Source organism: Dendrobates tinctorius, unplaced genomic scaffold (assembly GCF_039654945.1).
Source record: "Dendrobates tinctorius isolate UK_male_01 unplaced genomic scaffold, ASM3965494v1 ptg000090l, whole genome shotgun sequence".
NCBI lineage: Eukaryota > Metazoa > Chordata > Amphibia > Anura > Dendrobatidae > Dendrobates > Dendrobates tinctorius.
In genome coordinates, this window is record NW_027361758.1 from 2,082,530 (window position 1) to 2,143,477 (window position 60,948).

The following is a 60,948-nucleotide window of genomic DNA, read 5'->3' on the forward strand; positions in this document are numbered from 1 at the left end:
CAGTGCAGCGGCAGGCAGGGTGCAATCACAGCAGCTCCGCTGCAAGGGTCCGTCCTGCTTCCTGCCCGGACACTGCGCTTCCTGTTTGACACAGACAAGCGCCGCTGAATGACGTCATCATTCAGCGGCCGCTGTGTGAGCGAGGAAGCGCGGGCGATGCTGCGGACAGGTGAGAGGAGAGAGGTGGTGTCTATGTGTATGTCTGTCTGTGTGTGTGTGTGTGTATGTATGTGTGTGTGTGTATGTATGTATGTGTGTGTGTGTATGTGTGTGTGTATGTTTGTGTGTGTCTGTGTGTGTGTAGGTTAGCCTGGCCCTGGAGGAGATGGGGACATGAGAAGACCGTGATGGGGAGAGAAGGCCATAATGCCTGGGATGATGGGAGAAGGCCATGAGGGGGTAATGGGAGAAGGCCATGAGGGGGTAATGGGAGAAGGCCATGAGGGGGGTGATGCAGAGAAGGCAATGATGGGAGTGATGGAGCAGGCAATGATGGGGGTGAAGGAGCAGATAATGATGGGAGTGATGGGGAGAAGGCAGTGATGGGGTGATGGAGAAGGCAATGATGGGGAGAAGACAATGATGGGGTGATGGAGCAAGCAATGATGGGAGTGATGGGGAGAAGGCAGTGATGGGGTGAAGGAGAAGGCAATGATGGGAGTGATGGGGAGAAGGCAGTGATGGGGTGATGGAGAAGGCAATGATGGGGAGAAGACAATGATGGGGTGATGGAGCAAGCAATGATGGGAGTGATGGGGAGAAGGCAGTGATAGGGTGAAGGAGAAGGCAATGATGGGAGTGATGGGGAGAAGACAATGATGGGGAGAAGGCAGTGATGGGGTGATGGAGAAGGCAATGATGGGAATGATGGGGAGAAGACAATGATGGAGTGATGGAGCAGGCAATGATGGGAGTGATGGGGAGAAGGCAATGATGGGAGTGATGGAGAGAAGACAATGATGGGGTGATGGAGAAGGCAATGATGGGAGTGATGGAGAGAAGGCAGTGACGGGGTGATGGAGAAGGCAATGATGGGGAGAAGACAATGATGGAAGTGATGGGGAGAAGACAATGATGGGGTGATGGAGCAGGCAATGATGGGAGTGATGGGGAGAAGGCAGTGATGAGGTGAAGGAGAAGGCAATGATGGGAGTGATGGAGCAGGCAATGATGGGAGTGATGGGGTGATGGAGCAGGCAATGATGGGAGTGATGGGGAGAAGGCAGTGATGGGGTGATGGAGAAGGCAATGATGGGAGCGATGGGGAGAAGACAATGATGGGGTGATGGAGCAGGCAATGATGGGAGTGATGGGGAGAAGGCAGTGATGGGGTGAAGGAGAAGGCAATGATGGGATTGATGGAGCAGGCAATGATGGGAGTGATGGGGTGATGGAGCAGGCAATGATGGGAGTGATGGGGAGAAGGCAGTGATGGGGTGAAGGAGAAGGCAATGATGGGAGTGATGGAGCAGGCAATGATGGGAGTGATGGGGTGATGGAGCAGGCAATGATGGGAGTGATGGGGAGAAGGCAGTAATGGGGTGATGGAGAAGGCAATGATGGGAGTGATGGGGAGAAGACAATGATGGGGTGATGGAGCAGGCAATGATGGGAGTGATGGGGATAAGACAATGATGGGGTGATGGAGCAGGCAATGATGGGAGTGATGGGGAGAAGGCAGTGATGGGGTGAAGGAGAAGGCAATGATGGGGAGAAGGCAAGGGTGGAGGTGATGGGGAGAAGGCAATGATGGGGGTGAGGGAGAGGGCAATGATGGGGTGATGGGGGAAAAATAAATGATGATGGGGTGGTGGGGGAGAATGCAATCGTGGTGGTGGTGGAAAGGGCAATAAATGGGGGTGGTGGAGGAAGAGGAAATGATGGCGGTGGTGGAATGGGCAATGATGGGAGTGGTGGGGAGAAAGCAAAGATGGAGGTGGTGAAGAGGGCAATGATGGGGTGGGGGAGAGGACAATAATGGGATGCGAGGGGAGGAGGACAATGAGGGGTGTGGGGGATTGGGATGGGAGGAAGGGGAACTTATAATGGCCTTAGGAACAGGGGGAGGTGGAGGAAGACATTATCGTTTATTATGTCTAACACAGTCCCTTAGTATATTGTCACCTCACCGCTGCCTGCGTCCCATCCGTCTCACCGGGCCACCGCTCCCCTGCGCGTTCCCGCCGGTGCCTCTGCTCCTCTGGCGCCGCTTGCGGCCTCCCGGGCGCGCGCTCCCCGTGGGTCCCGACGGGCGCGCGCACTGCCTCTCTGAACCGTCGTCGCCTCTCTTGCTGGTAGGAGGTCCCTGACCCGGAAGCCCTCCCCACTCTCCTACATCAGGACGTCGCTCCCTAGTGACGTTGCCTGATCGTCATTGGTACTACTCCCCGTGACTCTGGCCCCACGCTTGCTGGCGTCCTCTTCTGATTCCTCTGTGTGGCGCCTGCCTACCTTCTCCCGGCGCTGTTACCTTCTATCTCCTGTGTTTGCAGTGTGCCGTCCTACCCTGGTCCAGTCTGCTGTGTTCCTGCCATCCTACCCTGGTCCAGTCTGCTGTGTTCCTGCCGTCCTACCCTGGCCCTGTCTGCTGTGTTCCTGCCGTCCTACCCTGGTCCAATCTGCTGTGTTCCTGCCGTCCTACCCTGGTCCAGTCTGCTGTGTTCCTGCCGTCCTACCCTGGTCCAGTCTGCTGTGTTCCTGCCGTCCTACCCTGGTCCAGTCTCCTTTGTTCCTGCCGTCCTACCCTGGTCCAGTCTGCTGTGTTCCTGAACGTCCTACCCTGGTCCAGTCTGCTGTGTTCCAGCCATCCTACCTTGGTCCAGTCTCCTGCGTTCCTGCCATCCTACCCTGGTCCAGTCTCCTGTGTTCCTGCCGTGCTACCCCGGTCCAGTATCCGGTCACCTGGTCGTTCTACCCTGTGTCTTCGGCTGTCTGGGTACCAGCTGCCGCGGTAATAGTCTTCCCTGGGCCTGTCCCTAACACTCACTGTATAGGGGGTGGTCCACCTGGTCCACTCGCCCAGGGGAGGTTCGTTGCCATGGTCCAGTGGGTTCACCCTCGGGCACCCTAACATATATAGTGTACTCACTATGTCTAACACAGTCCCTTAGTATATAGTGTACTCACTATGTCTAACACAGTCCCTTAGTATATAGTGTACTCACTAATTCTGTATAACACCATCCTTAGTTACATAGTTTCCTCTTTTATTATGTATAACACCATCCCTTATTACGTACCATCCTCTCTAGTTATATATGATGCCGTCCCTTATTATATAGCTTCCTCTGCTGTTATGTATAGTGCTGTCTCTTGCATAGTGTATTATTGTTAATTTTATTATTTACAGTGCCCTCTTTTATTACATAGTCCCCTCTCTTTTTAGATATAAAATGACTGCTGATCGAGGAGCCGGTGACCAAACTACCAGTCCATCAGCTCCTCCACTAGAAAGGAAGCTTTCCGATGCTTCATCAGCCATCATTGCATTATACAGCTTAACAAGACAGGATGGTATGTAATAAAAAACAGGGCTCTATATAATCCAATATGTAAGGTCTGTCACATTATTAAAAATTATTATTAAAAAAGCCATTAGGTCTTCATCCAGCATCATCAAGCTAATACATACATATATATAGAGAACTGCAGTAAGATGAAAGTCTAGAAATAATAACAGCAGAGTTAGTAGCAGACTAAAAATTAGATCTTTGAGTGTAGTGTGGGCTCTTCGGATGCTTCCGGATTATCAACGACCAAAGGGGCGGCAAATTTTTCGACCGCTCCGGGCGCCACAAACAGTTGCTACGCCACTGTAACCGCAACTGGAGTCTTGTGCCGGACGCGCCTGGAGAACAGCACGAGACACCTCCATGGGCTCTGGGGGTGGAACCTCTGGCTCGGGTAGTTCCAGAGGCTCAAAAAAGTTGGGAGCCGAGGTAACCTTCCGTTTGGATTGAGCATGCTCCATATCGCACTCCGAAAAACGGAGGTCAATGCAGGTGGAAATGGCAATCAGCTCTTCCAAACTTACAGGAACCTCTCTGGTAGAGAGAGCATCTTTAACATGCTCCGCCAAACCTCTCCAAAACCCAGGGATGAGGGCTTTATCGGACCACTCCAGCTCGGAAGCCAGTGTCCGAAAACGGACGGCATACTGACTAACCGAGAGAGAACCCTGAGTCAACGTAAGAAGCTATAGAGAGGTATCATGCGTGACCCGTAGACCGAGGAAGACCTGCTTAATAGCTGTTAGAAAGTGAGCAGCAGTCCGAACCTCTGGGTCACCACGCTCCCATAATGGCGTAGCCCACTCCAACGCCTTGCCTGACAGAAGGGAAACTGTTGTGAGTTCATTTTCCCCTTCACCATTGAGGTCTGATGAACTCCCTCTTCTGGTGAAGGAAGGTAGTGAGGCTGATTACCAACCACCTGAGCAGGATGATGATGACTGGGTGACTGGAATTGCTGACTGGATATAAGGCAGCCAACGCCCTTCTGCCTTGCTGGTGATTTCTCAGAGGGATTCTAGGAGACCAGTCTGATTCCTGCTCCTCAAAAGCTAAGTTTTCTGCTCTGCTTTTTTCATTTGTGCTTTGGTTTTGTTTTGCCTTGTTTTTCTGGATTTCTGCCATCCCCTGCTGGGGTGAGCTGAATTCCTTTTTGCTCTGTCTTCAGAAAATACCTGAGTACTGATATAGTCTTTTTGAAGCCTAGCGTCTTCAGGGCTTTTTTCCCTATCAGTCTGTTGGCTCTTGTTTTTGAAAGGCTTTTGGCGGATTGCAGACAGCAGCTTTTCTATCCTGTCCTATTTAGTTAGCTTGGGCCCCATCATTTGCTCAGCCTATCTTTCTATCTGTGTGAGTGTTTTTTCATCTTGCTTCACCGTCATTATATGTTGGGGGCTGCCTGTTGCTTTGGGGTCTGCTCTGGGGCAGTTTAGATTTCCCTTTCTGTCTTTAGGCTATTTAGTTCTCCGGCTGTGATCGAGGGGTCTAGGGCACCGTAGGAACCACCCACGGCTACTGCTAGTTGTTGTTGATAGGTTCAGGGATCTGCAATCCGATAGCTGCCAACTTCTCTGGTTTTCTGGACTTAGCTAGTATTTCTGTTTTTGCCTCCTACGGTGACTCATTCATAACAGAATCACCAGCCACACCGCAGATCCTAGGGTACTCAATAGCAGGAAAGAATTGTAAAAAAAAAAAAGTGTGTATATTTTTTCCTCTATATCTCTGAGGCCGTAGGGGGAATTTTTTTTTCTCTCAATGGAGATAAAGCAATAGTCTGATCGCGTGGAGCTCATTCACATGCGGCTGAACCAAAGATCCCTACTCCTGATGTGTTTTTTGGGGATCGGTCTAAATTTTTGAATTTCAAAAATAATTGTAAATTATTTTTTACCTTAAAGCCTAACTCGTCAGGGAGCTCCGCGCAGCGGGTTAAAATTGTCATCTCTTTGCTGCGTGGCGATCCCCAGAATTGGGCGTTTTCTTTGAAACCAGATGATCCTATTCTGACTAATGTGAACACATTTTTTCAAGCCTTGGGGTTGGTGTATGACGAACCTAATGCTATTTATTAGGCTGAAAAGACCCTGTTGGCATTGAGCCAGGGTCGAGATTCTGCAGAATTGTACTGTCAAAAATTCCGAAAGTGGGCGGTCCTTACTACCTGGAATGATAATGCCTTGGCAGCTCTCTTTCGGAAGGGTTTGTCAGAAGCCGTAAAAGATACTATGGTGGGATTTCCTGTTCCCTCTGGTCTTGACGATTCTATGTCATTAGCCATTCAGGTTGATCGGCGTTTACGTGAACGCAGGACTGCACAAGAGGTGTTGCCACCTGTTGAACAAGTGTCTGAACCTATGCAATGTGATAGAGTTTTTTCCAGGGAGCAACGTCAGGAGTTCAGAAGCCGTAATAAGCTGTGTTTTTTTTGTGGAGATGCCTCGCATATTATTTCTGTCTGTCCTAAACGAGAGAAACGTTTTGCACACACGTTTTCTGTGGGTGGTGTTCAACCTAAGTTTCTTCTGGCAATTACTCTGATCTGCTCCCTGTCCACATTTTCCGCCAAGGCTTTTGTGGATTCGGGAGCAGCCCTGAACCTAATGGACTTGGATTTTGCTAAACGTTGTGGATTTCCGATGACACCTCTGCGGACGCCTATCCCTTTGAGGGGGATTGATGCTACTCTTTTGGCGAAAAATAAACCTCAGTTTTGGACCCAGGTGGTAATGCGGGTCGCCCCAGACCATCAAGAAAATTGCAGATTTTTGGTGTTGCATAATTTGCATGATACCATTGTTCTGGGGTTTCCCTGGTTGCAAATTCATAATCCAGTTTTGGATTGGAAATCTGTGTCTGTGGTGAGTTGGGGTTGTCGGTGTGCCCTTAGTGAGGCTCCGGTTTTTTCCACCTCTCCTCAGTCGCATGATGTTCCTGACTATTTGGCGGACTTTTATGATGTATTTAGTGAGAATGAGTCTGCGTCTTTGCCTCCTCATAGGAGTTATGACTGTGCAATTGAACTGAGCCCGGGGTCTAAATTTCCCAAGGGTCGGCTCTTCAATTTATCTGTACCCGAGCACGAGGCTATGCGATCCTATATTAAGGAGGCGTTGGAGAAGGGTCATATTAGACCATCCTCTTCACCCTCAGGTGCCGTTTTTTTTTTCGTGGCCGAAAAGGATGGTTAATTAAGGCCTTGTATTGATTATCGTTCCCTCAACAAAATTACTATTAAATATCAATATCCGTTACCCCTGAATTCGGATCTATTCTCCAGAGTTAAAGGTGCTTGCTGGTTTACCAAGCTTGACCTCAGGGGGCGTATAATCTTATCCGCATTAAGCATGGGGATGAATGGAAGACGGCGTTTAATACTCCGGAGGGACATTTTGAGTACCTGGTGATGCCTTTTGAGCTCACTAATGCCCCTTCTGTCTTCCAGTGCTTCATGAACGACATTTTCTGGGACTTTGTGGATAAATTTTTGATTATCTATCTGGATGATATTTTGATCTTCTCCAAGGATTGGGATTCTCATTTGGAACATGTTCGGACTGTGTTCCGGAATCTTGAGGGAGAATTCCCTGTATGTCAAAGGATCGAAATGCCTTTTTGGGGTACAGAGGATTTCTTTTTTGGGATTTATTTTGTCTCCGTCAACTATTGAAATGGACCCGGCCAAGGTACAGGCCATTTATGATTGGGTTCAGCCCACTTCTTTGAAGGCCCTCCAGAAGTTTTTGGGCTTTGCTAATTTTTATCGGAAATTTATAGCAAAATTTTCTAGTATTGCCAAGCCATTGACTGATCTGACTAAGAAGGGTGCTGATGTGTTGAATTGGTCTCCGGAGGCTGTTTCTTCCTTTCAGGAGCTGAAGCGAAGATTCACTTCTGCCCCGGTTTTGCGGCAACCTGATGTCTCACTCCCGTTCCAGGTAGAGGTGGACGCTTCTGAGATTGGTGCAGGAGCTGTTTTGTCCCAAAAGGATCCTGTAACATCTAAAATGAATTCCTGTGCTTTCTTTTCCCGAAAGTTCTCTCCATCTGAACGTAACTATGATGTGGGGAATCGGGAGCTGTTAGCCATGAAATGGGCATTTGAGCAGTGGAGACATTGGTTGGAGGGAGCTAAACATCAAGTCGTGGTCCTCATTGACCACAAGAATTTGATTTACCTGGAGTCGGCTAAACGCTTGAACCCTAGACAGGCTAGGTGGGCCTGTTTTTTTACACGTTTTGATTTTGTGGTCTCTTTTCTTCCTGGCACTAAGAATGTCAAGGCTGACGCTCTCTCTAGGAGCTTCTTTGCGGATTCTCCTGTGGTGACCAAGCCTGCTACCATCTTAGGCGAAGGGGTTGTTCTTTCTGCCATCTCGCCCGATTTGAGACGTGCTCTGGAAGAGTTCCAGGAGGACAAACCTGAGCGTTGTCCCAGTGGAAAGTTGTATGTTCCTGACCAGTGGAAGAAGAGAGTGATGTCTGAAGTTCATTGCTCTACATTGGCTGGTCATCCAGGTATTTTTGGTACTAGAGATCTGGTGAGTCGGTCTTTTTGGTGGCCAGCCTTGTCTTGTGATGTCAGGAATTTTGTGCAGTCCTGTGGGACTTGCTCCCAGTCTAAACCTTGTTCTCGCTCTAGTGGGTTGTTGATGCCTTTGCCTTTCCCCAGGAGGCCATGGACCCATATTTCAATGGATTTCATCTCTGATATGCCTGTCTCTCAGAGAATGACTGTTATTTGGGTGATTTGTGATAGGTTCTCTAAGATGGTTCATCTTGTACCACTCCCTAAGTTGCCATCTTCCTCTGAGTTGGTGCCCCTGTTTTTGCAACAGGTGGTTCGCTTGCACGGGATTCCTGAGAACATTGTATCTGACAGAGGAGTTCAGTTTGTGTCTAGATTTTGGAGGACTTTCTGTTCCAAGCTGGGAATTCAGTTGTCCTTCTCCTCTGCTTTTCACCCTCAGACCAATGGGCAGACAGAAAGAACAAACCAGACCTTGGAGTCGTATTTGAGATGTTTTATTTCCGCTGATCAGGATGATTAGGTTTCATTTTTGCCCTTGGCCGAATTTGCTTTAAATAATAGAGCTAGTTCTGCCACTTTGATGTCACCTTTTTTTTGTAACTTTGGGTTTCATCCTCGATTTTCTTCAGGGCAGGTGGAGCCTTCTGCCTGCCCAGGTGTTGACACTGTGGTGGAGAGAATGCACCAGATCTGGGACCAAGTGGTGGATAAGTTCTCTCTCTCCCAGGAAAAGGCCCAGCAGTTTTCCAACCGACATAGGACCATTGGTCCCCAGTTTAAGGCTGGTGATATGGTTTGGTTATCATCAAAAAATATCGCTATGAAGGTGACTTCTCCTAAGTTTAAGCCTAGATTTATTGGACCTTACAAGATTTTGGAGATTATTAATCCGGTCTCTTTTCGTTTGGCTCTTCCTGTCACATTTAAAATCCATAATGTGTTTCATAAGTCCTTGTTGAAGAGGTTTGTTGAACCAGTTGTTCCAGGAGTGACACCTCCGGACCCTGTATTGGTTGAAGGTAACATGGAATATGAGGTAGAGAAGACACTGGATTCCCGTCTGGCTAGACGGAGACTCCAGTATTTGGTTAAGTGGAAGGGTTATGGTCAGGAGGATAATTCCTGGGTCTCTGCCTCTGATATTCATGCCAAAAGATTGGTGCGTGCCTTTCATCAGGCTCACCCTGATCGCCCTGTTGGCGTGGATGAGGGTTCGGTGACCCCTCCTCAAGGGGGAGGTACTGTTGTGAGTTCATTTTCCCCTTCACCATTGAGGTCTGATGAACTCCCTCTTCTGGTGAAGGAAGGTAGTGAGGCTGATTACAAAGCACCTGAGCAGAATGATGATGACTGGGTGACTGGGATTGCTGACTGGATATAAGGCAGCCGACGCCCCTTCTGCCTTGCGGGTGATTACTCTGAGGGATTCTTGGAGACCAGTCTGATTCCTGCTCCTCAAAAGCTAAGTTTTCTGCTCTACTTTTTGCATTTGTGTTTTGGTTTTGTTTTGCCTTGTTTTTCTGGATTTCTGCCTTTCCCTGCTGGGTGAGCTGATTTCCTTTTTGCTCTGTCTTCAGATAATACCTGAGTACTGATATAGTCTTTTTGAAGCCTAGCGTCTTCAGGGCTTTTTTCCCTATCAGTCTGTTGGCTCTTGTTTTTGAGAGGGTTTTGGCGGATTGCAGACAGCAGCTTTTCTATTCTGTCCTATTTAGTTAGCTTGGGCTCCATCATTTGCTCAGCCTATCTTTCTATCTGTGTGAGTGTTTTTTCATCTTGCTTCACCGTCATTATATGTTGGGGGCTGCCTATTGCTTTGGGGTCTGCTCTGAGGCAGTTTAGATTTCCCTTTCTGTCTTTAGGCTATGTAGTTCTCCGGCTGTGATCGAGGGGTCTAGGGCACCGTAGGAACCCCCCACGGCTACTGCTAGTTGTTGTTGTTAGGTTCAGGGGTCTGCAATCCGATAGCTGCCAACTTCTCTGGTTTTCTGGACTTAGCTAGTATTTCTGTTTTTGCCTCCTACTGTGACTCATTCATAACAGACAAAGCTATGACGCAAGCGCAATGTCGGATGCTAGCAGCTGTGGATGTTGCAGCAGAGGAGCGCTGGCACTGATTCTAACTCAGTTCCTAACCACATACGTAATATCAGAGGGAAGGGGTTTTATAATGAGTCATTCACCAGAATCATACATCCGTCCTCATACACACAGCAGCAAGTAAGTCTATACTACCGCATGGCGGAACAGCCACGCGCACCTTTTATAGCAGCCGGGACCTTCTGCAAGCCTCCAGATCTCTGAGATGGACCAATGAGATCTGGAGCAGGACCTGAGCACATGACTCCCGATCTCCAATGGGAGATCGTCCCATGAGCATGCTCAGTAGGAGGGCAGAAGGACTTAAGGTACAGTCACACTTAGCGATGTACCAGCGATCCCGACCAGCCATATGACGCGGTCAGGATCGCTGGTACATCGCTAAGTGGTCGCTAGTGAGCTGCCACACAGGCAGATCTCACCAGCGATATCGCAGGGGTCGGGGGTCGCTACTTACCTGTCAGACGAGGCGATCCTGACGTCCTCCCGCCCGCATCCACGCGTCGCTCGTCGTCACAGCAGGAAGCTGACGACGAGAAGCGGTCCAGGACGTTCTCGCGCGATCAGCGTTAACCAGCGGGGGAGCGGTCGGAGGTATCAGACATAGCGATATCGCTAGCAATATCGCTATAACGTCACAAAAACCAGTGATATTGCTAGCGATATCGCTTAGTGTGACAGGCCCTTTAGCCTCAGGAGAGATTTGCTGCAAGGCAATCTCCTCTGCAATCTCCTCTGAAGTAGGAGACTGCAGAATGTGAGGGTCTGGATCCCTGCATAGTAAACGCAGAAATCCGACACCTAACAGCGCCTGGACATTCCTCCTTATCTCCCTGGTGACAAGGTGAGGCTCTCCTCCAGATACAGGTACCATCTTACAAACTGGGTCCCCGATACATTGGCCCTTTTGAAGTCCTCAAGCGTAAAATTGATGTAGCGTACAAATTGAAGTTAACCCCCTTGCTCCCAATTTCTTCCATGTGTCCCTCCTCAAACCTGTGGTACTTAACCGGTTTCATCCTTCTCCAGGCCACACACCCCAGCCTGTTGGCATGAGGGATGAGTTTGAGGTGAATGACATTCTGGCTATGAAGATGGTAAGAGGGAAAACCCTTTTTTAATTGATTGGAAGGGTTTTGGTCCTGAAGAAAGGTCATGGGAGCCCAGGGAGAATATCCACGCACCCCATATTTTGTCTAAGTTCTTCTCCAGCCTTAGAAAGAGGGGGCGTAAAGCGGGGGTACTGTTACGCCACCTGTCACACTGCTCTCACCTGGGGCCGGGACCCCGCACACGCACCTCTCGCACCTAGTCCCATGGTTGCTCAATGTTGCTAGTGCGCATGCACGCTCTTCTCGGCTCTGTCTACAGCCGTGTCCTCTCTGTGGTCCTGGAGGAACTGACCCGGAAGTTCCTGCGCTCTTGCCCTATATCAGGCTACCTCTTCCTATGGGAGGTGCCTGATTATTGTTGTGCTTCCTGGTTTGGTCTGTTTGGTCCTTGCTTGGCTGTGCGCTGTACTCTGGTCCTCTGCCTTGTGCTCCGTGCCTGTACTTTGCTTTGCACTCTGTTCCTGTACTCTGACTTGCCGTGCTTCCTAGCACATGCTCCGTGCCTGCACTCTGCCTTGTGCTCCGCTCCTGTACTCTGCCTTGCTGTGCTTCCTGGCACATGTTCCGTTCCTACACTCTGCCCTGTGCTCTGTCGTGCTTCTTGGCACACCTTCTGCATTGCCTTACTCTCAGGCGTACTTCCGAGCATGCGCTCTGCCTAAACCTGTGCTCTTGCGTGCTCCCTTGCATGCACCCTGCTTTGCCCGCACCCAGGCTTGCTTGTCAGTGCGCACCATACGTGCTCCCATGTACTCGTCTTGCACTACCCAGTATCTTGCGCACTCCCGTGTACATGCCTTGTATTGTCCTGAACTCTCAGTGCTTCCGTACACACACCCTGTACCGTCCTGTACCCTGCGTGCCCCTGTATCCTTGCTTTGCACATTCCTGTTTCTTGCAGACACACTCACTCGTGTCTCCTGTGAGCTGGCCCCCTGGTGCCAGCAGTCATGGTACCTTACCCCCTTGGGCTTGCCCCTGACACTCCCTGTATAGGGGGTGGTCCTCACTAGGTCAGCTCGCCCTGGGTGGGTTGGTGCCACAACCCAGAGAGTCCACTCCAGGAGTCATCACAATATAACTCCAAGTAAATCAAATTTCTGTGAAATCAAACTGTCCACTTAGGAAGCAACACTGATTGACAATCAATTTTACATGCTGTTGTGCAAATGGAATAGACAACAGATGGAAATTATTGGCAATTATCAAGACACCCTCAATAAAGGAGTGGTTCTGCAGGTGGGGACCACAGACTACATCTCAGTACCAATGCTTTCTGGCTGATGTTTTGGTCACTTTTGAATGTTGGTTGTGCTTTCACACTCGTAGTAGCATGAGACGGACTCTACAATCCACACAAGTGGCTCAGGTAGTGCAGCTCATCCAGGATGGTTTGCTGTGTCTGTCAGTGTAGTGTCTAGAGGCTGGAGGTGCTACCAGGAGACAGGCCAGTACACCAGGAGACGTGGAGGAGGCCGTAGGAGGGCAACAACCCAGCAGCAGGACCGCTACCTCAGCCTTTGTGCAAGGAGGACCAGGAGGAGCACTCCCAGAACCCTGCTAAATGACCTCCAGCAGGCCACAAATGTGCATGTGTCTGCAAAAACGATTAGAAACCGACTTCATGAGGATGGTCTGAGTGCCCGACGTCCACAGATGGGGGTTGTGCTCACAGCCCAACACCGTGTGGCCCGCCAAAGAAATGCCACCCCACACCATTACTGACCCACTGCCAAACCGGTCATGCTGAAGGATGTACACAGCAGATCTCTCTCCATGGCGTCTCCAGACTCTGTCATGTCTGTCACTTGTGCTCAGTGTGAACCTGCTTTCATCTGTGAAGAGCACAGGGCGCCAGTGGCGAATTTGCCAATCCTGGTGTTCTGTGGCAAATGCCAAGTGTCCTGCACGGTGTTGGACTGTGAGCACAACCCCCATCTGTGGACGTCGGGCACTCAGACCATCCTAATGGAGTTGGTTTCTAACCGTTTGTGCAGACACATGCACATTTGTGGCCTGCTGGAGGTCATTTTGCAGGGCTTTGTATTGTCCCCTTATATACTTATACATGGTTATTACATCGCCCCTCAGTAGTCTTTTTTCTAGACTAAATAATCCTAATTTTGCTAATCTCTCTGGGTATTGTAGTTCCCTCATCCCCTTTATTAATTTTTTTTTGCCCTTCTTTGTACTCGCTCTAGTTCCATTTTATCCTTCCTGAGCACCGGTGCCCAAAACTGTACACAGTACTCTATGTGTGGTCTAACCATGGATTTGTACAGAGGCAGTATAATCCTCTCATCATGTGTATCCTCTTTTAATGCACCCCATGATCCTGTTTGCCTTGGCAGCCGCTGCCTGGCACTGGCTGCTCCAGGTAAGTTTTTTATTGACTAGGATCCCCAAGTCCTTCTCCATGTCAGATTTACCCAGTGGTTTCCCATTCAGTGTGTAATGGTGATATTGATCCCTTCTTCCCATGTGTATAGCCTTACATTTATCATTGTTAAACCGCATCTGCCACTTTTCGACCCAAGTTTCCAACTTATCCAGATCTATCTGTAGCAGAATACTATCTTCTCTTGTATTGACTGCTTTACATAGTTTTGTATCACCTGCAAATATTGATATTTTACTGTGTAAACCTTCTACCAGATCGTTAATAAATATGTTGAAGAGAATAGGTCCCAACACCGACCCCTGCGGTACCCCACTGGTCACAGCGACCCAGTTAGAGAATATACCATTTATAACCATCCTCTGCTTTCTATCACTAAGGGTGGTTTCACACTAGCGTTTTTCTGCGCAGCGTTTGTTGCGCACATGAAATCGTGACAAAATCGCATACTAACGCTTACAAATGCTGCTTATTATTTTCGCATAATTGTGCGCATAAAGTGAAAAAAACGCAGCGTGTGTATGCGTTGTTAAGCGTTTTCCAATCGTTTGCGTTTATTTTGCGCATGAAGGCACTAATCACCAGATGGAACTCCATGAAAAATTATTGCATCAGACTACACCAATTGGACAGCAGTGGGTGTGTATATGGGAATTCTTTAAATAGACCCTTTTTTCAGCTACAGTGTTCACATAGCTTGCTTTTTTAGCTTCACAACATGGATCTGCGATGGAAGACTTTTTCAATTCAACTTGGATTTGGACATCAGGATGGCTCAGGCTTATGCAGTAGCTTGCCACAAACAAAGGGAGAGAGAGAGACAGAGAAGACGTCAGCATCGGCGTTTATGGATACATCCAATTGTTGAACTCCGTGAGAGCTGTGGAGCGTACCACACCCTCTACAGTGAGCTCCAGGCAAACCCGGAGAAATTTATGGACTATACACGGATGTCCCAACAAACCTTCATGTATTTGCTTGGACGTGTCCAAGATGCCATCCGGAGACAGGACACACATCTCCGTAATGCAATTTCTCCTGAGGAACGGCTACTGGTGACTCTACGGTATGTAATGATATTAACAAAACAATGCCTGCCTTCTTATGGTTCTGCCATGAAATCTTCCATAGCATGCATATTTCTTGGTTGGAAATGTAAAAATAATTTTTTTCTTTTATGTATATAAATTGACACCTTTGTTTTTTTGTCTGCTTATCAGATTCCTGGCAACTGGAGAGACCCTATCTTCACTACACTTTCAGTTCCGGATCAGAATCTCCACCTTGTCGGGTATTGTTGCTGACACCTGCCGGGCTTTGTGGAACGTTCTTTGTCCTGAATATATGCCCCTGCCCACCGTAGAAAAGTGGATAGAAATTTCGGACAAATTTTGGACAACTTGCAGTTTTCCAAACTGTTTGGGACCTGTGGATGGCAAACATATCCGGATAATCAAACCCAAAAGAACTGGCTCAGAGTTCTGTAATTACAAAAAGTACTTCTCTACAGTACTCATGGCCATTTCTGATGCTGACTGTAAGTTTGTGGCAGTGGACATTGGTGCTTTTGGCCATGGGAATGACTCACAGGCCTTTAAGAACTCAGACATGGGCCGCAGGTTGTATGGAAACCGATTTAATTTCCCCATGCCACGTCCTCTTCCCCACACCGAAGCTCCACCACAGCCCTTTGTAATGGTTGGCGATGAAGCATTCCAGATGTGCCAGAACCTCCTGAAACCATACTCCAGCCGTGACTTGGACCACGGAAAAAAAATATTTAATTATAGGCTGACCAGGGCAAGAAGAACTGTCGAGTGTGCCTTTGGTATTCTGGTGTCCCGATGGCGCATTCTTGCCACAGCAATTAATCTAAAATTGGAAACTGTTGATGAGGTGGTGAAAGCTTGTGTGGTTCTACATAATTTTTCAATGTGTAAAGAGAACCCTAACTTTGAACTTGATGAACCAGCTTCCAACCCCTTGCCTTTCAATCAGCACCCTCTCAGGTCATCTGTTGAAGTTGGGCAAATGAGGGACCAAATTGCAGCTTATTTCGTCTCAGATGTTGGTAGAGTGGAATGGCAGGATCAAATGGTGTAATAAAAAAATATAACTCATTGTGGTTTATAATAAACATGTTTTTATACCTATACCCATTGAAATAATCCATGTGTTCCGCTGTATTCTTGTGAATTCATGATGCTGTGTCTTGTGCCTCCACAATTTACCATCACTCCACAGTAGTTGAATAAAACAATTTTTTTTTTTTTAATTAAAATCAATTCCAATATAATCACCTCACGCTCTGCTTGGGCAACTTCCTCCCGGGATGGGGAATAATGCGATCCAGAAGATGACATTCTTGAATTTAAAAAAAGAAAAAAAAAACACATTAGAACCAAATAAACTTGTAAAGACGGACATACTTTTACATTAAAAATACTCACATGGCTGAAGAGGCTGCAAAATTCACTGTTGTGCTGATGTCTGTTTTCTCTCAAGGCTGTCTGTAGAGTTTTGACAGTGCAGGCACACCCCTTCCTTTTATCTAAACTCATCCCAAACAATGTTTCTCTTTTGGGGGGTGGATTTTGCAAGTGTCTAGACAGTGTTTACTCCAAAAAGGCATCTTGTGATAAGCGCAGATAAGCCCTGACGTGCATTGAGCAATGCGATTGTCAGCGCTCCCATAGGTTTTAATATTATGTTTTTGTGCATTCTGCGTGCACACGCGCGCATGCGCAATTTTTGGGGCGTCGGACAGAACAAAAAATGCAACATGTTGCGTCTGGCGAGACCGGGCACATACCTTGAAAAAACGCTGCGCACGCGAATCGCTGATGGACGCTGACATGCGCTAAACATTGCGCACACATGTTAAAGATAGGGAAGACATGCTCAAGCACATAACAGCGCACAAGGAGCAGCGCTTAAAAACGCTAGTGTGAAACCAGCCTAAGCCAGTTACTTACCCATTTACACACATTTTCCCCCAGACCCAGCATTCTCATTTTGTGTACCAACCTCTTGTGTGGCACAGTATCAAACGCTTTGGAAAAATCAAGATATACCACGTCCAATGACTCACCTTGGTCCAACCTATAGCTTACCTCTTCATAAAAACTGATTAGATTGGTTTGAAAAGTGCAATTCCTCATAAACCCAAGCTGATATGGAGTTAAACAGTTATTCTCATTGAGATAATCCAGAATTTCATCCCTCAGAAACCCTTCAAATATTTTACCAACAAGAGGTTAGACTTACTGGCCTACAATTTCCAGTAGGCCAGTAAGTAATTTTTTTTCATTTTTAGAGCCTTTTTTGAATATTGGTACCACATTAGCTATGCCCCAGTCCTGTGGAACAGACCTCGTCACTATCGATTCCCTAAAAATAAGAAATAATGGTTTGTCTATTACATTACTTAGTTCTCTTAGTACTCGTGGGTGTACGCCATCTGGACCCGGAGATTTATCTATTTTAATCTTATTTAGCTGGTTTTGCATCTCTTCTTAGGTTAGATTGGTGACCCTTAATATAGGGTTTTCTTTGTCTCTCGGCATTTCACCTAGCATTTCATTTTCCACCGTGAATACCATGGAGAAGGTCTTTAATATAGTAGCTTTTTCCTCATCATCTACAACCATTCTTTCCTTACAATTTTTTAATGGGCCTACACTTTCACTTTTGATTCTTTTACTATTGATATAGTTCAGTGATGGCGAACCAGAGCCCTCTGAGCTGGCACGCAGCCTCGGCCTCGCCTCACTGATCCGGAGCTGCAGCTTTCTCACACACATTGAATGGCCGCAGAGCTGAGTGATGATGTCATCCAGCCGTGGCCACGCCTCTCAATGTGTGTGAGGAAGTGACGGGAAGGATGCTGCCGGCGCGCGGAGACCGCAGAGAGGTGAGTGTGGCCACTGGTGTGTGTGTGGCCGCTGGTGTGTGTGTGGCCGCTGGTGTGTGTGGCTGCTGTGTGTGTGTGCGGCCGCTGGTGTGTGAGTGTGTGTGTGTGTGTGGCCGCTGGTGTGTGTGTGGCTGCTAGTGTGTGGCCCTGTGTGTGTGGAGAGGGCCAGTGATGGCAGTGATGGGGAGAGGGACAAAGATGGGAGTGATGGAGAGAGAAACAATTATGGGAGTGATGGGGATAGGGACAATTATAGGAGTGATGGGCAGAGGGCCAATGATGGGAGTGATGGGGAGAGGGCCAATGATGGCGGTGATGGGGAGAGGGCTAATGATGGGAGTGATGGGGAGAGGGACAATGATGAGAGTGATGGGGAGAGGGCAACGATGGTGGTGGGGAAGAGGGCAACGATGGGGAGGAGGAAATGAGGGAGGTGGTGGAATGGGCAATTTCTACAAGAAGGGGATCATGATGGGGCATATTTCTGCATGAAGGGGGTCATGATGGGGTATATTTCTGCATGAAGGGGATTATGATGGGGCATAATACAACATGAAGGGGATCATGATGGGGCATATTCCTGCAAGAAGGGGATCATGATAGGGCATATTTCTGCATGAAGGGGATCATGATGGGGGATATTTCTGCATGAAGGGGATCATGATGGGATATTTCTACATGAAGGGGTGTTATGAACTGGTCACTGAGGAGGATGGAAGAAATAGGCTAGGCCACCAGGAAACCAGAAAGGTTGGTAACTTAGCGGATTGCACACCCCTAATCCTAACACAACTAGCAGTAGCCGTGGGGCGTACCTACGATGCCCTAGACACCTCGGCACAGCCGGAGAGCTAACTAAGCCTAAAGCAAGAAAGGTGAAATCTAAACTGCCCCGGAGTAGAACTTCAAAGGAATAGATAGCCCCCCAAACATATATTGTCAGTGAGACAAGATGAGGCACAAACACAGGCAGAAAATAAACTGAGCAAATGATGGGGCCCAAACTGTCTAGACAGGATAGGACAGGAAAGACACTCTCTGCAATCACACAAAAACCCTCAAAAATCCAACACGTCTGATGTACAAAAAATACTGAGGTCTCACGACCTCTCCCCCACTATATCAGCATTCTGGTGTGAACTGGCAGCAAAGCAAAAGAGACTAATATAAACGGGGACTGAACAAACTGACACAAGCTGTAACATATGGAGCGGGGTCCAGCACTGCCCCAGCAGGGAGCACCCTGAACCCTCACCGCAAAGCAGAAAGCAGAAAAAAGGCAAAACCAGATCAGAAGCAAAGGATTAGCAAATTAACAACTTAACTGAAAAATGCAGGATCAGGCAGGAGACAGCAGACCTCAAAATGCACAGGAAAAAAACAATCACCGGCAGCAACTGAGAGAAGCCTGCTCACTTAAATACTCCCAGTCTGTAACCCCTGACTTCCAATCATCGTCGTCAGGTGGCAGACTTCTGTCAACCCGGCCAGCTCCACTACCCGCAGTAACCACCAGAGGGAGCCCCGACTCAAAAGTCAGATCAAGAGGGTTCACAACAGTACCCCCCCTTTGAGGAGGGGTCACCGAACCCTCATCCACGCCACCAGGCCGATCAGGATGGGCCCGGTGAAAAGCACGAACCAATCTCTTGGCATGAATGTCAGACACCCAAGAATTATCCTTCTGGCCATAACCTTTCCACTTGACCAAGTACTGGAGACTCTATTTGTCAGACAAGAATCCAATATCTTCTCTAACTCATACTCCAAATTACCCTTAACCAATACAGGGTCAGGGGGCGCCGCCATGGGAACTACTGGCTCCACAAACCTTTTCAACAAAGATTTATGAAAAACGTTATGAATCTTAAACGTAACTGGAAGAGCCAAACGGAAAGAAACGGGGTTAAGGATTTCCAAAATCTTATGAACCTTGGCTTGAATTTTGGAGACGCAACCTTCATAGGAATATTTTTGGAGGACAACCAAACCATATCACCCACTTTAAACTGGGGACCAATGGTCCTATGCCGGTTGGAAAACCGTTGGGCCTTTTCCTGAGAGTGGGACAACTTATTCACTACTTGGTCCCAAATCTGCTGCATTCTCTCTACCACAGAATCCACACTTAGACAGGCCGAAGCTTCCACCTGCCCCGAAGAAAATCGAGGATGAAACCCAAAGTTACAGAAAAAAGGAGACATCAAAGTGGCAGAACTAGCCCTATTGTTTAGCGTGAATTCGGCCAAGGGCAAAAATGAGACCCAGTCATCTTGATCAGCAGATATGAAACATCTCAAATAGGATTCCAAAGTCTGGTTTGTTCTCTCAGTCTGCCCATTGGTCTGAGGATGAAATGCAGAGGAGAAAGATAACTGAATTCCCAGTTTGGAACAAAAAGCTCTCCAAAATCTGGAAACAAACTGGACTCCTCTGTCTGACACAATGTTCTCAGGAATCCCGAGCAAACGAACCACCTGTTGTAAAAACAAGCGCACCAACTCAGAAGATGGCAACTTTGGGAGTGGTACAAGATGGACTATCTTAGAAAATCTGTCACAGATCACCCAGATAACAGTCATTCTCTGAGAGACAGGTAGATCAGAAATAAAATCCATTGAGATATGGGTCCATGGCCTCCTGGGCACCGGCAGGGGCATCAACAAACCACTAGAAAGAGAACAGGGCTTGGACCAAGAACAAGTCCCACAGGACTGCACAAAATTCCTGACATCACGAGATAAGGCAGGCCACCAAAAAGACAGACTCACCAAATCTCTGGTACCAAAAATACCTGGATGACCAGCTAACGCAGAGCAATGAATTTCAGACATTACTCTTCTCCTCCACTGGTCAGGGACATACAATTTTCCCATAGGGCATCGTTCAGGTTTTTCCTCCTGAAATTCCTCCAGGGCACGTGTCTCAAATCGGGTGAGATGGCAGAAAGAACTACACCCTCATTTAGAATGGTAGTAGGCTCGGTCACATCAAGAGAATCCGCAAAGAAACTCCTAGAAAGGGCATCCGCCTTAACATTCTTAGTGCCTGGAAGAAAGGAGACCACAAAACTAAAACTCGTGACAAACAAGGCCCACCTGGCCTGTCTAGGATTCAAGCGCTTGGCTGATTCAAGATAAATCAAATTCTTGTGGTCGGTGAGGACCACAACTTGATGTCTAGCTCCCTCCAACCAATGTCTCCACTCTTCAAATGCCCACTTCATGGCCAATAATTCCCGATTCCCACGTCATAGTTACGTTCAGATGGGGAAAATTTTCGAGAAAAGAAGGCACAGGGATTCATCTTAGAGGTTACCGGATCTCTTTGGGACAAAACGGCTCCTGCACCAAACTCAGAAGCATCTATCTCCACCTGAAATGGGAGTGAAACATCAGGTTGCCGTAGAACTGGAGCAGAAGTGAATCTCAGCTTAAGCTCCTGAAATGCCAAGACTTCCTCTGGAGACCAATTTACCACATCAGCGCCCTTTTTGGTCAAATCCATCAGTGGTTTAATAATACCAGAAAAATTACGGTACTTATAAATTTACGGTATAAATTGGCAAAACCCAAAAACTTCTGGAGAGCCTTCAGAGAAGTGGGCTGAACCCAATCATAAATGGCCTGTACCTTGGCCGGGTCCATTTCAATAGCAGACGGGGACAAAATGAATCCCAAAAACAAAATCCTCTGTACACCAAAGAGACATTTCGATCCCTTAACATACAGAGTATTTTCCCTCAAAATCCGGAACACAGTCCGGACATGTTCCACATGAGAATCCCAATCAGTGGAAAAAATCAAAATATCATCCAGATAAATGATCAAGAACTTATCCACAAAGTCCCGGAAAATATCGTTCATAAAAGATTGGAAGACGGAAGGGGCATTAGTGAGCCCAAAAGGCGTCACCAGGTACTCAAAATGTCCCTCCAGAGTATCAAACGCCGTCTTCCATTCATCCCCGTGCTTGATGCGAATAAGATTATACGCCCCCTGAGGTCAAGTTTGGTAAACCAACAAGCACTTTTAACTCTGGAAAATAAATCAGAAATCAGGGGTAACGGGTACTGATATTTAACAGTGATTTTGTTAAGGGAACAATAGTCAATACATGGCCTTAATGAGCCATCTTTCTTGGCCACAAAAAAAACAAACCAGCACCTAAAGGTGAAGAGGATGGTCTGATTTGAACCTTCTCCAATGATTCCTTGATATAAGATCGCATAGCATCATGTTCAGGTACCGATAAGTTGAAAAGCCGACCCTTGGGAAATTTACAACCGGGCATTAACTCAATTGCGCAGTCATAACTCCTATGAGGAGGCAAAGACGCGGATTTACTCTCACTAAATACATCAGAAAAATCAGCCAAATAGTCAGGAACATCATGAGACTGGGGAGAGGTGGAGAAAACAGGAGTGTCACTAAGAACACATTGACAACCCCAACTCACCACAGACACAGAATCCAATCCAAAACAAGATTATGGGTTTGCAACCAAGGAAGACCCAGTACAATAATATCGTGTAAATTGTGCAACACAAAAAATTTACAATTCTCTTGGTGGTCCGGGGCGACCCGCATTATCACCTGGGTCCAAAACTGGGGTTTATTCTCCGCCAAAGGGGTAGTGTCACGTCGCCGTCAGGCTCGGGGCCGGCTGTTCCGCCCTCAGCCACTAGGAGGCGAAGGACTGTCACGCCGCCCTCGGGCTCGGGGCCTGCTGTCCAGGCCTCGGCCACCAGGAGACGCCGGACTGACAGGTCGTCATCGATCTCGGCGCCTGCTGTTCCGCCCTCAACCACTAGGAGGCGCCGTGGCTCGCGCCCGAGTGAGGGCGGCAACAATGAAAGGGCTTCTGCGCAGGCGTCTACTGGACGCAGACTCCTCTCCTCTGTCAGTCATGAAGGGGCTGGTGCATCATCATCAGGTCTGGTCCTGGGGGCGGTCCAGATGACATCACCAGCCTGGGAGCCTGTGAGGGACGACCTGATCCCTCAAATACCTTGGGACTGGGCTTGCAAGCCGCCGGATATATTCTTGGTTCCCTTACGTGTTACTTGTGATTGCCTATCGTTAACTCTGACCTCAGCCTGAACTTCTGACTACTCTGTTGCCTGCCGTTTTTGTACCTTGCATTTCTCCCGATTACTGACGCTGACCTTGGCCTGGATTCCTGACCCCCTCTACTGCCTGACGATTTTGTACCTCCGCTACTCTCCCGGTTTTTGACCTCTGCCTGGACTCTCGACTCTGCCTGCCGTTTCTGTACCTCCACTGCTCGCCTGGTTTCCGACTCCATTTTTGGCTCCCTTCCTGCTTTTCTATTGTGACCATTCTGCTCTGGCACTCTGCTCCTGTTCAGACAGCGCTTCCTGGGCTCTGCAGTAAATCCAGATCCCTGTATAGGGGTAAAGGGTGTCGGTGCTACTCGGGGCGCTGTCTGTCTGCAGCCCAGACTTGCAGACGGACGCGACAGGTAGCATCAATACCCCTCAAAGGTATTGGGGTCTGCAGGGGCACCATGGGAAAATCACAATGTTTGGCAAAGTCAAAATCCATCAGATTGAAAGCTGCTACTGAATCAACAAAAGCCTTAGCAGAAAATGTAGACAAGGAGCAGATCAAGGTAACCGCCAAAAGGAAATTAGGCTGTACACTGCCCACCACAAATGAGTGAGCAAAATGTTTTTCTCGTTTAGGGCAGACAGAAACAGTATGAGAGGTGTCCCCACAAAAGAAGCATAACTTATTATGCCTTCTAAACTATTGACGTTGCGCCCTAGACAAAACCCTATCACATTGCATGGGTTCAGAAGTTTGTTCGAAAGGCAGCACCGCCTCTCGCGTAGTTTTATGTTCACGTAAACGTTGATCAATTTGAATGGCTAATGACATAGAGTCGTTAAGACCAGAGGGGACTGGAAATCCCACCATAACATCTTTTACGGTTTCTGCCAAACCCTTCCGAAAGAGAGCTGCTACGGCATCATCATTCCATTTACTAAGGACCGCCCACTTTCGGAATTTTTGACAATATAACTCTGCTGCATCCTGACCCTGGTTCAATGCCAATAAAGTTTTCTCAGCTTGATCAATAGCATTAGGTTCATCATACAACAACCCCAGGGCTTGAAAACACGCATCCACATTAGCCAGAATAGGATCTCCAGGTGTCAGAGACAAAGTCCAGTCCTGGGGATCGCCGCGCAGGAGAGAGATGACAATTTTAACCTGCTGCACTAAGCTCCCCGATGAGATAGCTTTCAAAGCAAGAAATAGTTTACAATTATTCGTAAAATTCAAAAATCTTGACCGATCCCCAGAAAACACATCAGAAGTAGGGATCTTTGGTTCTACAGCAGATGATTGAGTGAGATAGGCAGAAATTCCCTGCACTTCAGCAGCGAGCTGCTCAACACGATCGGACAATTGATTGGTCTCCGTTAAAGAAAAAATCCTCCTACGACCCCAGAGAAAAAAAGGAAAAAATATATCAAAAAAATCCGGACACTTTTTTTTTTTTTTAACAATTCTTTCCTTCTTTCAAGTACCCTAGAGTCTACAGTTTAGGCTGGTGATTCTGTTATGAACTGGTCACCAAGGAGGATGGCAGGAATAGGCTAGGCCACCAGGAAACCAGAAAGGTTGGTAACTTAGAGGTTTGCAGACCCTTAATCCTAACAACACAACTAGCAGTAGCCGTGGGGCGTACCTACGATGCCCTAGACGTCTCGGTACAACCGGAGAACTAACTAAGCTTAAAGCAAGAAAGGTGAAATCTAAACTGCCCCGGAGTAGAACCCCAGAGGAATAGATAGCCCCCAAACATATACTGTCGGTGCGACAAGATGAGGCACAAACACAGGCAGAAAATAGACCGAGCAAATGACGGGGCCCAAACTGTCTAGACAGGATAGGACAGGAAAGACTCTGCAATCACGCAAAAACCCTAAAAAATCCAACACGTCTGATGTACAAAAAACACTGAGGTCTCACGACCTCTCCCCCACTATATCAGCATTCTGGTGTGAACTGGCAGCAAAGCAAAAGAGACTACTATAACAGGGGACTGAACAAACTGACACAAGCTGTAACATATGGAGCAGGGTCCAGCACTGCCCCAGCAGGGAGCACGCTGAACCCTCACAGCAAAGCAGAAAAAAGGCAAAACCAGATCAGAAGCAAAGGATTAGCAAATGAACAACTTAACTGAAAAAATGCAGGATCAGGCAAGAGACAGCACACCTCAAAATGCACAGGAAGAAACCAATCACGCAAGAGACAGCACACCTCAAAATGCACAGGAAGAAACCAATCACCAGCAGCAACTGAGGGAAGCCTGCTCACTTAAATACTCCCAGTCAGTGACTCCTTACTTCCAATCATCGTCATCAGGTGGCAGACTTCTGTCAACCCGGCCAGCTCCACTACCCGAAGTAACCACCAGAGGGAGCCCCGACTCAGAAATCAGATCAAGAGAGTTCACAACAAAGGGGATCATGATGGGGAATATTTCTGCATGAAGGGGATCATGATGGGGCATATTTCTGCATGAAGGGGATCATGACGGGGCATATTCCTGCATGAAGGGGATCATGATGGGGCATATTTCTGCATGAATCGATCGGATCATGATTGTACATTTCTACATGAAGGGAATCAGGATGAGACACATTACTAAAAGAAGGGAACAATGATGGGGCATATTGCTACAAGAAAGAAATCAGGATGGGAACATAACTACTGGCTATGGGACTATTCTAATTGGGCAGGTGGTGAGCACAGTAATTAAAAGATAAAGTGTGTACCTGTTACTAGTTTGGCGGCTGTTAGCAATCTCAGCACCTGGACCGCCAGCGATTATTTTTTTTAATTTTTTTTTTTTAAATATATATATTTTTTTTTGTCAAATGTGGAGCCCCAGCAAATATTTATACTTTTTCAGATCACAGTGAAGCCTCCTAGCCTGCCATTCTTGCCAGGTGCTATCCACAAGCCAGCCAGCTTCCCAAGCCAACCATCTCCATGCCAGGATTAGGAAGTCAGCAGCAGCCAGATACAGTAAGTGTTATCACATTTGTGTGACTGGAGATAGTCACACTGTGAAATGTAGCAGTGGATTTCAGCATGGAATCTGCTTGCATTCCATGCTAAAATCTATCTATCTGTCAACCTATCTTTCTATCTATCTAATATTCTGCATTTTTTTCCCCATAAAGATCAATCCAACTTCAGTGTCTGGAAAGGGCAGTGTGAGTGGCTCATTTTCAGTGTGTGATAAGCACGCATGAGCTTGAAGCCCCCCTGCTGTACAGAAGAGAAGACTGCAAAGGTAAGGGCCCCGTCACACATAGCGATCTCGCTAGCGAGATCGCTGCTGAGTCACAAGTTTTGTGACGCAACAGCGATCTCACCAGCGAGATTGCTGTGTGTGACAGCGATCAGCGACCGGCCCCCTGCCGGTATCGCTGATCGCTCTTGGAAAGCCCTGGACATTTCTTTGATCGCTGGTCTCCCGCTGGCCCTCATGCATCGCTGCGTGTGACAGGCGGGAGACCAGCGATCAGCTGGTAACTAAGGTAAACGCAGGGTTTCTAAGCACCGTGCGTCCCTTAGAAACCCGATGTGTACCTTAGTTACCAGCGTGCTGATGCAGGGAGCTGGTAAGTAAGGTACACATCGGGTTTCTAAGTGATGCACGTCCCTTAGAAACCCGATGTGTACCTTAGTTACCAGCTCCCTGCATGAGCGCGCTGATAACTAAAGTACACAGCGACACCGGGCGCTCGGCGTCGCTTGTGCTGATCGCTGGTGAAGCTGTCTGTGTGACAGCTCAAAGGTATCAATAAAAAAATGCTAAGTTGGTGGTTAAACTCTCAAAAGAAAGGAAACCACCTAAATGCATCAAACAGGATGTAAAATGTTACCTGATGGTATATAATAGGCAACAGATTATCAAAAGGATACAGCATTAGTTAACAATTCAGCACATAATGCCATAGCCAATTACACACATATATTCATACCTAGACCAAGAAAAAAACATATATTTATGGCCACAAGAAATAATAATAGGTGAGATATGAATTAAAAAAAAACAATCTCACCAGATTAGATGAAGGGCCGGGAGTCTCCAAGGATTCTCTGTATAATCACAGGAAGGTAGCAATGGGAGGACAATACCCTGTCAATTCCCTAAAGGCTAACCATAATCTAATCCCCAAACTCCCGCCCTGACAAGGGCAGTCCACAGCTCACCCTATATTGCATATGCCCTGCACTTTCTCTTAGGGGGGTGTCCTCCTGGCAGACAGCACTAAGAGTAGGAGGATTCATGTTTCTAGAGTTATAGCACTATGGCACTTTATAAAAAGTTAGGCCCCTGAAGAGTAAGGGTACCGTTACACCTAGCGACTCACCAGCGATCCCGACTAGCGATATGACGCGGTCAGGATCACTGGTGAATCACTGGGTGGTCGCTAGTGAGCTGCCACTCAGGCAGATCTCACCAGCAAAATCGCAGGGGACGGGGATCGCTACTTACCTGTCAGACGCGGCGATCCTGCGTCCTCCCGCCCGGCTCCACGCGTCGCTTGTCGTCACAGCAGGAAGCGCCGCAGGAAGTGACTGACGAGGAATGGTCCAGCAGCTTCTCGCACGATCAGCGATAACCAGCAGGGGAGCTGGTCGGAGGTAAGTATCACATGCAGCGATATCACTAGCAATATCGCTGCAACGTCACAAAATCTGTGACTTTACAGCGATATTGCTAGCGATATCGCAGTGTGTAACGGGGGCTTTACTTGGATGAAACGCGTTGGGACACTCCCCTCAGGGAAAGTGCAGGGCATGTGCAATATAGGGTGAGCTGTGGACTGCCCTTGTCAGGGCGGGAGTTTGGGGATTAGATTATGGTTAGCATTTTAGGGAATTGACAGGGTATTGTCCTCCCATTGCTACCTTCCTGTGATTATACAGAGAATCCTTGGAGACTCCCGGCCCTTCATCTAATCTGGTGAGCTTGTTCCTTTTTGATTCATATCTCACCTATTGTTATTTTTGTGGCCATAAATGTATGTTTTTTTCTTGGTCTAGGTATGAATATATGTGTGTAATTGGCTACGGCATTATGTGCTGAATTGTTAACTAATGCTGTATCCTTTTGATAATCTGTTGCCTATTATATACCATTAGGTAACATTTTACATCCTGTTTGATGCATTTAGGTGGTTTCCTTTCTTTTGAGAGTGTAACCACCAACTTAGCATTTTTTTATTGATATCTTAAATCACACTTGGGTGACACATATTATTTAGTCCTTTTAATTTACATATTAAAAGTTATGTTTTAATTCCACCAATTTCTTTAGATACATATTTTTTGGGTGAGATTTGAATTGTGTCAATTTTGACAGAAATTGTCTTTTGCTTTACTGTGTGACAGCTCACCAGCGATCACATAGCGACTCACCAGCGATCCTGACACGTTGATATTGTTGTCGGGATCGCTGGTGAGTCGCTATGTGTGACGGTACCCTAAGTTTAAAATCAATGAATTGTTTACATAATAGAATTGATTATCAGGGTTTAGGGACGGCAAGCGCTGTACAGGGAAGAGAGTTGGCAGCTGCGGACACTCTTGAGACAGCCCCTACACATTTTCATCATACAAAATTGCCCTGGTGGCACTTTGTCATAAATAATTGGGTTTTAGGTTGCAGTTTGGGCACTCGGTCTCAGAAAGGTTTGCCATCACTGGGAAGAACAGTTTGGGATTAGTCTTACTCTCCTTAGCAATGTGATTCTCTGTTTCCTTTTTGGCAGCTTTAATTAGTTTTTTAGATAAAGTTTTTTTCTCCCTATAGTTTTTTAGAGCTTCAACGGTGCCATTCTGCTTTAGTAGATTAAATGCTTTCTTGTTACTGTTAATTGCCCCTCTTACTTCTTTGTTTAGCCACATTGGGTTTTTCCTATTTCTTGTCCTTTTATTCGCACATGGTATAAACCGCTTACAGTGTCTATAGGAAGTTCTTAAACATTTCCCATTTATTATCTGTATTCTTATTTCTGAGGACATTGTCCCAGTCAACCAGATTAAGGGCATCTCTAAGCTGGTCAAACTTTGCCTTCCTAAAGTTCGGGGTTTTGGTGACTCCCTGACAAGTCCCCCTTGTGAAAGACAAGTGAAACTGTACAATATTGTGGTCGCTATTTCCTAGATGCCTGACGACCTGTAGATTTGTTAAGGTTTTTTTTGGGGGGGGGGGATTGGGAGGCAAATAGAACTTCTGCTATCGGGCCCCATTATTTCTACGTACACCCCTGCTTCTGTTTAAATGTAATATGTGCTCATTCCCCTGTAATCTAGCAAGTACAGAGCATATAATATTCCGGAAATTATGTTCATTCTTTTTATGTATTCCTCTTCTTCATTCTTTTTAGCTTGCCCCTGAGGAGGCTATGGTACACCGCTGACCCAAGTGTGGGGAGGTTGAGCTGGGTACGGTTCTGTCTGTGATGGGAGACAGTTTAACAGCAGGTGTCATGTGGCAGACTGCCCATCAGAGGTCACTAGAGAGCACCGATGGCAGTGATTATGTAACTGTCATTTGAGTGTTACATAACTGCCAGAGGTCAAGGTGACTCTGATTGGGCAGAGGTGACTGTCAGGTGACAGAGGGTGGGGCTACCTGGTCTGTCTGAATAAATTCTGAGGTAAGCTTCCAGAAGCTTCAGTCAGCCAGGGGAGCTCACAGGTTAGGAGAGTCTGTCACACAAAGAAGACCCCTCAGAGACTTTGGACAGTGGAAACGGTCACTGGGGGAGACCCTATAGGACATTGGTCACAGGCAGAGACGGCCTGTGAGGACCTGGATTATTGGTGGACTTTGTAAGGTGAAACGCCGTGGTGGATTGGCCTAGGGCAGCCACGGCGGATAGAGCCACGAAGTACGCCTGACGGAGAAAGTATTATAAGTGAAGGTACCCGGGCCTGTCTGCAGGAGGACAACAGTGTGAAACATCTGTCGTGTTTTGTTCTGGTCCTCGTGAGGGCGGCCAATAAAAGCAAACCTGTTGAATACAATTCCTGCCTCTGTCTCGTGCCTGTTGACGCCAAGAAGCGGGCCACCCCCATTCCTGTGAGTACAGCACACCTCCGCCGCCTACCAGCCACACCACCTAAATACCACAGCACGCTACCCTCCGCCCCAGCCTGCCACCCGGACCTCTACACAAGAGCTTTGTGCACCAGCATGACCTCCAATTTTCATACTGAGCACGTTGCCTTATTTTGACTGACAGCCCACAAGCAGCACTGCCTGCACCCAATCATAGGTGTGCTGACGCCCCCTCATTTGCATGTGAAATAACGTTTTTTTTCCTTTCTTTTCTGGTAACTAAACTACTAAAACCGACACTCCATTTACTTTTTATTGGGCTGCCATACCTGTAGCAGGTGGTTATCGTTTTGGGGGTGACAGACAGCATAACAACAAATAAAGAATAGGCAGCCATTAGTCCTCCAGCCAGCAGGGGGCGGACAAGGACCAAAGCAGTAATTGCTCTCTGCAGACTAGTGTGAAGGCTCCTGCACGCCTCTGTTGGTTGGCGGAAGTAGCGACCACCATGTAGCTGGTTAGCAGAAGTAAGGCGACAATTCGCTGTGAGTCAGACTTGAGGGACAGGGCGGGTGACGCCCTCTCTGGCACAGGCCTGTGATGCTGCTAGCAGTATCTCTCCCTGGGAGGCCGCACGTTCCCCGGTGTGTACCATGAGGCGGGTGGGCGAGCTCTACTAGGCTGGGGGCAAATGTTACCGGAGTGCAGTCCAGCAGCACAGAGATCCCGCCCGCGGCCCCAGCAGGAGGTGAAGGAGGAGGAGTTGTCCTACCCGGAGTGGATTAGCCGGAGCTACGTGGAGCTCATGAGTCTGAACGAGCACTCGATGCAGGCGCTGTCCTGGAGGAAGCTCTACCTGAGCCGGGCCAAGCTCAAAGCCTCCAGCCGCACCTCGGCGCTGCTGTCCGGATTCGCCATGGTAAGAAGAGCCGCTGCTCAAGGTTAACCCTGTATGGAGGAGCCTACACGGCAGCCCGGCACTGGTCAGCAGGCTAAGAAACTGCAGTGCTTTACACTTCGGAGAATCAGTGGCCTGAGAGGTGACAGGAGGAGCAGCATGGTCTCACTTGTAGAGCTGCCTGGTGGTGACAGGAGGAGCTGCCTGGTGGTGACAGGAGGAGCAGCATGGTCTCACTTGTAGAGCTGCCTGGTGGTGACAGGAGGAGCAGCATGGTCTCACTTGTAGAGCTGCCTGGTGGTGACAGGAGGAGCTGCCTGGTGGTGACAGGAGGAGCAGCATGGTCCCACTTGTAGAGCTGCCTGGTGGTGACAGGAGGAGCAGCATGGTCCCACTTGTAGAGCTGCCTCGTGGTGACAGGAGGAGCAGCATGGTCTCACTTGTAGAGCTGCCTCGTGGTGACAGGAGGAGCAGCATGGTCTCACTTGTAGAGCTGCCTCGTGGTGACAGGAGGAGCAGCATGGTCTCACTTGTAGAGCTGCCTCGTGGTGACAGGAGGAGCAGCATGGTCTCACTTGTAGAGCTGCCTCGTGGTGACAGGAGGAGCAGCATGGTCTCACTTGTAGAGCTGCCTCGTGGTGACAGGAGGAGCAGCATGGTCTCACTTGTAGAGCTGCCTCGTGGTGACAGGAGGAGCAGCATGGTCTCACTTGTAGAGCTGCCTCGTGGTGACAGGAGGAGCAGCATGGTCTCACTTGTAGAGCTGCCTCGTGGTGACAGGAGGAGCAGCATGGTCCCACTTGTAGAGCTGCCTGGTGGTGACAGGAGGAGCAGCATGGTCTCACTTGTAGAGCTGCCTGGTGGTGACAGGAGGAGCAGCATGGTCTCACTTGTAGAGCTGCCTGGTGGTGACAGGAGGAGCAGCATGGTCTCACTTGTAGAGCTGCCTGGTGGTGACAGGAGGAGCAGCATGGTCTCACTTGTAGAGCTGCCTGGTGGTGACAGGAGGAGCAGCATGGTCTCACTTGTAGAGCTGCCTGGTGGTGACAGGAGGAGCAGCATGGTCTCACTTGTAGAGCTGCCTGGTGGTGACAGGAGGAGCAGCATGGTCTCACTTGTAGAGCTGCCTGGTGGTGACAGGAGGAGCAGCATGGTCCCACTTGTAGAGCTGCCTGGTGGTGACAGGAGGAGCAGCGTGGTCCCACTTGTAGAGCTGCCTGGTGGTGACAGGAGGAGCAGCGTGGTCTCACTTGTAGAGCTGCCTGGTGGTGACAGGAGGAGCAGCGTGGTCTCACTTGTAGAGCTGCCTGGTGGGACAGGAGGAGCAGCGTGGTCTCACTTGTAGAGCTGCCTGGTGGGACAGGAGGAGCAGAAGTGAAGTTCCTTTACTTCTACTCCAGTTACCTCTGGCATACAGGTGGTAGAGCTGCTCCGTCACTAGTAGGTTAAGGTTTTATAGCACATTGCTATGATGGCTGTCTGTATAATACCCCAATATTCTTTATTTCCCATAGCATTAAAATAGTTTTTTGCCTTTCGGTGGAGGCTGTTTTTTTTTTTTTTTTTTTTATTTTTTTTTTTTTTGTGTACTAAAGTCTGCATTTGGGTTTGATTAACTGAGAATCTATCAGTAAGCTTCTCTGACAGTCTGATTACAGTTTATAAGTTTTCTCTCTTCTTCTGAGGTCTCCGTTCATTCAGGACCACAGCAAAGTTAAATGTGTGTGGGGGAGGGGGGGGAGACGTGTAAAAGCCAAACAATGCAAAAGAATAGTAGCAATATCAATAATAAATTTTTAGCAGTAAATACATGCATTTTTTTTTAAAATGGTGCTATAGGTGGCCAGCCGAATTAAATGTCATCATTCCATATAGTGTGACTTAAGGTCTGTCATTTGAGTGCTGACAAGTCTGTCTTCTCCGCTGTTTCTGCATTTTGTGTTACTCCATGTGATGACAGATTCGGCTGCATGATGGCGGCTGATGCACCCACTAATATTTGTTTTATGTGTTTGCATAATATGTGATGCGAATACCCTGTAAATCACATTGTGGCAGACGTCTGGGACCCCAGCCAATCTTTAGAATGGATTGGTGGTAACTTCAGCACAGCCCATTGAAGTCCAGTGTGGATCCCCACCGATCACCTGTCATTAGGTTCACAGATGAAGAATGTTCGGGTTTTTTTTTTTTCCCCCATAATCTATTTGTAGCTTTTCCCCTATCCATGCAGTTAACACCTGATACCATAGTTGGACAGAAGCAAGCAGTTTCCTTTGTCACCCCATCCATGCCCCTCTGTGACTGAACTTGGCTTGCCAGTGCCTTTAATAAGGCCCCTATATCTGCCTTCGGGGTACCCTTATTAATAGGGTACCTGCCAGTTTTGTTCTTGCACCCAATGCACTGCGGCACAGGAGTACTGCAGTGTTTTATTAAGGTATTCAGGTGATCACACTATAGATTCACCTAGTGGCATTACCAAAATATAAAGCAAAAATATAGATCTATTTTTTTTTTTCTGTTACAAGATACTTTTATTAAATAAAACAATTGTTGAGGTTAATCAGTAAGTCATATGTACCACGAAGTAGTACTTTACTTTCACCCACAGTCTCATGAAATGGATCATTGAATGGCGCAGAGGTCGAGCATGCGCCCCCTCCACTCCAGTCAGGTAGATTTTCTGCAGACCCTCGGTCCTGGGGTCCAGAACCCAACTGTCTGAATTGTCTGGGTGTCTTAACAGTCAGATGGCAGCAATTAGTAAGTTATCCACTATTAGACTAAAGCCCCCGTTACACATAGCGATATCACTAGCAATATCGCTGTAATAATGTCACCGATTTTGTGACGTAGCAGCGATATTGCTACATGTGATACTTACTGCCGACCGGCTCCCCCGCTGGTTATCGCTGATCGCGCGAGAAGGTCCTGGATCATTTCTCGTCGTCAGCTTCCTGCTGGTCTTCCTGTGGCGCAGACGAGCGACGTGTGGACGCGGGCGAGAGGACGTCAGGATCGCCGCGTCTGACAGGTAAGTACCGACCCCTGCTATGTCGCTGGTGAGATCTGCCTGTGTGGCAGCTCACTAGCGACCACTTAGCGATACACCAGCGATCCATATCGTTGTTGGGATCGCTGGTGCATCGCTAAGTGTAACGGTACCCTAATAGGGTGTACGTTTACCATCTTGGGAATAACCCTTTAATAAAAGTCATTCTATACATTATATGTACCGCAAAATGGTTGTGTTAAATACAAAAACGTAACAGTTATGGCTTTCGCTGTTGATTATATATATATATATATATATATATATATATATGTGTATGTACTAGCTGAAGAGCCCGGCGTTGCCTGGTCATAGTAACCAACTGTGGCTAGCTATAACAAATTATGATTATATTGCACATAAAAACCGTGCATCTAATCCTGTCCTGTGTGATACTGTGTGCTGAGCTGCGTATCTAATCCTATCCTGTGTGATACTGTGTGCTGAGCCGCGTATCTAATCCTATCCTGTGATACTGACTGCTGAGCCGTGTATCTAATACTATTCTGTGTGCTGAGCTGCGTATCTAATCCTATCCTGTGTGATACTGTCTGCTGAGCCGTGTATATATTCCTGTCCTGTGTGATACTGACTGCAGAGCCATGTATCTAATCCTCTCCTGTGTGATACTGACTGCAGAGCCGTGTATCTAATCCTCTCCTGTGTGATACTGACTGCAGAGCCGTGTATCTAATCCTCTCCTGTGTGATACTGACTGCAGAGCCGTGTATCTAATCCTCTCCTGTGTGATACTGACTGCAGAGCCGTGTATCTAATCCTCTCCTGTGTGATACTGACTGCAGAGCCGTGTATCTAATCCTCTCCTGTGTGATACTGACTGCAGAGCCGTGTATCTAATCCTCTCCTGTGTGATACTGACTGCAGAGCCGTGTATCTAATCCTCTCCTGTGTGATACTGACTGCAGAGCCGTGTATCTAATCCTCTCCTGTGTGATACTGACTGCAGAGCCGTGTATCTAATCCTCTCCTGTGTGATACTGACTGCAGAGCCGTGTATCTAATCCTCTCCTGTGTGATACTGACTGCAGAGCCGTGTATCTAATCCTCTCCTGTGTGATACTGACTGCTGAGCCGTGTATCTAATCCTCTCCTGTGTGATACTGACTGCTGAGCTGCATATCTAATCCTATCCTGCGTGATACTGACTGCTGAGCTGTGTATCTAATCCTATCCTTTGTGATACTGGGCTCCCCCTGCAGTCTGTGTCAGAGGGTGGTCTGTGTTGGCACGGTAATAAATTGTGTTATTTCCAGCTTTACAGAAGGACGATAACACCATAGCAATGATAAGAATATCACAACTGTCTACAAAGAAAACTGTTGCTGATAGCAACCAATCACAGGTCATTTTTCATCTTTTAAACAGCTCTGGGACAGCGTGGCGAGTTTTGAGTGGCGACTTTTGTGTTTCGACTTTTATGTGGCGAGGTTGGTGTATGTGTGGTGAAATGTGTGCTGAGGGTGGTTTATGTGTTGAAGCACGTGGTAGTGTGTGGCGCATTTTGTGTGTGTGTTCATATCCCCGTGTGTGGTGAGTATCCCATGTCAGGGCCCCACCTTAGCAACTGTACGGTATATACTCTTTGGCGCCATCGCTCTCATTCTTTAAGTCCCCCTTGTTTACATCTGGCAGCTGTCAATTTGCCTCCAACACTTTTCCTTTCACTTTTTCCCCATTATGTAGATAGGGGCAAAATTGGTGAATTGGAACGCACGGGGTTAAAATTTCGCCTCACAACATAGCCTATGACGCTCTCAGGGTCCAGACGTGTGACTGTGCAAAATTTTGTGGCTGTAACTGCGACGGTGCGGATGCCAATCCTGGACATACATACATACATACACACACCCACATTGAGCTCTATACTCAAAATAGCTGCAACCTCCAGGCTCTAAACAGTTAATGTGGTGCTCAGGGAATACAGAAGGAACTAAATAACTAAAGGAGATGTCATTATAGATAAAAGGCTAATTACTTTTAATTAGCAAAGCACAATAGTTTTGTCTGGGGAAGTAATCGCTCTAGAATACACATGGACACTGACTTGTTAAACTGACAGAAGGCATGTCCTAGATAGATGGGATAGGTGCCTGTGAGCATATGGGAAGCCCCCCAAACTGACACCATTCTCATTCATACAGAGCCCTATCGCTATGTTTTACTCAAGTGTCCAGTGGAAAAAAAAATCTGACCTCTGTTTTCACTGTGCCCAGTTCTAGCCTTAGTGCAGGGATTCTTGTGAAGTCACACAATGTCCTGTACTGAGGCTGTGACAGAGCGTAGAAGGTGTCAGTCACTCTGTGGGCGAGAATACGGCACCTGATGCAGAGACTAGTCCTCGGGAATTTGCTTATCAGCAGCTGTAAATTTAAATGTTTTTCCGCCAATAGCTCCAAAGCTTTTTTATATCAAATACTTCATGGAATAGGACTCTTCATGGAGGCTTTAGGTTCCCTCCTATTCTTTTATTCCCTAATTAATGTTATTTTTTTTGTTTGTTACCTAACTTTTGTATGAAGGCAGCCATCTTGTCCTGACAGTACTTGACCCAGCAGCCCCATAGACATCACTAGACTGGAGGTCATCTTCTTTGATTGTACTTGATTTAAACAATAGGTCTCGTTACATGACAAGATCACAATGTAGCACTGTGAAACATTTCTTAGCGGTTGCTGTTTTGATGCTACTGGATAGAAATGGGCATTTTTCTGCCTTGGGATGAGGATTGTTTTCAAGGCTTTGTTTCTATCTTTTCTGAGACGTACAATTGCTGTAGTCCTGAACCCTCCAGGCGTACATTTCTGGAGGATTTTGCCCATTTGATGAGTGCCGTAGATCCAGTTCTTACATTTAAGCCTTTGCATAGTTTAGGATTATGAAATACTAGTATTAATAGATTAGGACGTTGCCACAGTGCTGTTTAGCTCCAGCCTTCATCACAAGATTTAGCCATGAAGATTTAATAATGCAGGGGTGCGGTGTAATAATGAAATGTACTGGGTATCTTTTTGTGTAGTTAACCCCTAATGATTGTACATACATTTTTGTATGGCCGCTAGAAGACTGGTTCCATATACATTGCATTTTTTTTTTTTTTTTTTTACTGCACCATGCTAAATAGAGGCACAGTGGGAATAGGCTTTCTATAAATCCCATCCATTGTGCTGGTAAGGTAGAATACAGTATATAAGAATTATTAATTCCTGTAGATGCTGATCAAAAACACAGTTCCATGCCAGCAGGATATAGCACACATTGGCTGCTTGTGGTTTTTTACTAAAGTGCTGATTTTTCTTGTTTGCTTTGACAAAATTCAATTCTTTAGAGCCAATTTGTGAAGCGGAGGTCAGTTCTATGCAAATAGCTGTACGGAGATTTGTTTTGCAAATCTTTTACTTTATTTTTATTTAGTTTGAAAAATAATCTACCATTGTTAAACAAGTGATGTATTTATTTATTGTAAGTGTATTTTACAGATCTTCCTACTTGCAAGGCTGTATAGAAGGTTGATGGCACACTGCAGTTAGGCTTGCTGCGTGCGGCACTGTCGCCTGAGGCTCGGATATCTGCACAGTGTTTACAGCACTTCCCACCCCTCCAGGTTTAGTGTTTGCTCTGTGTCAATGCAAGATCATATCCTGATCTGTTTGCATTTAGATCCCATGAGGTTGGTGTAAAGTGAACAATTGTCTTAAGGTCCCGTTACACTTAAGGTACTGTCACACTAAGCGATATCGCTAGCAATATCGCTATAACTTGTGACGTTATAGCGATATTGCTAGCTATATCGCTGTCTAATACTTACCTACAACCCGCTCCCCCGCTGGCTATCGCTGATTGTGCGAGAACGTCCTGGACCGCTTCTCGTCGTCAGCTTCCTGCGGCGCTTCCTGTGGAGAGACGAGCGTGGAGCCGGGCGGGAGGACGCAGGATCGCCTAGTGTGACAGGTAAGTAGAGACCCCCGACCCCTGCGATGTCGCTGGTGAGGTCTGCCTGTGTGGCAGCTCACTAGCGACCACTTAGCGATGTACCAGCGATCCTGACCGCGTCATATCGCTGGTACATTGCTAAGTGTGACAGTACCTTTAGCGATGCACCAGCGATCCCGACAACGATACGACCCGGTCAGGATCGCTGGTGCATCGCTAAATAGTCGCTAGTGCGCTGACAAACAGGCAGATCTCACCAGCAATGCAGCAGCGGTCATTACTTACCTGTCACACGCAGCTCTGCTGACGTCTTCCGCCCACGTCCATGCGTCGGCGCCAGCAGGAAGCTGGCGATGAGAAAATGGACCATCCCGTTCTCGCGCCATCAGCGATATCCAGCGAGGGGGCCGATCGCAGGTAAGTGTCACATGTAGCGAGATCGCTAACGATTTCGCTGTTACGTCACAAAATCGGTGACGCTTTAGCGATACCGCTAGCGATCTCGCTATGTGTGAAGGGGGCTTTAGCTAGAGGCATTTCTTGGCCTTAGGCTGGGCGCCCACGGACCGGAACTAGCAGCGCTTTGGACGCAGAGCATGTTGGCTGCATCCAAAGCGCTGCCGTCTGTTGAATGCAGGTAAATCCTCATGTGTTGACTGAACCGTGCAGATTTACCACATCCAATGCATTTCTAATGATGTAATTGACATGCTGTGGTCTGGAAAGGTTCAACACATGTCGGTCTCCGTGGGTGATCTGCAGGCGTCCATGCATGCACAGTGGACATGGGCTTTCTCGAAATACCATCCACTATGCTGTAACATCTGGCTGCTGCGGGTTTGATGCTGCATAAATACGCAGCCTAAAACCCGCAGCAACTCCAGATCGTGGGTGCATACCCTTACCCCTGGCTTTGGTGCTCAGCAGTGGACTTGTATATCCTATTGCCGTCAGGAATTTCTTTATTAAAAATTAGATCCTGAAATTAATTGCTCTGCTCTGAGCACGTATAAGCATACTTGCACATTATTGCTGCTTTTCTTTCTTTCTATGCCTCAAAGTATCTAAGCTCTCAGTGTGAGTGATTTAAAGTTGTCTAGGAAGACATGTTCAGAAAATAGTTATTAAAAGCCATAGGTCCTTGTCATTCTGATTGACTTATCCAGTATTACCAATAAGTTCCATACACATAAAGAATGGGATTGTTGCAAAACAAAGTAAATTACTTTTCATCCCATAAGAAGTCTGACATCGCCATGGTTTTGGCCCTCTGAGTCGCTTATTAATACCTTCCTAATCCCTTTAATATGACTAGAAATCTCCACAATAGCTGGAATAAGCTGTGCTCTGATTCTCCGTATGTGTTCTGAAATGCTTTGCTTGTTCAACATGTATATAAATCTTGTTTAGAGAGGCTTTCCTTGGCAGTAGGATATTCTGATAGTAACTTACTATTTATTTTATTTATCTTTAATTGCTTATATAGCGCCATCATATTCCACATCATTTTACAGACAAATCTCTGTCCCCAATGGAGCTCACATTCTAGATTCCCTATCTGTATGTATTTTATCCCCACTGTTACTGTGTCATGGCCTGTGTGTGATAGCCGGGGAAAGTACCTGCTCTTGCTAATGGGCAGGAAATTTTTTAAAATCTCACGTTGTAAATTTACAAAGTTCTTTAAGACTAAGTGATTTTCCTGTTTAGCACCGCTTCTCCTCTTCTCCCCGGGATACTTTGATAGGGTTGCAGTGAAGTCCCATATAATACAAATGACGGATAATTTATTTATTGAAGGAGATTTGCACTACTTTTCATGATATAATTAAAGAGGTTTTCCCACAAACAAAAGTTGATTTTTAATCAATAGATCTTGGAATGATGATAATTTCCACAATACGATGTGTTTATATAAAATGTTCCTGTGCTGAGAGAATCTTATAAATGTGCCCCTGCTGTGTAATGGCTGTGTCTGACCGTACAGGGACGTGGTCTGATCATACCACAGCTCCTGGGCAGGGGAGGAAGGAAAAAAGTATACAGACAGGACAGCATGGGATCACAAATGATTCTTTCTTTGAAGTAAAACATTGTTTAAAAACAGGCAGTGGAATATTTGACCTCACAAAAAGAATCCCCTGCTTGTAATGTCTGTATCCTCTATTTTGTTTCCTCCCCTGCCCAGGAGCTATAGTATGATCAGACCATGCTCCTGTATGGTCAGACACAGACCTTACACAGTACACAACAGGGGCACATTTATAAGATTATCTCAGTGCAGGAACATTTTATTTAACCCCTTCACGACATGCACCGTACATGTAAGGCACATGTCGTGTCCTCCCCTTTGATGTGGACTCCGGTGGTGAGCCGACATCTCTTCTGGCACATGTCAGCTGTTTTGAACAGCTGACATGTTCCTGGGACAGCTGCAGGTGTAATCGCGATCCACCTGCACCTGTTAACCCGTTTAAATGCCGCTGTCAAGCTCTGACAGCAGCATTTAAAGCGCGCTTCCAGAAATCCCGCCCATCGGTGACCCCGTCATGTGATCGCTGGTCACCGATGGGTAGGCATGATAGCTAGAGGTTTCCTGCAGACCTCTATGGTTGTCAGCAATTCTGCTACATACAGGCGATCTGATCATCGCCTGTATGTAGCAGAGCCGATCGGGTTATGGCAACTTCTAGTCCACGCTTAGACACAGAAGTGTCAGCTTCTACCACTGTGCCACCAACGGATAGTGACAGCTCCACACCAGAACCTGTGTGGAACCTTCTTTTGTCAGCAACTGTGAAAAGATCCCTGTCCAATATTTAACCCATTACTCTGAGTACCTCACCTTAACACAGGTCCAGTCTTTATCAGTGGGGATACACCATTTCTCTAGTCACCTTCCACGACACCCACCTTGGAGGTTGTCTCCCCGCCCTAATGGGGGACAGGAAACACAAAGAGGTTAAATAACCCTCCCCTTCCTGCTGCATCAGTGTTTTTCCTGTCCCCTATCAGGGCATGAAGAGGTTACAAGGGGCTGCCGTAGCCAGCGAGTGGAGCCCCTATGCACTTACAGCTGGGTAGCCGAGGTCGGGGGATTCGCCTCTCCTTCTCCAAGCACTGCTCCCGTCTCCACCGCTGGTGTGACTGACTCGGAACGTCTGCCGCCCCTCCCGCTCCCTCCGGGGTAAAGCGGGGCGGTATGGTGCCTGCCGGGGTCCTGTAGCAGCTCCCCAGTTTCCTCCTTCCTACCACGCTGCGCTGGAGAGCCACGTGCGCACGTCTGAGGGGGCGGGCTGTCGACCAGAAGTGACGGCGTACTTCCGGTTTGCGTCCCCCGGCGGTCCTGTGATGGGAAACACGCGCCGGCACCCGGGAAATTGATCCAAGGGCAGCAGGGGTCGAGCGATGGTTCCTCCCCAGGGACAGGGGGAAGGAGGCACACCAAGCAATGAACGCGGCAACACCCACATAAGGGTGCCACGGCCCCAGGTAAGCGCAGTATGTCTGTGGTGTGTGCAGACATGGATGGTGAGAAGCCCTCGACTGCAGCATCTGTGGAGCCCAGCGTTCCCCCTCCTACAGTGAGTAGCAGGGCCAGTCCCATGTCTGTCAAAAAATTGGTGGCACAGGTCTGAGTAAGCCTTGTCTGTCTTCTTACAGGAAGACAAGGCCTCTGTCCCTAGAAACCCCCGCAAGTGTGGTATATGTGGTGCCAGGTTTCCTTCTGACTATAAGAAGAAGCTATGCCAACCTTGTACGCAGAATATCCTGTGCACCGAGCAACCCTCCCTGTTTGACAGCATAAAAACTCTCAATAGACAGGAGGTTCAGACCACCATGGCAGCCCAGACCCCCGGTGGCCCAGGGCTCTTCCCCAAAAAAGAGGAAAAGGGCACCTATGGAAGCAGACTCAAATTCGGGGGAAGTCCATTCCTCAGGATCGGACGATATGTGGGAAAATGAGGGCTCCACATCCACCTCCAAACATGACGCAAAAAAATACTATTTCTCCTCTGAGGATATGGACGAGTTGGTCTCCATGGTAAGAAATACCATGGGAGTGGAGGAGGAGGAGGTCAAGCTCTCAGTCCAGGATGAGATGCTTGGGGGTTGAAACCCAGAGGTAGGAAGGGTTTTCTGGTTCATGGAGCTATACAGGACCTAATAGCTCAGGAGTGGTTCTCCCCCGAGAAGGCACTCAGCGTGCCCTCTGAGCTAAAAAATCGCTTTCCCCTAGAAGGTGACAATTTGATTTGGGAGATCCCTAAAATAGACGTTCAAGTCTAAAGTTACTAAGAAAACGTCCCTTCCCTTCTAAGGGGGCTTCCCAGTTGAAGGATCCTATGGATTGCAAAATAGAAAGTCACCTTAAAAAATCCTGGGAAGCTTCTATGAAGCTGCTCAAAGCAAATATTGCATCCACCTGCGTAGCCAGATCTTTGTTTTTCTGGCTGCGTATGTTAGAGGACCACCTATCAGGGGGTACCCCCAGAGAGGAAATCTTGGACTTCCTTTCAATCTTCCAGAAGGCAACAGGTTATTTAGCCGATGCCTCAGGAGAAACGGTACGGGTAGCAGCAAGGTCCCTAGTCCTTTCAAATTCGGCTAGGAGAGCCTTGTGGCTGAAGTCATGGGGTGGCGACATCACCTCCAAGATATAACTCTGTGCCATCCCCTTCGACCACGTGTTCGGGCCTGTCTTGGATGACATCCTTGAGAAGGCTTCCGACAAAAACAAATTACTGCCGGAGCAGAAAGCCAACAAGAGGCGATTTTTTTTCGTCCCTCAAGAAAGCAGACCTCTCAGAAGGCATTCAGAGGGAAAGGCAAGACGGGACGATGGAGCGACCCGAAAGGGGGTAAAGGAAGAAACATGCCCCAGCAGCAATAGCCCCCGAAGAAACAATTACTCCCAGGTCGGGGGTCGACTCACTCAGTTTCTCGCCCAATGGCAGGCCACGACCTCGAACCAGTGGGTCCTGCATACTATACAATTTGGGCTGAAACTGGAGTTCGAACATGCCCTGAGAATCGCCCCGACACAGTCCCCAAGTCTCCAAAAAGTCCTGCTGCTTCAAATAGAAGATCTATTACGGGAAAGAGTGATCTCGTATGTACCTCCACAAGAGGTTGGCAGAGGACATTACTCTCGCCTGTTCCTGATAAGAAAACCCTCAGGGAAGCACAGGCTCATCATAAATCTGAAACCCCTGAACCGTTTCATCAACTATCGAAGGTTCAAGATGGAGTCAGTGAAATCGGCGATCCCTCTTATTGGACGGGGCTGGCAGATGGCTACAATAGATCTAAGGGACGCTTATTACCATGTCCCCATTCATCCGGATCACTGGGAGTTCTTGAGGTTCGTTGTCTCCCACGACCAAGGAGTCGGCCATCTCCAGTTCAATGCCCTGCCATTTGGCGTATCCCCGGCACCAAGAGTGTTTACGAAAATCATGAGGGAAGCAGTCATCTCAATTTGTCTTCAGGGGATATGCATTGTGCCATATCTAGACGATCTGCTGATCGTCGTTCCATCAGTAGCCCGGCTGAACCAGGACGTATCGAAGACTCTGCAGATACTCAAATTCCTAGGGTGGATACCGAATCTCCAGAAGTCGGCACTCTATCCTTCCCCCAAGGAAAAAATTCCTGGGGGTCATCTTAGATTAAGTAAAGAGGACGTCCTTTCTTCCCGAGGATCGTCAAGCAGACCTTTGGCAGAGAATAGTCCGGTTCAGAGAACAAAGGGCACCGACATCGTGCATTCAGGCGGTATCCTGGGCACAAGCACACACGCGAGTCCTCCAGTCATGCGTCCTGGTAAACGCGAGGAAGTATCCAAACAACCTATCAAAAAGGATTTCACTTCCAGGACACGTAAAATCGGCCCTCTTGTGGTGGCTGAATTACCGAAACTTGAGACGAGGAATAAGCTGGGATCAGCTTCCTCTGAAGATATTATGTACCGATGCCAGTCTGAGAGACTGGGGAGCCATGGTGGAGGATTCATACTTCCAGGGACAGTGGCCCCAGGACATAAGATCCAGATCCTCGAACCTAAGGGAATTGACGGCAGTGGAAGAATCACTGAAAGCCGAGTCTGCCCTTATCAAGAACCATCACGTTCGGATATACGCCGACAACCTAACCACGGTGGCATATCTCAGACACCAGGGGGGCACGAAGTACGCCAGTCTAAAGAGGGTGGCAACAAGGATCTTCCTCTGGGCAGAGAAGCACCTGTTCTGCGGTACACCTGAAGGGGTCGGAAAACATCCAGGCATACTTCCTAAGCAGGAAGGACGTCCATCCGGGACAGTGGTGTCTGAACCAGGAGGTATTCCAGGCTCTAGCCTCGAGATGGGGAGACCCAGAAGTCGACCTATTTGCAAGTGCGCTAAATACAAAAGCGACAACCTATTTCTCCCTCAGTCCCACGTACGGAGCCCGGGGGACAAATGCATTCACCCATCCATGCGTCTTCAGACTGGTCTACGCCTTTCCCCCAATTCCTATGCTGGCAAGAACATTACAGAAGATCAGAGCAGACAGGGTCACGACAATCCTGGTGGCTCCTATGTGGCCAGAACGAAGCTGGTGCAGCGCCCTGTTGGACATGGGCCAGGAAGGTCCATTGCTCCTACCCCAAACGACCGACCTCCTTTTTCAGGGTCCCTTACTGCACCCAAACCCCACCAAGTTATGCCTAGCAGCTTGGTTATTGAGGCCAACATTCTAAAAGCCAAAGGGCTATCGGATGAAGTAATCCGAACCCTTCAAAAAAGTAGGAAACCGGTGACAAACTCCATTTACGGCAAAATATGGAAACCTTTTTCCTCCTGGTGCTTTCCGGGGGCCCCTGTCCCCACCCATTCAAATGTTGCCCAGGTACTAGATTTCCTACAAAAAGGGTTAGATTTAGAACTCGCTCCAAGTACATTAAGGGTACAAGTATCTGCCCTTAGCTCCTTTTTTGACCAAGACCTAGCCAAACACCGCTGGGTCAACCGATTTATGACTGCGGCAAGCAGAATTCGCCCTTCGCTCCCTAGTCGGGTTCCCCCCTGGGATCTTAATTTGGTACTCAATAGCCTAACACAGGCCCTGTTTGAGCCCCTGTCAGAAATTCCATTAAAAATTCTCACACTCAAAACAGTGTTTCTTCTAGCAATCACATCGGCCAGACGGGTGGGGCAGCTACAGGCCCTATCAGTGCAAGAACCATACCTCCTATTCAACTCGGACAGTAAAGTACTGCGCCTAGACCCCTCCTTTATGCCCAAAGTGGTGTCAGACTTTCATAGAAGTCAGGATATCGTGTTGCCCTCATTTTGCCCAAATCCTTCTAATATGAAGGAAGAGAAATTTCATACCTTGGATGTCCGCAGAGTGGTTCTCCACTACCTCGAATCAACCAAGGATTGCAGAATCAGTCAGAATCTGTTCCTTCAATATTCAGGATGGAATAAAGGGAAGAAAGCGGCAAAAAGCACGATAGCGGGTTGGATCAAGCAGTCCATCTCCCTGGCATATTCGTCAAGACATCTCTCTCCTCCCGAGTTGCTGAAAGCTCACTCTACTCGATCAATCGCTACATCCTGGGCAGCAAGAGGAAACGCGTCTTCGGAGCAGATATGCAGAGCTGCCACCTGGTCCTCTGTACACACCTTTACCAGACACTATAGACTGAATTTCAATAGGGATCTGACGTTCGGCAGACGTGTCCTGCAAGCCGTAGTCCCTCCCTAATAAATTAACGTTGGTATAACTCCAAGGTGGCTGTCGTGGAAGGTGACTAGAGAAAATAGAATTAGACTTACCGGTAATTCGGTTTCTAGGAACCTTCCACGACAGCACTAATTTCCCTCCCTATATAATATTTTTACCTGATGATTCCTGCTCTACTGGCGGTAACTATTCATGCTAGTACATTCAGAAAAAACACTGAGGCAGCAGGAAGGGGAGGGTTATTTAACCTCTTTGTGTTTCCTGTCCCCCATTAGGGCGGGGAGACAACCTCCAAGGTGGCTGTCGTGGAAGTTTCCTACAAACCGAATTACCGGTAAGTCTAATTCTATTGTCATATTATGTGAAATACTACACCACAGGGACAATAACTATTTTTGACCTAAGATGCTACATTACATGGGTGACTGTGATCAAGGCTATTAACTGGCCGAAACGTCATTTTGCCTGTCACTTCAGCAATCACTATTAATAAATCCTCACTTGAAACATAATTTCCAACTCGTACGTGTGCAGTTATTTTTTTTTTTTAACTATTGTTTATGGGACCACTGACTCCTTTCACTAGCACCGTCATTCTAATCTTTAAGTTGAGTGCTAGCCATTGTATCCTTTGAGTTTAAATAATCAAAGATGGCCCATAGAGGCTCATCAGGAGTAAAGTTTGTCAGATGTGTGGTGGTGAACTGTTGTACTCTGACCCAGAAGGGTCAAATGATCAGGCATGTCCACAGACAGTGAAACAAATAGGCTTCAGGGGAGTGGCACATAAAACACCTGGAGGGTTGTGTATAGCCTTGTTTTGTGTCCTTTTTGTGGAGTTAAATTGGCTTTATGACAGATTTTCAATATAATTTCTAGAGTACAAGCTGAAGGGAGGAATTTGTGGGCTTTCAGAATGGCGCCACAGGACAAAGTGGGGTCCTTCTGCCATTTTGTAAGCAGAAATTAAGATTGCTCATATTTCAAGGCTACATGGATGAACTTGTAATTGGTGGCTATTTGGCCAGACATAGAATTATATTTAGTAAATCGTCTAAGCAGGTATGGCCTCCACTCTTGCTCAGGAAGATTTGTTACATAACTGTTAGCTTGTAGGTATTGGAAAGAAGGAAATCTAGTCATAGGTATATAAACTGCATCTCCTCGATTGAGTACACACGGCATTACTTTAAAGGTACTGTCACACTTAGCGATGCACCAGCGATCCCGACCAGCGATATGACGCTGTCAGGGTCGCTGGTGCATCGCTAAGTGGTCGCTAGTGAGCTGCCACACAGGCAGATCTCACCTGCGACATCGCTGGGGACGGGGGTCGCTACTTACCTGTCACACTAGGCAATCCTGCGTCCTCCCGCCCGGCTCCACGCTCGTCGCTCGTCTCTCCACAGGAAGCGCCACAGGAAGAGGACGACGAGAATCGGTCCAGGACATTCTCGCGCAATCCGCGATAACCAGCGGGGGAGCGGGTCGTAGGTAAGTATCAGACACAGCGATATCGCTAGCAATATCGCTATAACGTCACAGCGATATTGCTAGAGATATCGCTTAGTTTGACAGGCCCTTAGGTTGACCAGTTGTTTAATAGATATTATACCTTGAGAATGTCCATGTTGAAAATGGGGGTTATTCACAAGTGGGAGGAGAGAGACGAGACTATCAGCGTAAATTTCAGGGGGAAAAAAATCTGTCTTTAAAAGGCACCGGCCGCACCTCCGCAGTAGCAGCAATCGGCGATCCGGAGCACTAGAATCTCATTAATTAAAAACTGAAAATAAAGATTAAACAACCACAAGACAGATTTCATCAGCCTGGGTATCGTTTTAGTCAGTATAACTGCGTCAACCTGACAGTGTGTGTAGGTTACTCCGCACCATCCTGCTGACAGGTTCCCTTTAAGGACGGACTTGAGAGGTGCAAGAATGTTAGCAGGGAGGCCACAGAGGAGGATGTTGCAGTAGTTGAGGCAGGAGATGAGGGCATGCACAAGCATTTTAGTAGATTGAGGGTTGAGCAAAAGACAGATTCTGGAAATATTTTTGAGTTGGAGGTGGCGAGAACTTGTATGTGCGGCTTAAAGGACAGGGCAGAGTCAAGGGCTACACAGAGGCAGTGGATTTCTGGTACAGTCAAAGCGTGATGTCATTTATTGTCATAGATCAGGTAGGGAAGATGTTTTGAGATTTGTCCACATTGATCCAGAGGAAGCAAGAGAAGGAGGATATAGCAGGTAGACACTCCAGAATGCTGGGCAGCAGAGAGGTGACGTCTGGGCCAAAGATGTAGATCTGAGTGTCATCAGCATATAGTTGGTACTGGAAGCCATGGGAGTTTGAGTTGTTTCAGACCAAGGTTATAGATGGAGAAGAGTAGAAGTCCTAGTACAGAGCCTTGAGGATATAATTTATACAATGTGATTTTCTGGATTTTATTTTTGATATTCTATCGCTCAATGATAAAATTAACCTACCCTTAAAATTATAGACTGTTCATGTCTTTATCAGTGGGCAAACTTACAAAATCAATAAGGGATCAAATAATTATGGCCTTCACTAGATCGGCGCAATGAATTTGCAGAATGGGCAAAACAAAAAGTGGAACAGGACCCTCAGTTTTTACAGAACATTATGTTCAGTGGTGAGGAAAACTTTTTGACTGGGCCATTTATATGGATACACCTAAATAAAATGAGAATGGTGACCGTTTTCTTGCGTTGGGTGTCTTGCATTGAAATCTGCTGCAATGTCTCAGGTACTGCATTCACCAGACATCAACACAATTTCTATCCCCTCCACACATGTTAACCTCTTTGACATGTCGATGGCTGTAAATAACTCATGAAAGAGTAAAGTTGCGTTAAAACCAAGCACACCACTTGTTTTTTTTTTGAGGGGGGGATTTTTTAATAAGTTTGATGTGTCACATGACCCTCTTCCCATTGGAAAAAATAGTTGGATCCAAAATGGCCAACTTCAAAATGGCCGCCATGGTCACCACCCATCTTGAAAAGTTTCCCCCCTCCCATATACTAATGTGCCAAAAACAGGAAGTTGATATCACCAACCTTTCCCATTTTATTTAGGTGTATCCATATAAATGGCCCACCCTGTAATACTGTATATTATAGTCTCAGCTTCTAGTCCGAGCAAACAATCTCAATATTTCATTAATTGTATCTGTATACAAGATCATATCTTCAATCTAAGGCCTTATAAAGGCAAATTATAAAGAGAAACTTAATATAATATTTGATTGGATACACCTTACTCTATGGCCAGGGGTGGGCAATTAATTTTCCCGAGGGGCCAAATGAGAGACCGTGACTGTTGTGGAGGGCTGAACCAATATGTTGAAATGAATTCTGCTCAATATGAATATATTATAATTATTATATTGATAATTATATTAATATTACTTGTATCACTTACTATTGAGCAGAATTAAGTATGCTGACATCCTCCTATATATCATTTGAACCCAAGTACAGACCCTTCTTTATATCTTACTAGATGATGGCCCGATTCTAACGCATTGGGTATTCTAGAATATGGCCAATTCACATCCCATAGAATATGCCTCATATGCTGCTCCATAGACTATGCCCCCATATGCTGCTCCATAGACTATGCCCCCATATGCTGCTCCATAGACTATGCCCCCATATGCTGCTCCATAGACTATGCCCCCATATGCTGCTCCATAGACTATGCCCCCATATGCTGCTCCATAGACTATGCCCCCATATGCTGCTCCATAGACTATGCCCCCATATGCTGCTGCAAAAAAAGCCATACTCGCCTCTCCTGCTCAGGACCCGGCACCTGAGATATTCACTTGTCCCCCGGTCCATCCTTGCTCACCGCTGTCTGCCACGTTGTCTGTCAGTGACGTTCAGGCAGCAGAGGGCACAGCGCGCACTAACCACGTCATCGTGCCCTCTGCTGGCTAAACGTCACAGAGGACGCAGCAGACAGCGGTGAGTGAGCAGCGATGGACCGGAGGACAGGTGAATATCGCTATACCTACCCCCTTCTGGCGCAGTCTGTGCAGCCCCGTTTCGCCATGGTCTCCCTGCCTTCAGCGGTCACGTGATACCACTCATTACACTCATGAATATGCGCATATTCAAAAGTATAATGAGCGGTACCACGTGACTGCTGAAGGCAGGAATGGAGAAGCGGGGGGGCTGCAGAAACCGCGCCAGGGGGGTAAGAATGATCTGTGATAACCCCGCTTCCCCTCCCCGGAGATGAGCCGCGGCAACCGTCGGGAGGGGTAGCGGTGGCGTGTGTCCTTCGAATTCTGGCCTGCGCAGTGCGCCTGTCGCTGATTGCAGCAACGCGGGATTTCGGTTACAGACAGACATAAGATGATTAGATATATATAGAGATGAGCCCTCACACAGCCCCTTATATACTGTGAGTCCCCACACAGCCCATACATTTAAAAAAAAAAAATGAACATCATGTACTCACCTTGGTCCCGTTCCCCCTGCGCTCTGCTTCTGTTCCTGTCTCCGGTGCGTTGACTCTCTGCAGTACACAGCTGAGGCGATGAAATGACATCATCGTGTCAGCTGTTTCACACGCTGATTGGTGGATTAAGTGGACGGAGGCCCCTCCTCCACCGATGAAGTCAGCACAGATAGAGACGATGGGCGGCATGGTCCAGCTCGTAGGCCTCTGTTTTCCAGCTCCTCAACCTGCACTTTGCCCAGGTCTGCTCTCTGGGATTGATTTTTACCTGATTTGTGTGTTACCATTGTTTTTCCTTTTCTGTTACTGTCTATTGAGAGAGAATGTAATATATACAGTAAGATGACATTTACAACAGTGATCTGTGACCTATTTTTTACATGGGTTTATACAATGTCACATTTATAATAGTGGTCCTGAGGCAGATCTGTCTTCTTAGTAAGCAGCACAATTTAAGGGCTGTATATCATAATGACAGATACTTCTAGTGTATTACACCAAACAGAATTAAAAATGAACTGCAGTGTTCAACTAACACAGAAGATGGCAGACGCCTAGTACAGAGAGTAGGTCGGGGGTTGCAGTAGCTCCGGTGGTGTTGAGGTGGCAGCATGGTCACTGCAGGCTGTAAGCTTTCTTGAAGAGAGGAGTTCCCAACCTTAGACGTACCGAGTACGTCCAGATGACTTTGTGCGAGCGCCGCTGGGTGGCAGCTAATGCTGACACCCAGCACTCAGTGCAGGAGCGGTGCAGCATTTAGCAGGTGTGTAGAGAGAGGGAGAGCCCCTTTTTTGCTCCGATCGGCGCCCCCACAAAGTCATCGCGGGAGCCTAATCATTGCCATGGTGACCCGATGTCGTAATGACGCCATCCGGGTCACCAGGCTACGGTAATCCCCTCAGACCATGCGCAGAGCACGGTCTCAGGGGCTTGTCAGTGCAGCACTGACAGTTATAAGCAATTGCAATGGCTTATAACTGTGAAACAGGTTGGCGAAAGTCCCACAGAAGGTTCAAAGTAAAAAAGTAAAGACAAATTTGTAAAAATATATAGATAGATGGATATCCATCAAAAAATGAAAGCAGCACGCTTGGAAAGATGATGTTTTATTCAGCTCATCAGGCTATGTGCCCATACAGTGCGACATTTCGGTCCAGAAAGGGTGCGGACTATACGTCGCACTGTATGGGCACATAGCCTGATGGGCTGAATAAAACATCTTTCAAGGCGTGCTGCTTTCATTTTTTGATGGATATTTTAAAGGTTTGGTATATGCCTGAGAGCGTGCACCCTCTTCCTTTTTCTTATTTTTTTGTGCTGCTTTTTCATTTTTTCATAGATAGAGTTGTATTTTTGTGTAAAAAAAAAAAAAAAAAAGAATTAAAAAATAAATACACAAAAAGTATGTTTGGTATCACTGTGTCTGACGACGTGCCCCATAAAACTGTCTCACTAGTTAACCCCTTCAATAAACACTGTAAAAAAAAAAAAAAAAAATAGTAATAAAACGATGGAAAACCATGCTTTTTCATCATATTGCTGAACATAAAGTGGAATAAAATGCAATCAAAAGGACAAATGTAAATATAAATGGTATCTCTGAAAACATCCTCTTGTCCGTCACCTGTGATGTCAATATAATCACTGCAACCCTAGATTAATTCATCTAGAGATGTGTTTTGTAAAATGGGGTCACTTAGGAAGAATTCTGCAGTTCTGGCACCTCAGGGGCTCTACCAGTGGGTTATGGCACCCCCAAAGCATAACAGTTAAATCTGCACTATAATATGACGCTCCTTCCCTTCACTTTGCACTGTGCATGAACAGTATTTCCTGTTTACATGTAGGGTATTGGTGCACTCTTGAGAAATTTTTACAAGAAACGAAGGTCCATTTTTTTCCTAATTAAAAACTTGGGGCTAAACCAACATTTTAGAGGTAAAAATGTAATTATTCTTTCTTCACTGCCCAATAGTATAAAAATCTGTAAGGCACATGTGTCAATATGGTCACTGCACCCCAGGATGAATTCATTGGGGAGTATAGTTTGTAAAATGAGGTAATATGTTCTGGCACCTCAGGGGCTCTGCCAATGTGACATGGCACCCTCCAACCATTCCAGCAATATCTGTACTCAATATGGCACTCCTTCCCTTCTCCGCTTTGCACTGTACATCAAAACTAGTTTTTGACCATGTATCAGGTATCGTACTCGGGAGGAATTGCACAATGCATTTTGCGGTCCATTTTCTCCTGCTATCCTTGTGAAAATCAAAACATTTGGGACTAAAATAAGTTGTGTGTATATATATATATATATATATATATATATATATATATATATATATATATATATATAATATAATATACATTTTTTTTTTTTTTTTTTTTTTCATTTTTACAGATCAGCGTTGTAAAATTCTGTGAAGCACCTGGAGGCTCAAGGTGCTCACCATGCATCTAGATTTCCAAAATGGGGTCGCTTGTGAGGGTTTTCTACTGTTTAGGCACATCAGGGTCTCTCCAAACACGACATGACACCTGCATGCCCACAATTCCATCAAAGTCTGCATTCCAAAACCTCATTCCTTCCTTTCTGAGCCCTGTCGTGCGCCAAAACAGTAGTTTTCTCCCACACAAGGGGTATCGGCATACTCGGGAGACATTGCACAACAAATTGTATGGTGCAATTTTTCCTGTTATCTCTATAAAAATGTAAAATTTTGGACTTAAAAAAACATTTTTGTGGGAAATGTTTGTTTTTGATCTTTTCAGTTACCTACCTCATTGTATCACAGATGACCAATTCCTCTAGCTAATTACACTATTGATTAACATAAGGGTCCGAACCTTTTTACGTTCTTCATTGACACAACTGGGACTAGGGTCTACAATGCTGGGGAGAATATTCGCTTTGTACCAAAACCCCACGGCTCGTATTAGAGTCAACGGTACTCTTTCATCTTGCTTGAGCATATCTAATGGTACCAGACAGGGGTGTCCATTGTCCCCTCTGCTTTATATAATTGCCATGGAGCACCTGGCAGTTGCACTGCGGAGCGCTCCTGATATTAAGGGCATACAGATTGGCCACGATAATTTTAAACTATCACTATACGCAGATGATTTATTAATATACGTGACAAACCCTTCAATTGCGTTCCCAGTGCTCATGCGAGAGTTCCTAAAATTTGGGGAGGTATCTAACTTTAAAGTTAATTATTCCAAAACAGAAGTTTTGAACATAACTCTCCCCGAGGAAGAGGCCCATAGACTCCAATCTTCCTTCCCTTTTAGGTGGGAGGACAGGGCACTTAAATACCTGGGAGTTATGATTCCTAAAAACTCCAATGATCTACTCAATCTTAATTATGATACAACCCTAGCTGACTTGAAGAAATACAATAGATCCCAACTTTCCTGGTTTGGCCGTATTAATGCAGTCAAAATGGACATTCTTCCCCGTTTTCTTTATCTTTTTCAGACAGTCCCCATTTTTGTTCCTTATCATTTCTTTAACCGTCTCCAATCAGCAATTAACAGTTTTGTTTGGGGCGCAAGAAAACCAAGACTTGGGTTCTCCACTCTGATTAGACCTAAGTCGAGGGGTGGCATGGGTCTTCCTAATTTTAAAACATATTACCGGTCTGCTCTTCTTTCCAGACTGGTGGACTGGAGATATGGTGACCTGTATAAACAATGGGTGATCATTGAAAAGCTGATGTCCCCACATTCACTGTATTGGCTCCCTTGGACCTATGATCCTCGGAACTACACAGTTTCTGAACTCCCACCGCTCACACAAGTGGTAATAAATTTCTGGTACAAATATAGCACCAAAATGAAAATCATTAACAGACCAAGTAGATTAGGCCCCCTCTTTAATAACATAGACTTCCCTCCTGCCACGACACGGACTTCATTTCTTTGTTGGGACTCTGACGACCGGGTTAGTCTGGGCCAGGCTGCAGACAAGATTGCAGGATTCCCTGCGGTGGGGGATATGAGGACGGCCTGCCCGGGGAGATCGATACCCTGGCTTGAATTTATTCAGCTCAAGAGCTGTTTTTCAAAGATAGCTCTTGGTCTGCCGACACCATTTGAGACCCTTATGCAGCTAACGGAGGGCCCTGCTCATGTGATCTCATTCCTCTATGGCCTGATCTCTGATTTGGAATCTACAGACACGCCCCGCTTCATCACTGCATGGGAGAAAGATCTGCGGATTAACTTTTCCGATGCGGATTGCCATAAAATCTTCACCCTGACTCATAAGTTGTCTATCTCTTGTGAGCCACAGGAGAAGAACTACAAAATCTTGACTAGATGGTATAGATGCCCTGACTTGCTGCACAAGATTTATCCGGGGGTCCCTGATTTATGCTGGAGATGCGGAGAGGACGGGGGTTCCATGCTACATGTCTGGTGGTCCTGTCGTCTGCTGAAGCCATTTTGGTCGGCGATCTTCCAGATTTTCTATATCATCTCTGGAATCAGATATGAACCATCTCCTCAGATTGCTCTCCTTTCTCTGATCCCTGGCCCATTAAAAACAATTAAAAGGGGCCTCTGGAGATTTTGCCTAATAGCAGCAAGAATGATCATACCCAGACATTGGAGATCCATGAGGGTCCCTTCTGTGATGGAATGGGTGGTGGAGATGGACAGATTGGAGCGTATGGAATCACTGATGTCCCAAGATAGGGGCTCCACATCTAGACAGGGACACACTTGGTTTCCTTGGCATTCATTCAAAGAGAGTCCAGAATTTGCCAACTGGATACATAATTAGCTCCCGAGTAATTTAGATGATTTGAGTTAAATAAGTTAAATTATTTTTTTTTACTGATGGCTATAATCCCCCCCTTCTTCCTTCCCTTACCCTATATCCCCATACCTATTTTTTCCTTACTCTTACTACTATGTCTTCTCCCTCATGTCTTTTCCTTCTTTTCTCTACTTCCATACTTAAATAATGCTTAACTACCCAGATAATGGTAGCATATGGTCTATTGTATTGTACCCTTTCTTTGTTATAAAAAAACTTTAATAAATATTTTCTGAAAAAAAAAAAAAAACATAAGGGTCCGATCATAGACTGAGTATTTGCAAAGGATAGTTCTGCACTAAAAAATGCATCTCTTGCCAGAAATAACCCTTATTTCAGTTTTCTATGCATTCATTTGGGGAAATACGCTTTAAAGAATTGTCATGCTGCAGATTTTAATATATGCATGGCAAAAAACAGCATGAGATTTGAGTAATCTCATTTCTTTTTCTGGTACTGCAAATCGTAGCATCTTTACAGACAGAAAAAAAACACTGAAAAGCTAGTGTGAAGACGCAATGTGTGCACAGACCCTGCACTGAGTGCTGGGTGTCTGCATTAGGATTAGCTGCCACCCAGCGGAGCTCGCACAAAATCATCTGGATGTACTCTGTACGTCTAAGGTTTGGTAACGCCTCTCTTCAACGCCTCTGCAGTGACCATGCTGCCACCTCAACACCACCAGAGCTACTGTAAAGTTCAAATTGCGTTACTAATGATTGGTGTAATAAACCCAGCACCATATTACCACAGTGCTGGTGGGTGCATGGTAACACCAGTATAGATAATAGCCACTTATTTATTTTACTCATTTATATAGCGCCATTAATTCCACAGCGCTTTACATGCATTATATCACCACTGTCCCCGATGCGGCTCACAATCTAAATTCCCTATCAGTATGTCTGGGTGAACATACAAACTCCTTGCAGATGTTGTCCTTGGTGGGATTTGAACCCAGGACCCCAGCGCTGCAAGGCTGCAGTGCTATCCACTGAGCCACCGTCTGTCCCACTTTCCCATTTAGTGTAATTTATCTACATAGTATCCATTCTCAAACCCCCAAAAAAGTTCCAATGCACTAATTTACTGATAACCCAACATTCCCACTGTGTTCATTTATTATTGCCACGTTGTATCTGCAATGCAACATTGTAGCCGACATCCGACTTATTTCATAACTGATCTTTTCTGATGCTTCACTTTGCATAATATGGATTTATGAACTATTTATCTCTTGCTGCCTCCTTGTATCTTCGCAACACAGCATTATAGCTGACATCCAGTTTACATCATTTCATCATTTAAGGGCTGTTCCGGCATCTAAAACGTATTTTCTACATATCTATGCTTACACCCTAAGCACTTTTGTAATTTCCTTTATTACAACACACCCTATACTTTTTTCTATCTAATCTCTAAATGGGTTTCTTTTTTTTTTGTACTATGTGTTTTGTTTGAGAAGAGTCCCAAACGTGGCGTCACAGGAGGCTGGAGCTGCACTCTCTCCCCGCAGCGTACGTCGCCCTTCCTGAAACAGGATGTCACAGGGTACAGCGTTACAGTTACTACTAGTTTCTTCCATCTCTGCTATGATAGTTAAGTTATATGGGAATAATCCTCTATTCAGACCTAGCACATTGTAACAATGCTGCCCTGCACTTTTGGGCACCTTCATGCAACAAATACTTTTCTCATTGGTGAGAAGGCTGATAACATATTGAAGAGTTCCCTAATAGCCCCTTGGGGTCACTGGAGGCTGTATTGAGAGACAGATGACTGTAACAGACTTTGATCTTTCTTCCTGATGTCACAAATTATGAAGTAATACTTTTTTTCATGCTACTGATAATTACACCTAGAATATTGACCTTGGTATCACCTGGAAACTCAAGCCTTATAGATGGCTGTGAATGTAGCAATGGTTTGGCTGGGATCTATCAGTCCAGATTCGACCATATATAGGAATACCTGTTCTGCTGAGGATTCATGTGTATGTTTTCTACAAGGGGGTGGCAACTTATTTCACTGAGCACAAAAGGATTGGCAGTCCGAAATCTGACATGTTGGATCTATGTATCCCTCAACAAAATCTGTCAGGAGAGAGTCTGGTGGCCCCCCCATTAGACTGTCGGCCGATGTGCCAATATCAGCAGGTTCAGCCAATGTTATTGTATGGGTTTTGCATGTTACTAAGATCTTATGTTAATATTGTAGTTGGTATAAGAACTGTAATTCTTAACACATTATGTTGATCCCAGCTGGTTTATCCTAGTGAATAAATGCTGTTATGTCCTGTTCTTGGGACTAGTCGGGTCCGGTCCTGGAAGTCTAAAATATTGGCTCTAAAAGTTTCCTATCTTGTGGGTGTTTTACTAATTCAAAGTCTTTTTCATTGGTAGCATTTACCTTGAGAATATGTTGTAATGATAAACCTCCTTTGTTCATACATCTTGTAGGGAACTTTCATAAAATAGTATGATGAAAGGAAAGAAACAGAGGTGGTCTCTGTCCATGTGCGTCCCCCATGTGTGTATGTGAGGTTGAGTGATTAGTCCACAGATGCTCTTCTGGCTTCTAAGCCCCTTTAAATAAGAGTAAATGCTTTTTCATTATGCTGTATTCTCACAGACATGGGTAATTGATCCTCGGATTTGTTGTTAAGGCCATATTTGGAGTTAAAATGGATTTATTTTTTACCACAAATGTAAGGAGATTTGGCAGTGCCTCATCAGTTTGTTTGTCCTCTGTATTTTCCGCATGATGTCAGATTGAACTAGATGAACTTGTGATTCTTTTGTTAACTTTACTATAAACAATATACATTAAAAATGTGTATTGTAGGTTATGTGCTCCACAATCCTCTGATTATTTAACGGCACAATTAGACTTTCTCGTTACTGCACAGGAAATTGCCTATTTCCCACTCATCTTACTCTGCAGAGCTTTATTCCGTTTTGCAAGAAGTAACTTTGTGTTCCCTTTTTTTCTTTTTCTTTTCGTAGGTTGCCATGGTTGAAGTCCAGCTAGATGCAAACCATGTCTATCCAGCCGGCCTCCTGATTGCTTTCAGTGCATGTACTACTGTGTTGGTTGCTGTACACTTATTTGCACTTATGATCAGCACCTGCATCCTACCGAACATAGAAGCTGTGAGCAACGTCCACAATCTCAACTCTGTGAAGGAATCTCCCCACGAAAGGATGCACCGTCACATTGAGCTCGCGTGGGCCTTCTCCACGGTCATTGGAACTCTTCTCTTCCTGGCTGAGGTTGTCCTCCTCTGCTGGGTGAAGTTTCTGCCAGTGAACAATCCCAAGCTAGCAGTCAATGACACGTCCATCAGTCCCGGAAAAGAAGCTGCAATAGCTTCAACGTGCATAATGGTGCCATTTGGATTAATATTTATAGTGTTTGCGGTTCACTTCTATAGGTCACTTGTCGGCCACAAAACAGATCGACAATTCCAGGAGTTGAATGAACTTGCCGAACTGGCTCAACTTCAGGACCAATTAGACCACAGAGGGGACTCTGTCCAATCCCCTGGTCATTACCCATAACCGTTCTGCTACAAAGGGTTAATCGCTTCAATCTTGTGTGTTGGATACATAAGTGAGAAGTGGGCTGAGTTGGAGATCAGGAAGGGCTAATTCTTTAATACTAGGAATGCACTTTGAGGCAGAAATCAAATCTAGAGCTTATACGGTTCTTTCTGACCATCTTCCAGTGTGAAAGAGGGGAGAGGTAAATATCTATGCATTCTCAGTTTGCCTAAGATCTAGCTCTCTCAGGGCAGAATGTGGATTTTTGTAGGCTTTTTGTATCGCCTATTTGCCACTTCCAACGTCTTAGAAATCTCCATTTTAATGTTCATTTTAATTGGATATGATAAGGTGTGGACCAGTCCCAGATTAGACCTTTTAAGCAGTTTGGAAGAAATTTACTTTCCCCTATTACTTTTACACTGCAGCATGCTTGCTTGGAGTTTTGCCATGTATGTGATTATTTTGAAGAAATCGGCTGTCTTTACTCCCTTGGCTGGGTGAGCAATGTGTGCTTTGACTGCTTTGCTTGTCAGTGTCACTGGAAGTCTTCAGCTGCATGCAGGGAAGCTGGCGGAAAGTTTTTGTAATGCATGACACAATAATCACTTGTGTGAGCCACTGGATTGCTTTGACTATTTAACATAGTGTTTATGTATGTATGCAGAGACTCTTTAATAGTTGATCCCAATCAACGTTATTTTTTACAGCATTTTTCGCACATTTATAACCTTTTGCATATGTTTATCATGTTGTCTAAGTGCCTCCAAAGCATCAGCAAAGATGCAGTATACCTGTCTGATCTGTTACATTTTGTGTACAAATATGGACTGCAAGGATTCTCTGATACATTAGTATAATCCCTCCTGTGTAGGAGCAGCCAGCTGCAATAATGAGGGTCAGGGGGTTGTGGAAATGTTTCTGGCCTGTAGAGACAAAAATTACAGGTGCAGCCTCTCTTCTTCCTGAAGGTTTTTTGTTTTTGTTTTTTTTTAACAAATTATTTTCTTCAGGTTTCTTGAACTGCAATGATTAAGTAGTTTGAAAAAAAAATATTCTATATTTATGACTTATAAAGGGAAACTATAGCACAAATTTGTCAATTATCTTCTTTGGGGTTTCTTTTATAGCACACGTAGTATAGTGTCACACAGGATTGAGAAAGAAAAACTTCCCCTGAAGTAAGACTGTTCAGTGTGTAAAGGGCTACATACATTGGAAACCTAAAAGTTCCCACTCTACAGTATATTGGTGTATTGCGAGTCACATATTGCAAGAAATGAAAGCTGTTCTTGCTACCAGTGAACAGGCGTTCTCCTCTGCTGTATGCCATGGCCTCTATGGATTCTTCCATTGTAAGACAAGTTAATGACCTATATATGCAGTATTTTTTAATGCTACGTAATTAAGCAATAACAGAATAATGGGCCAGCACTAGTGATGAGCGCAAGTGCTCGTTACTCGAGTTTTCCAAGGGTGCTCAGGTATGCACCGAGTATAGCGTGTAGCGTGTGCTCGAGTGACCCTATTCTAGCAAAAGAAATCATTTATGAAAATCCAAGGAAAAAAAGATATATTTTATTTAACCCCTTAGTGACAGAGCCAATTTGGTACTTAATGACCAAGCCAAATTTTAGCATTCTGACCACTGTCACTTTCTGAGGTTATAGCTCCAGAACGTTTCAGCGTATCCCACTGATTCTGAGATTATTTTTGTGACATATTTTACTTCATGTTAGTGGTAAAATTTCTTTGGTATGACTTGTGTTTATGAGAAAAAAAACGGAAATTTGGCAAAAATTTTGAAAAATTTTGCAATTTTCAAACTTTTTAGTTTTTGTACACTTAAATCAGAGAGTGCTGTCACACAAAATAGTTAATAAATAACATTTGTCATGTCTACTTTACATCAGCACAATTTTGGAAACCTTTTTTTTTTTTTATTTTGAAGTTATAAGGGTTAAAAGTTGACCAGCGATTTCTCATTTTTCCAACAAAATTTACAAAACCATTTTTTAGGAACCACCTCACATTTGAATTGGTCAATATAACAGAAAATGCCCAAAAGTGACACCATTCGAAAAACTGCACCCCTCAAGGTGCACAAAATCACGTTCAAGAAGTTTATTAACCCTTCGGGTGCTTCACAAGAACTAAAGCAATGTAGAAGGAAAAAATGAACATTTTACTTTTTTCACAAAATTATTTTGGAACCAAATTTTTTCATTTTCACATGGGTATCAGGAGAAAATGGACCACAAAATTTGTTGTGCGATTTCTCTTGAGTATGTCCATAACCCATATGTGGGGAAAAGTCACTGTTTAGGTGCATGGCAGGACTCCGAAGGGAGGGAGCACCGTTTAACTTTAACGCAAAATTGGCTGGAATAAATGGTGGCGCCATGTTGCTTTTGAAGACTTTTTTTTTTTTTTTTGAGGTCGTCGTTATAATGTTAATAACTGCAATCTCCACACCTGGGTCGGTAAAAACCGACCCGAATCATGTCTTCTGGGGTCTCAGCTACCCCAGGTAGCCGAGACGCCGGAGAAATTTCGACTGTGGGGGGCGCTATACACTTAAGGTACTGTCACACTTAGTGATGCACCAGCGATATGACGCGGTCAGAATCGCTGGTGCATCGCTAAATGGTCACTAGTGAGCTGCCACACAGGCAGATCTCACCAGCGACATAGCAGGGGTCGGGGGTCGCTACTTACCTGTCACACTAGGCGATCCTGCGTCCTCCCGCCCGGCTCC

The 60,948-nt window shown here is 46.3% G+C and overlaps 1 protein-coding gene across 2 annotated transcripts; it reads left to right on the forward strand.

The window, feature by feature from the left end:
• The first annotated feature begins 30,002 nt into the window (after nt 1-30,002).
• On the forward strand, nt 30,003-60,097 carry LOC141098320 (calcium release-activated calcium channel protein 1). 2 transcript variants are annotated; one of them, XM_073585984.1, is made up of 2 exons: nt 30,003-30,216; nt 57,654-60,097. In XM_073585984.1, exon 2 carries the CDS (start codon nt 57,660-57,662, stop codon nt 58,206-58,208), a length of 549 nt encoding a protein of 182 aa, XP_073442085.1. In that variant the 5' UTR covers nt 30,003-30,216; nt 57,654-57,659; the 3' UTR covers nt 58,209-60,097. The 2 variants fall into 2 exon arrangements, with proteins under 2 accessions (XP_073442085.1, XP_073442084.1); XM_073585983.1 differs by having other exon boundaries at nt 30,009-30,608.
• The last annotated feature ends 851 nt before the right edge of the window (nt 60,098-60,948 follow it).

Coding starts and splice junctions, on each gene's coding strand:
- LOC141098320 (XM_073585983.1), top strand. CDS start 30,381: ATGTTACCGGAGTGCAGTCCAGCAGCACAGAGATCCCGCCCGCGGCCC. Junction 30,609..57,653: donor TGCTGTCCGGATTCGCCATG/GTAAGAAGAGCC, acceptor TTCTTTTCGTAG/GTTGCCATGGTTGAAGTCCA.